Below are 72,089 nucleotides of genomic sequence, written 5' to 3' on the forward strand. Positions count from 1 at the left end.
AATAGTTGTAACAAATGTACCTTATGGGTGTAAGATGTTAACAAGAGGGGAGACTGAGTGAGAGGTATACAGGAATTCTTTGTACTGTCTTTGCAAATTTTCTATAAATCCAAAACTCTTCTAATGTAAAAAAGGTTACTTAAAAACACAATTTTTGACTGTCTTCCTGTGATGAGTTGATGGGATGAGAAATAATCTCAGCACTGACATTTTGTTCTGGGGGTGCTGCCCAGTGCACTGTAGGGTATTGCTCAGTGTCCCTGGGCTCTACTCACCAAATGCAGCATCCATCCCCTCCAATCCCCCATATTTTGACAATCGAATATGCCTCCTGACATTGCCAAATATCCCCTGGAAGGGCAAAACACCCCCTAGTGGAGGATCACTGTCTCGTCTAAGGTACAGAGACCATGTGACCTGCCAAAACATAAACTGATCTGGATTCAAGTCCTGACTCTGGCACTTGCCAGCTGTGTGACCTCAGGCAACTGACTTCACCTCTCTGAGCCTTAGATTTCTCATCTTAAATGAAATTAAAAATAGCCTTGCTTTGTGGGTAGTTGTGAGGATTAAAATACATAAAGACTTGGTACAGTGCCTGCACATAGTAAATTACATTGAAAATGTAAGACATAATTATAATAATCTTTCATTTATTCCTTACTCTGAGAAAGATTAAAAATGTTCTATCAGCAAAGGTGAGGAGCTGTTGAATTTCAGCCTGGCCCTCAAGTATTTGACAGGAAAGCAACTCAGAAAAACCTGCAATACATGTTGAAGATCTGTCACGAATGTCTTCCTCTAGGACCTAAACTGCCTTTGGTTTATTGAATTATGGATCCCAATTTAGACATGTTCTTAATCTTAATCCTTGCCTCTATGGGGGTGAACCCATTGTAAATAGGATCTTTTGAAGATGTTATTTTCAGTTGAGTTGTGAGACTCTGGGATACCTGAGGCCTTGTACAGAGAGAGAAACTGGAAGCCAGAGTGAGAAAAAGTCATGGGGAAGAGCTGAAAGCTGGAAGTCAGCAAAAACCCAGAAGAGAAAGGAGGGTACATCACTATGCAATGGGAAAGCCAAGGAACTCCAAGGATTGCCAGCATTCAGCACCAGAATGCTACTATTCCTGGCAGGAAGAAGGTCTACCAGTCTTCAAAACCTTGAGACAATAAATTCCCATTGTTTAAGCCAATCCATTGTGTGGTATTTGTCATAGCAACCTGGTGAACTAAGACAGTGTATAACCAGCTTATTGAGCAGCTAACCTCAAATGAGATTTGTGTTAATTTGCCAGGACTTTTGTAACAAAGTACCACACAAACTAGTTGACTATAAACAACAGGAGTATATAGTCTAATAGTTCTGGAAGTTAGAAGTACAAAATCAGGGTGTTGGCAGGGCTGTGCTTTGTCTGAAATCCGTAGGTTTCAGGTGGTGGCTTGCTGGCCATCCATGCTTCAATCTCTGCCTCCGTCACAGGGCCTTCTCCTTCTCTGTCACTCTCTTACTGTGTCCAAATTTCCTCTTCTTACAAGAACACCAGTCATATTCGATTAAGTGGATTGGACTGGATAATCCAGTTTAGTCTCATCTTAATGATAACTTCAATGATCCTATCTGCCAAATGTTCACATTCAAAGGACCATGAGTTAGGACGCGAGCTTATCTGTCTGGGGTACACAGTTCATTCCACAACAGGGCTCAATCAGGAATGGGCTTTATTTTTCTCGAATCACTTCCGATATGACTGGTCTGAGACCTGTTCTGGCTTTCTTGTAACTGCTCAGGCAGAAACTAGAGCTTTATGGTGAGTGTCAGTAGTAAGAAGAGTCTTCTTTTGAGATGGTTCCAGAAGATGTGAATCATTCATCTAAGTTACAGCTCAAGCCTGGCCCTTGATTGGGGATCTACAATGGAAAAAGGAATGAAGTCCATACTCTCCTTTTCCTCCCTCCCCACGCTGCTGTTATTCCTCCAGAGTAGCAAAGCGGTAACAAGATCAGAGCAGAGGCCAAAGTCTCTCATCCAGGGTGCTTGGGCATTCCCCTAGCCCTTGTCCTGACAGCACATCCGCAGGGGATGCTATAATTGCCTGATCACCCCAGATGACCCTCTTGGGTTTTGGACATTCAAGACCTTCTGTGTCAGGTTACCACCATGATTTCATTTGGCCCATAGGGACGTATATTGTTCTGGACCAAAGGGGTGAGTACGGCCCTTCTGGCTTCCTTCTCTCATCTTCCTGCCTTTAGAAACTGCTCCCATTAGCCTTCTCCCTGCACAAGTACAAAGGCAAGAGATATAAGCTAGTGCATTCAGATATAATCCACAAACTCCAGAAAACATGTGCCACGTTCTCCCAACAGTGCTCTCAATTTACCCTGCATTAGACTGGGATGGCTCTTTGAATTTCTTCAGCTAAGTAAGCCTCCAGCCAGGGAACCAGTTTCCCTTCATTTAAGTGTGCTCAGACTCCCTGACAGGTCCTTGGAACCTGTAACAATTATCAAAATCTGTCTATCAATTCAACTGCGCAGCTTCTAACAGCAACTGCAAATACTGCAATAACTCCATCAATTCAATTCTGACTCTAACTACCTGGAATTAGGCCAGACCACACAGGTTAAGGGAAATTCCCTATAAGATTGACCTTCAGGCATCAGTTTCAAGTTCCAGGAACCAAGCCACCAACACTCCTGATCAACTGGCTGCAAATTCAGGTGTTCCCACCATCCTCTCAGTTCAATAATTTTTAAAAACACTCACAGAACCTCCTGTAAGGGGGGGCTATACTTACAACTATAATTTTATTATAGTAAAAGGATACAAATAAAATGAAGCCAAAAGAAGAGATTACGGTGAGGTCTGGGAGGATCCCAGCACAAGCTTCTGTGTCCTCTCCACGTGGAATCACAATGCATTACCCTCCCTGCACAACTGCAGCGTATTTTCTCAATCACTGAAGTACATAGTGGCTTTGAGTGTCCCCAGTATGGTTGATGGAAATAATACTCACGTGGTTGAGCTCAATCTGTAGCCCCCACCTCTCCCAGAAATTGGGGAGTTGGAGATGATATAATGTGGCTCAAAACCCCAACCCCCAATCACCTGGTTGGTCTTTCTGGTGAGACCAGCCCCCACCCTAATTCTGCAGGTGTAGCTGGCCCCTCCCTGTCATCTTGTTAGCATATGAACTATCAGATATGGTCTTGGGCCCACCATGAAGAAGAAAAGACAATCACAAGAAATTCCAAAGATTCAGGGTTTATTTCCCCAAGAACTGAGAGCAAAAACCAGCCAAAGTTTTTCATTATTCTGCAGAGCCCATACCTTCACTTGACCTACAAGGGAGAACACTGCTTCTCTCCCTAAGACTCTCTACTACAGATCAACCCTTCCCTGCTCTGAATCCCTTCTTTTCCTTAAAGGAATTCCCATCAAATTTCTAATCTTCTCTTTACATAAGGTGCAGGAATAATAGCACAATCATCTTTTGGTAAGGGAGCTGGAAGGGGGACTGGCGACTTCCTAGCATCCTCTTTAAAATATGGAAATACTTACTGCCTGTTATCCTTAGCTTTAGGCTTTAACTCAAATCCCTGCCAATAGGAAATAGTCCCTTCAACATTCTCATTACTTACATATAGCCATATTATAAATAGTATCGTTTAAATTTGTTGGCAGTCTGAGATGAAAATTCATGGCAAGTAGATGTCATTGCATCTCAACTGGTTAGGCACTGAGCCAGAAAATGAAAAAGGAGCACTGGGCAAACAAGGATGGTAGGAAGAGAACAAAAGGAATAGACAAACATGTCACATGCAAGCATCATGAGGACATTATCAGCACCCCCTGACTCTTCAGGGTCCTGGAGTAGAATAAGGAAATGAAGATCAGTCACTGATGTCACTATGCCCCTCTAAGGGAGCTTGGGCAATGAACAAACTCAGTGTAGCTCTAAAGAAGCCAAACTGAGCCAGGCTCACATCAGAAGGAGGAGAAAAAGAGGAACTCTAATTCCATCATGGCATTTCAAAACTGTCTCCTGATTTAGCCCCCTCCTGCTACTGTGACAACCGAGAGCAATCAGCCTGGCACCAATCTGGAGATATTTGTCTTTGGAGGCCTCCTGTCTTCTCTTTGATAGCTCCTGGTATCATGTGTTGCTCACGTCTACATCTTGGCCTTTGCAGCTTTCTCCAAGTTCAGCATCAAATAATCAGAAAGCAATCAAAATTACATAGATCCTACATATTATATGGAAGAACATTCTAGACTTAAGGAACAGCAGGTTATCCCCACTGCATTATTCAGTAGATAAGGAACTAAAGGCCGTTAGAGGGTTGTCACACTTTCCAGCCAGGAGAAATTGGAAAGAACTATTAAATAGAACATTCTTGATGCCTACAGAGAAGGGAAAGGGGACTACAGACCAGGTCCTGAACTCTCCAATAAAGATAAATTCTGAGGGCGGGCCATGGTGGCTCAGCAGGCAAGAATACTCGCCTGCCATGCCAGAGGACCTGGGTTCGATTCCCGGTGTTTGCCCATGTAAAAAAAAGAAAAAAAAGATCAATTCTGAGATTTCATCAATTATAAGACAAAACAAAAAGATATGGGTAAATAAAGAAATGCCAAATTTTCTTTGTTCAATAATTATGTTTGTATTTATTTACAAAATGCACCAAGGCACAAAGAATTTGGAACAGCAGACTTACAGCTTAAATGACAAAATAACGAGGAAAATGTAACTGAAATTTAAAAAAGAAAAATAGGAACAAGAAATAAGAAAATAAAAATGTCAATATAACAGCTCTGCTTGAACTTCAAATTTAGTTTCATGAAATGTTCTTTCCTATTTGAGACATAAGTCTTTGTTGCCAATACACATGTCAGATTTATTTCACGTGAAACATAAAGATGAAGATTTAATAGTCTTCAATTATGAACATTTATTTCAAGAAAATAATTAACACAAGTACTTAATGAGACAAGTAGCTGATATATGCACTTTCACCTGTCTATATTTAAAATATCAGAGAAGCAATGTACGGTGAGATTACTTTGAAACAGCTTTACAGACAATTGATTAGATCTTTTTTTTTTAAACACCCCTCTTTCCCTTTAAAGATCTGAAAGGCAGAGGATGAAACCAACCTGCATTTTTTTTTCCTACTCACCCAGCATTGATCATGGGTGAATGAATCTCTACAAGGTTGCTTTAAATTGAACAGTGTTTTAAACTAATACTGTATTCTTAAAGGGAGATGAAGTTGCAGTCGAAGGAAAAAATGGAATACTTTATTGATCCCTGAAGAGACATTAACAAAGTCAAAGATGGCATAAGCAGTCCTTTTGGCAGTGGCAAAAGCACAAAGAAAAGCTATTACTAAACATGGCCGTGCCCACCAGGATGCAGTCTCTGTACACATGATCCCATTTTGTTATTCCTAATAGTATTGCTATTCACTGTAAACTGTATTATACATGTTGTAAGACAAGCAATATTGCTTCTTAAAAAAAGAAATACTAAGAACTGTTACATAATTAGCAAAGTCAGGTCACCTCTGGTCAAGTATATCACAATATTACAAATCATGTTATAAGATCCCAGAGTGCTCACATGACCACTGAGCAAGACTCACACTCCTGGAAAAATGCCCCAGAGCTTAAATGCTAGGAGAGTGTGGCTCTATAAATGCACATTGCACCTTGGAATTTCCTAATAATGTGGGATAATGCACACACGCACATGCGCGCACACACACACACACACACACACTACATGCACAACACTTTATTCTCCTCTTGCTATATTGTTTGAAATTTTAAAATGCATGTTTTTTGACTGACATGGATTCCTTCTATGCTACAAACTACTTGCTCTTCCAGCTAAAATTTTTGCAAGAGTTTTTTTGTAGATTAAAGATATGTATTGACAAAACTTTATGTTCCCACATACCATTTGAAATTTTTGGAGGAAGCAGATTCATGTGCATTATCACTGCTCAACTCAGCAATCCTGAGAGCTCTGCTTCTTCCTTAATGGAAGAGGCTGAATTTTTCCTCTCTAGTGAAAAGATATGACTAGATATCATGACTGTTATTTGAGACTTAAACTTAAAAAACAGCTTCATTTATATCTGGTTTATGTCTGGATAGTCCATCTTTTACGCCATCTCAAAGTGTGCAGAAACGTCGTCTTAACGAAAACGTTTCTTCTTTGGTTAGCTTATTTATTTTGTCTCTGGTCTTACAGAGACACTGCATTTCTTATGCCTTTCGGGCTTCTAACCAAGAAAAGCTTTCCTTATGCTGACTGTTACAGAGGTTAGAGGAGATTTTTCAGAAAGGGCCCTAAATCCCTGCTATTCAAAGACCAGCAGCCGGGCATCACCAGTGAGAAAACAGGAGTATTAAGCTCCACCCCAACTCCAGTGAAGCAGAATCAAGATCCCCAAGTGATGCAAATGCAAATTAAAGTTTGAGAAATATTGCCATACAGAGCCTTTACTCTTTCACATTTAGGTATATTCTTCCTGGCTGTTTATTTAGAAAGAGATGTAGCTCAGTTAACACTGGCCCATTTTCCCATAGACATGAAATAAATTAATATGTTTAAATGATTCTTATATATGTGAACTTCTTTGTTGCCTGGAGGCATCCACTTTCAGGGTAGGCGGATTAGGATTGCTACAAAACTTGGTACCATACATCAGCCGGTTTGGGTTCCTCCAGTTTTTACACTAATATCCTCTTTCATTTCCAGGATTCAACCCCTTTCATTTACAGAGTGCTTCATGGTTTCCAAAAAGAGCCTCTACATATGCAAGTTCTCACGTGATCTTCTCCATAGCCCTGGGAGGATTCATGGGTGTGCACTACAGCTGAAGAGCAGAGACCTGCAACACCCTCTTTGCACCCCAACTGGAGCGTTTGCTGTCAACCGCACAAACCAGCTTCCAGATTATTCCGAGAGTCTTCAGCGCCAACTCTACTGCGCGCGGCCTCGCCTGCCCTCACCCCTCTGGCCCGCTGGCCCCCTCGCCGCGGTCAGCGCGCTGGGAGCGAGCCTGGGAGCGCCCGGCGACGTTCGGGATCGGCTCGACTGGGGCCCCAGTGCGCCTCGCGCCGCCGGCTGCCGCCGAACCTCCACCGCTAGGGGGAGAAGCTTGGAAAGACGCTGGAGAGGCGGCCTGGTGCCCGGCGGGCCAACCTGCGCGGCGCACGCCCAGAATCGACACCCGCGATGGTCCGCCGAGGTCCCTCGCGGCGTGGCGTGTGGGTCCGAGGCCCCGGGCCTGGATGCGCGCTCTGGTGGCTGGGTGCGGCCTCCCGCGGGGTGCGCCTCCAAGCTGCCGGCGCCGCGACCGACCAGCGGAGAGCTGGCTGCTCCCCAGAAATAATCAAAACTTTAAACATCCACATCAAAATGGTAAAGTGCTTTCCAATTTCAGGAACATTAGAATGTGAGTTAAAAAAAAAAAAAAAAGAATCGGGGAAATAGGGTAATTAATAAGCCTCCTAGGAGTAGGAAAAAAAAAAAACTTTGAAAAGCCCTTTAGCTGACCCCAAGTCTTCAGGCAGGCCCCCACACTACCACCCAAATCAGGGAAACTTTGGCTAATTTTAAAGATTAGGCTCTTTCCATTTCAATGGCATTTCCTCAGTGGGAGTGAACTATAATTTGCCGCTGGTATAAAAAGAGAAAGAAAAAGTGCATACAATTTGCATACTAAAAATTGGAGTACTAATGAAGACAAATCACTTTCCTCAGTGAAACAGTCTGCTAGTAAGATCCCCCTTCTACTCTGCTTTTAACTTGACTTGGGGGAAAAATAAAATAATGGAAAACAGAGAGGAAAAATAATTCCACTTAGGAGGGACTCTAGCTTTGTGCACTGCAGGCGTGAATTTCAGTAGATACATTTATCTGTTTAAATATATTGTGCGCACACACTAAGTATCTCATGTTTAAATCCAGCTCTTACAGGAATTAAAAATAATATCTGCCCAGTTACAGAAAATGCGTGGGGTAATGGCGAAACTTAGGGTTTGGAGTCAGCTAGATCTAAGTTTGAAATTCAGCTTCATAATTAACCTAGCTGTTCTACTCTTTTTTTCTTTTTTTTTTACATGGGCAAGCACAGGGGATGAACCCGGGTCCTTGGGCATGGCAGGCAAGCATTCTTACCTGCTGAGCCACCGTGGCCAACCCTTAGCTGTTCTACTCTTGATCTTGTTTCCTCACTCATAAAATGGTAGCAAATAATTCCCATATATTATATTCAGGATTAAATGAGATAATGAATGTAAAGCACTTTCCACAGCGAGAGGCTTTCAGTAGATTTTCAGTCTGTCCTATTTTACCCACCTTTTAAAAAAAAGTTTATAATAGAGTTTCAACATAAATGGTCATTTTAAAGTGAATTGCGTTGTTCTTAAGTGAATTGGTTTAGATTGCAGCTTTTGTGGGGAATAAGATTTTGGTTTTGCTTAGCAAACAAATGGTGCCGGCTTCACACTAGGCACCGTATAAGGTGTAAGAATGAATATTGAGCAGATATTGCTCAATTCTAGTTCATGAAGTTTACCATCTAGTGGCAGAGAGAGAAGCAGAGCAAACCCTAACCATACCTGGTGATCCAGGCTGTAATTGAGGCAGATTTCATGGCAAGGGGTGGCTGAGCATGGTGAGTGCTGGCAGGGACAGTCACTGACGGCCTGGGAATGCTGAAGGAGGTTCTCTAGAGATGGAGAGAATAGGGCCTGGAGAGCTGTAGATGAGACAAAGGTGGAGTCTGAAATGAAAGCTTTATACCATATTGTACAAAAGAGAGGGAATCACCACCATCGTGCCTGTTAGCCAAGAGACTCATGGAATAGAGCTTATATTCTAACTATGTAACTATTGGAGAATCCGGAGAATGCCTGGTTACCTTCAAGTTGATTCATCCAGCCTCTCTTCCAAGGTTTCAAATGAACTTCATGCCCTGCTCAGCTTCATTTCTTTCTGTCTCATGATTCCACTCCCTGCAGCCTCTCTGCTTCTTATTAATGGTTCATGGTTCATCTTTGACCCACGGAATCTGATTCCTGAGGCCTCTTCCCAAAACCAGCCTCCCCAGAAAAGCCTTGGAAACTGCCATAGGATAAACTTTGTAAAACAGCTTCTTCCCTCAAGGCTGTCCCGGATGGGTTCCCCTAGACCACAGCGACTTACCTCCTGGGAATTGGTGAAGTTTCTACAGAGCTCCAACAATCACCTAATGCCATGGCAAAGGAGGGTCCAGGATCAAATTCAGAGCACAATATAAAAAGAATGGGGTATTGAAAGGAAAAGGGCCTAGGGTTTGCCTTCACAAAATCACTGTGGAGGACAGGAAACACTAGATTCATGCAGGAGATTGTTCTAGTTTGCTAGCTGCTGGAATGCAATATGCCAGAAATGGAATGGCTATTAAAAACAAGAATTTAATAAGTTGCTAGTTTCCACTTCTAACACCGAGAAAATGTCCAATTAAAACAAGTCTATAGAAATGTCCAATCAAAGGTATCCAGGAAAAGATACCTTGATTCAAGAAGGCCAATGAAATTCAGAGTTTCTCTCTCAAGTGTGAAGGCACATGGAGAACATGGTCAGGGCTTCTCTCTCATCTGGAAGGGCACATGGAGAACACGGCGTCATCTGCTAGCTTTTCTCTCCTGGCTTCCGGTTTCATGGAGCTGCCGGGGAGGCGTTTTCCTTCTTCATCTCCAAATGTCGCTGGCTGGTGGACTCTCTGCTTCATGGTGCTGCAGCATTCTCTGCTCTCTTCGAATCTCCCATTCCCCAAAATGTTTCCTCTTTAATAAGACTCCAGTAAAACAATCAAGGCCCACCCAAATGGGTGGAGGCATGTCATCACCTGATCCAGTTTAACAGCCACTGTCGTTTACATCACATCTCCAGGGAGATGATCTAATTAGTTTCAAATATACAATGCTGAATAGGGATTAGAAGAAATGGCTGCCTTTACAAAATGGGATTAGGATTAAAGCATGGCTTTTTTAGGGTACATACATCATTTCAAACCAGCACAGAGATCATATTATTTTCCTAGAGCTGCCTTAAAGTAACACAGATTGGGTGGCTTCAGTCAACAGAAAGTTATTCTCTGAAAGTTCTGGAGGGTAGAAGTTTGCAGGGTTGGTTCCTTCTGGAAGTTCTGAGGGAGAATCTGTACCCTGCTTCTCTACTGGCTTCAGGTAGATGCGGCAATCTTTGATCATCCTTGGTTTGTAAACGCATCGCTCTAATCACTGCCTCTGTCGTCACATGGTCTTCTCTCCTGTGTGCCTGCCTATAGTCTTCTGATAAGGACACTGAACTAATTAAATCTACAAAGACCTTTTTTCCAAATAAGGCTCACTCTGAGATTCACATGAATTGGGGGAAGGTGGGAGACACTATTCAACCAAGGACAGAGAAGAAGCAAAGCCATCAGCCTTTTTCATGAAAGCAGGGCAGGAGCTCTGAAAGTTATCACACCAAAGGGACTTTAGAAAGAATGCTCAGAACACTTGGGAAGCCCTGACCTCCCTTGGAGCAGCCTTGTTCTTGCTCTGACATTTCTCTGCCTGCTTTCATTTGTCTTTTCAAGCCACGGTTTGGAATTTGGCACAGAGATGTGTGAACTCCTTGGCGTGACACATTTTTTCCACCTGATATTCACCCCTAAGGGAGACTGATTGATGTGAAGATGGTCTGGGCATAACAGGTGACAGCTTGTGACTTGGCTGTCCTTCATTGTCAACAGGGGCCCCAAGTGAGTCCTGAAACATTTCTTTCTTGCCTGCCTTGTGTCTCTGCACCTGTAATTCATGGTGCCTACTCGCTCACCCTCGATTTGTTGGCAGAGGCCAAGGCAGCTGATGGTTTATGTTCACCTCCCCGCAGCTTCACCTCATAGCACTCAGCTCCGAGATGGGGAGGGATGAAGGGAAGACGCAAGCATCTCTATCATTGCTTCCAATGCAAACAGCCAGCAGGTGTTGGATCAGACAGGGCCCTCACTGGGAGACTTCTGTTCCAGAACCATCCCCAAGCTGTTAGCACCTTTGCACCTCATTTGCCAAATGTTTTAAGATCAAATGACTTTGGGATAAACTCTTGCCCAAGGTTAGTCAGTAGCTCCCTAATCAGGGAGCTGATTGTTAGGGAGAGGAGGAGCTCACAGTTCTAAGACCTCCCAGACAAATATTTTGAGACTAATTAAAAATAATTTAATTTAAATACAGGTGGGGCTCCCAGGGCAAATCACATCCCTTCTGACTGCAAAGGATTATAAAAATTGCAGTCAAAACGCCAGATGCTCAGTGGGCAAGCATTTGGCTTCCCCCAGGATTGTGCAGGAAATATAAATTGTTGGCAACATGTGCCAAGGAGCCTCACCCAACTGTTCAAGACAAAGTGATTACAGAGCTCACACTCAGCAACTGATACATTCTCATACATTTATCATGTCAAGTGTGAAAAAGATTAGAAATTTTCTCCTCTTAAAAGTCTAAAAATAATAGCGTGAGAACCTCTTATAAATACATTGACTCCTTTGCTCTTTAGTTCTTAAAAAAAAAAGGAAGTGTTTGTAAAGTGGAGAGCATTTCCCTCTAATCTTTCCATTCTAATTTAAGTATTTTATTCCATGATCTGTATCCTACCAATAGGTGTCAGAAATAGTAAGAGCTAACACTTATGTAGAACTTACAATGTACCAGTTACTGTTTTAAATGCTTTAATAACCTCATTGAATCTCCAAACCTACCTTAAGATAGGCATTATGATTACCACCCGCCTTTGAAAGATGATGACACAAGGCCATGGAGAAATTAAGTGGCTTGCCCAAGATCACACAGCTCAGCCAGTAAGCAGCCAAGCCTGGATTTATACCCAGACATTCTAGCCTTAGCGTTCTTACCCATTATACTGCTATGCCTCACTAAAAATGCCACATGGATGAGAAAGTTGAACTTTTTCAACACGGCTGGACAAATATTTGTGTTTGTTTCACTAATTTGAGAGGTGTTCAGTGATTCTTTCAGAAATGTGCATACCACTATTTTAATGGTTACTGGATTGCTAGGGTTGAAAAGGACTTTTAGTGGTCATCTGATCTTACCCAGTCCTGTTTTTCAATGAGGAAACTGAAATTCAGGGTGATAAAAAGATTTCCTTGAGAATTGGAATGTGGCTCTTACCCTTCCAGCCATCATGCAGAAAGCACCAGGAAGCAGGTGTCAGGTCCCCACTACCATTAATTAACCTTGGGTTAATCCTAAACAGTTCTCTTAGTTCTCAAATGAGAGGCTTAAAATAGATATTTTCTAGGGTTTCTTTAAACTGCACTTTCTATGGTTCTAAACTAAATAACGTGCCGAGGGTCAAAGAATTTATAAGCAAGTTATAAAGGGGGAGAAGAACCACATTTAATTTCCAAATTGGGTGGGAGGGAGCAAGGCTTCATTATCATTTGAGTGGAGACATAATCCTCCATATTTTCTCTGTCACCTCCAGGGACTGGTCTAAATGCAAGAAAAAAGAAAATCGAAACCTTTACCTGAATTTCCTGGGAGTTAAAGCAGGACCCAGAGGGGATGGTCCTTTGCAGAGTGGAGCTTCTTAATGATTTCTGAATTATGCAGAGGGAGGTTTGGGGCCAACTTGGAAATAGATTAGTAAATTGCTGTGCAAAATCAAGTATAGGGGGCTTGAATTTCATTAGGGAAGCTGAGGGCTGAGAGCCTATAAAACTACAGAAGAGAGTTATAGAAAAGAAAGAAGGCAACCAAGAAACATATTGGGGTGACTACAGAATTTTTAATAGCCTGTTGTCTGTTGTTTTTATGACTGTAAAAAATAAATACCCCACCCTGCCCCACAAAAAATAAACTTCAACAAAATAGGTTACACACTGTGCTGGTTTGAAAGGATTTGTGTACCCTAGAAAAGCCATGTTTTAATCTTAACCTAGTGAGAGTAACGGATTCTTCTAATCCCTGTTCAGTACTACAGGCTGGAAACTTGATTAGGTTATCTCCACCGAGATGTGACTCAATGAATTGTGGGTATTAAACTTGTTTAGATGGAGACGTGTCTCCACCCGTTCTACGTGAGTTTTGATTAATTTACTGGAATCCTATAAAGGTGGAGAATGACAGGAGAATGGCATAGCTATGAGAAGCAGAGAGCCCACCAGCCAGCGATCTTTGGAGCTGAAGAAGGAAAATGCCTCCCAGGGAGCTTCATGAAGCAGAAAGCTAAGAGAGAAAGCTAGCAGATACATGCAACCTGTGGAATGACATCAGACTGTGCTTTTTTTTCAAAGCAGTTTTATTGAGATATATTCACATATCATAAAATCCATCCAAAGCATACAATCAATGGCTTTTAGTATAATCACAGAGTTGTTCATTCATCACCGCAATTAATTTTAGAACATTTTCATTAGTCCAAAAAAAAAAAAAACCCAATACCCCTTAGCAGTCATCTCTCAATATCTCTAGCCTTCTTTATCCCAATAAAACCACTAATCTAGTTCTGTTTCTATAGATTTATTTATACTTACATTTTATGTAAATGGAATCATACAATCTGTAGTACTTTGTGCCTGGTTTCTTTCACTTAGCATAATGTGCTTTTTTAATTATTATTTTTAAATAAGAGATGTTGTAGGTTTACAGAAAAATCCTGTAAGAAATATAATGTTTCCAGATACCCTCCATCATTGACACTTTATATTAGTGTGGTACCTCTGTTACCACTGAGGAAAGAGTATTGAAACAATACTATTAATCCATAGTTTACATTAAGGCAGAATTTCTTCTCCAGGAAACCCCAGTTTTTGCTCCTAGGACCTTCAGCTGATTAACAAGGCCCACCCACACTATCAGGGTCATCTCCTTTACTTAAAGTTAACTGATTGTAGATGCTAATCACACCTGCAAAATACCTTCCCAGCAACATCTAGACTAGTTTTTGATCAAACAACTAGGCATCGTAGCTTGGCTAAATTGAGTCTTAAAATTGACCATCACATCTACCTAATTTCACCTACCACTCCAAGCAGAGTGAATTTTAAGTGACAGCTGGTTTACAGTTTAGAGCAGATGCAGAACTGCCCAGTCCAAGACCAGGATAGAGATCAGGGTTTTGCAGCCCAGAGCTGTTGACACTTTAGGCTGGATAATTCCTTGTTGTGCAGGCTGTCCTATGCATTACAGGACCTGTAGCAGTGTTCCCGGTGGGCTCTCCCCACTAGATGCCAGTAGTAAGCCCCAAATTGTCTCTAAATATTGCCAAATACCCCCAAAATCACCCCCCTCCAACTGAGAATCACTGACCTAGAGTGAAAAGACTAGAAACTAAACTCCTAGAAGCTGAAACTCAAAAAAAAAAAAAAAAAAGTTAAAACCAAGCCCTCATTTACCACTCTACGGCATTTTATTCATGTTAATCAAGCTAAAAAATATCTGAAGATAATTTGAGATTTCAAAGCCTTGTCACTAATTGTTTTAATGAGTATTTTAACAAGTACCCTCCAGATTCCCATTGTTTTTTTCAATTTTATTTTTTTAAATACCCATCGTTTCTCCCTCTGAGGACTGTCAGCTTTCTTTTTCAGTTAAAATTTGTTCAGAAGAGTTATTATTTCCTTTCCTTTTGCTTGTCAAAGTTTAATCAGTGTGATTACCAGATTGAAGATGAATCTGGATGTAAAAACTGCTAGTTTCTAAAAACCGGAGATCAATCAGCATAATTGTGCTCACCTGGTAAAGGGTGGAAGAGGCAGTTTCCTTCTTCCAGGAAGCTGTGGCCTTCAAGACAATTTCCCTGCATAAACAAATTAATCTTCCTGTTAGTGAGAAAAGCCTGTTCACTAAGGCCTCACACCTGAATGAACCATAACAGCTAAGTAAAGGGAGTGCTGTACCATTCTGATTGGTGTGAAACAGTAGAGATTATGGGCAGAATATATGGTTAACAGAAGCCAATATATACCTCTGCTCTAAACTACTATAAGCTGCTCTACCCAGGGCACGTGGGCAAAATGATTTCCCTCAGACCAATGTGGCTACAATATCTCCCCAGTGGTACATTGCAATGTATATCCCAACAGAGGCATCATCTTAATCTTCATCTGCATTCCAGTAGGTGTTGAGGATGTATTACCAACAAAGGTGCAGACTCATTTGCAAACAGGATCTTCTAAAATCCTATCTAGATGTGACTAACCTGAATGAGGGTGTACCTCAATCCATATGACTGGAGGCTTTATTAGGAAAAGAAATTCTGACACCGTCGGAGGGAGAAGCCAGAATTCAGCAGAAACCTAATGAGCAGACACAAGGAGAGAGAGCATCCCATGTGAGGAGAGGCCGAAAAGCCAAGGAACCCCAAGGTCTGCAGCAAGCCAGTGCCAGAATGCAAATGACTTTGGGGAGAAAGCATGGTTTTGCCGATGCCTTAATTTTGGACCTCTAGCCTTCCAAACCTTGAGCTAATAAATGCTTGTTGTTCTGTAGCAAACAAGCTCCTAGCAGCAAGCAAGACCCTTGCCCTGTAACAGCTCTTTCACAGCCCTTCCTAGTTCTGCCCACCAGTGAGCAGCCAATCACCTCTCAACTGCAAGCAGCCAATCACCTCCCTCAAGTGTAGCCGTTACCATATTAGGAAGATGCTGGCAACCATTCTGTCTATAAATACTTTGTATCAGCCACTGGTTGGGGCTCAGACTTTCAGAGGCTGCTTAGCTGACCCCTATGGGGGTAGACTAATAAAACCTACTTCCTGACACTTCAAAGCCTCCATCCTGGTAAGTTCTGTTTCTGCATAACGTTCCTGGAGGCTTGCAGCCTCATTCCTAGTTACTCACTCCAGTCCTGTTTTCACAGAACGTTCCTGGAGTCTCTTGCAGAGTCTCATTCCTGGTTTCACACTACAGTTTAAGCCAGTTCACTCTATGGTATTTGTCTTAGCAGCTTGGCGAACTAAGATACCCCACTTAGAGTCAAACAAATGGCATCAACAGAAATTATCTTTAAACAGTGCCATTCCAGCATGTACCCAGAGGACTTACTTGCAAGGTTTGGACAAGATTATTTATGTAGCTAGGCTCAAAACTATTGGCCTTCCAGCTCCAAAAGTGGTTTGCCTTTCCTATCACAAGAACTCATCTTCTGTTATTTTGTGTAGGTTCCAGAAGTCTGTTTGAAATTGATCTAAAAATGTACTTTTCTTTCAACATCATTGACATAGCTGCAGCTAAAGGATGGTGTAATGCTCTCTAATGTCCCATTTGAGTGGTTTTGAGGAAAATTATTTCTGCAAAGTACAGTTTTTTCCAAAGTGGTCCAATTCCCTTTCCTAATTCTTTAAACTCCTGAGTTAAAAGGTTTAACAAATGTATGCCGTACCTTTCGAACAAATTATGTTCCAGAGATTATTTTGTAAATTACGTGTATTGTGAAGCATTTTCCCATAGTAATAATATTGTGAATGAAAGTCAAAATCCTAGGTAAGCCCACTAAAAACTATTTAATGTCACAAAACTACTGCTCTTAAAATCACAGACTGAGCCTGAGGCCCTGGGAAAATGACTCAGAACTTAGAAGAGAAAGTTGGTTTGTTTTTTTAATTTTTAAGTTCTCATTTTAGCATAAGGCAGAAGTGAAGGATTTCGTATTAAGGTAGGGTTGGCAGCATAACAGGATGTGAGACTGGAGCTTTTCCTGCCTCAGTATTGACTTCGGCACCAAACAATACCTAAGTGAGTGCAAGACAGAAAACCCTCCATAGAGTATATTTACACTGGGAATTGAAGAGGACCTATTCCAGGGCTGTTGAATCTCCTCACTCATCTAAGGAATAAAAAAGGTTAAAGAGAGTGTTGATTTGGAAGGTAAGTACCTTTTGTCAGAGTGGTTGCCATACTCTGAGTTGAATTCTTCTCCAGAGGAGAGCATTTTGTGGTGCTACTTTCATAAGTGGCCTGGTGAGAGGGATTCTATGGTACTCTCGGGGTGCTTTGAACTGTATTTTCTATTGTTGAGTGGCTCTCCTTCGAAAAAGCTAAATAAAACTATGAAATCTCCACTTCTGGAGTACAATAGTCTAGCTGATATACCAAACCACATTCCCTCAGGTAAACTATGACTTTTTAAATATAGCTTTTTTTAAATATAGCTTTTCAAAATCATGAGCAATCAAGCAAGGTCACCAGGAGTCAAGGGGTCAAGATCTGGAGAGAGACTAGGGAAGTAGAAACGATACAGAACAGCTCCCGGAGCCACGACAGAGACCAAGAAGACAGCGTACCCCATTCTGGAATGGCTGACTGGCTGGGAGAACCCGCTGCAGTGAGATCGCCGAGGGGCGCGCGCTTCCGCGGGCCGGGGTGGCAGGCGGCCGGAGTCCCTCCCTCCCTCCTTCCCGGCTCAGCTGCGAGAATTGGACAGGCGATCCCCTCAAGTCGCGGCGGCTGGCGCCCCCCCGCCATGCGCGGCCCCCCCCCGGACCAGCTGGGAGAATTGGATCGGAGATCCCCCAAGCCACGGAGACCGGCAACCGGGGTCCCTTCCAAACACGTGGCTTCCCAGTCTGGCTGGGAACGGTGGATAGGCACTCCCCCAAGCTGTGGTGGCCGGCACCTCCCCGTCACGCTTGGCTCCCCGGGCAGGCTGGGAAATTTGGACAGGCACTCCCCCAAGCCGCGGAGGCCAGCGCCCCCCCACCACGCTTGGCGCCCCAGGCCAGCTGGGAAATTTGGACAGGCGCTCCCCCAAGCCACGGAGGCCGGCGAACCTCCCCATGTGCGGATTCCGGGCCCGGCTATGAGATTTGGATTGGCACTCCCCCAAGCTGCTTCGGCTGGTGACCCTCCCCTACAGTGAGAGTTTTCCAAAGTTAAAGGAGCCACAGCATCTTTTAATGGTGGGACCCGCAGACAGACGAGCGCTACGAGTGCCACCTACTGGGCAGGATAAGAAAAACAGACCCCAGAGATTTCACAGAAAAATCTTTCAACCTGCTGGGTCCCACACCCAGGGAAATTTGATTAAATGCCCAGACGCCAGCAGAAGATAACAGATCACGCTCGGAAAATTGAAGATATGCCCCACTCAAAGGAACAAACCAGTAGTTCAAATGAGATACAGGAGCTGAGACAACCAATGCTGAATATACTAACAGAAATGGAAAACCTCTTCAAAAACGAAATCGATAAATTGAGGGAGGGCATGAAGAAGACATGAGCTGAACAAAAAGAAGAAATAGAAAATCTTAAAAAACAAATCACAGAACTTATGGGAGTGAAGGACAAAGAAGAAAAAATGGAAAAAACAATGGATACCTACAATGGTAGATCTAAAGAGACAGAAGCTACAATTAGTGAACTGGAGGATGGAACATCTGAATTCCAAAAAGAAACAGAAACTATAGGGAAAAGAATGGAAAAATTTGAGCAGGGGATCAGGGAACTGAATGACAATATGAAGCGCACAAATATACGTGTTGTGGGTGTCCCAGAAGAAGAGAAAGGAAAAGGAGGAGAAAAACTAATGGAAGAAATTATCATTGAAAATTTCCCAACTCTTAAGAAAGACCTAAAATTACAGATCCAAGAAGTGCAGCACACCCCAAAGAGATTAGACCCAAATAGGCATTCTCCAAGACACTTACTAGTTAGAATGTCAGAGGTCAAAGAGAAAGAGAGGATCTTGAAAGCAGCAAGAGAAAAACAATCCATCACATACAAGGGAAACCCAATAAGACTATGTGTAGATTTCTCAGCAGAAACCATGGAAGCTAGAAGACAGTGGGATGATATATTTAAATTACTAAAAGAGAAAAATTGCCAACCAAGACTTCTTATCCAGTAAAATTGTCCTTCAAAAATGAGGGAGAAATTAAAACATTTTCAGACAAAAAGTCACTGAGAGAATTTGTGACCAAGAGACCAGCTCTGCAAGAAATACTAAAGGGAGCACTAGAGTCAGATACGAAAAGACAGAAGAGAGAGGTATGGAGAAGAATGTAGAAACAAGGAAAATCAGATATGATATATACAATACAAATGGCAAAATGGTAGAGGAAAATATTATCCAAACAGTAATAACACTAAATGTTAATGGACTGAATTCCCCAATCAAAAGACATAGACTGGCAGAATGGATTAAAAAACAGGATCCTTCTATATGCTGTCTACAGGAAACACATCTTAGACCCAAAGATAAGCATAGGTTGAAAGTGAAAGGTTGGGAAAAGATAGTTCATGCAAATAACAACCAGAAAAGAGCAGGAGTAGCTATACTAATATCCAACAAATTAGACTTCAAATGTAAAACAGTTAAAAGAGACAAAGAAGGACACTATCTACTAATAAAAGGAACAATTAAATGAGAAGACATAACAATCATAAATATTTATGCACCGAACCAGAATGCCCCAAAATATGTGAGGAATACACTGCAAACACTGAAAAGGGAAATAGACACATATACCATAATAGTTGGAGACTTCAATTCACCACTCTCATCAATGGACAGAACATCTAGACAGAAGATCAATAAAGAAATAGAGAATTTGAATATTACTGTAAATGAGCTAGACTTAACAGACATTTATAGGACATTACATCCCACAAAAGCAGGATACACCTTTTTCTCAAGTGCTCATGGATCATTCTCAAAGATAGACCATATGCTGGGTCACAAAGCAAGTCTTAACAAATTTAAAAAGATTGAAATCATACACAACACTTTCTCAGATCATAAAGGAATGAAGTTGGAAATCAATAATAGGCGGAGTGCCAAAAAATTCACAAATACGTGGAGGCTCAATAACACACTCTTAAACAACGAGTGGGTCAAGGAAGAAATTGCAAGAGAAATTAGTAAATATCTCGAGGCGAATGAAAATGAAAACACAACATATCAAAACCTGTGGGATGCAGCAAAGGCAGTGCTAAGAGGAAAATTTATTGCCCTAAATGCCTATATCAGAAAAGAAGAAAAGACAAAAATTCAGGAATTAACTGTCCACTTGGAAGAACTGGAGAAAGAACAGCAAACTAACCCCAAAGCAAGCAAAAGGAAAGAAATAACAAAGATTAGAGCAGAAATAAATGAAATTGAAAACATGAAAACAATAGAGAAAATCAATAAGACCAGAAGTTGGTTCTATGAGAAAATCAATAAGATTGATGGGCCCTTAGCAAGATTGACAAAAAGAAGAAGAGAGAGGATGCAAATAAATAAGATCAGAAATGAAAGAGGAGACATAACCACTGACCTCACAGAAATAAAGGAGGTAATAACAGGATACTATGAACAACTTTACGCTAATAAATACAACAATTTAGATGAAATGGATGGGTTCCTGGACAGGCATGAACAACCAACTTTGACTCAAGAAGAAATAGATGACCTCAACAAACCAATCACAAGTAAAGAAATTGAATCAGTCATTCAAAAGCTTCCTAAAAAGAAAAGTCCAGGACCAGACGGCTTCACATGTGAATTCTATCAAACATTCCAGAAAGAATTAGTATCAACTCTCCTCAAACTCTTCAAAAAAATCGAAGTGGAGGGAAACCTACCTAATTCATTCTATGAAGCCAACATCACCCTCATACCAAAACCAGGCAAAGATATTACAAAAAAGTAAAACTACAGACCAATCTCTCTAATGAATATAGATGCAAAAATCCTCAACAAAATTCTAGCAAATTGAATCCAACAACACATTAAAAGAATTACACATCATGACCAAGTAGGATTCATCCCAGGTATGCAAGGATGGTTCAACATAAGAAAATCAATTAATGTAATACACCATATCAACAAATCAAAGCAGAAAAATCACATGATCATCTCAATTGATGCAGAGAAGGCATTTGACAAGATTCAACATCCTTTCCTGTTGAAAACACTTCAAAGGATAGGAATACAAGGGAACTTCCTTAAAATGATAGAGGGAATATATCAAAAACCCACAGCTAATATCATCCTCAATGGGGAAAAATTGAAAACTTTCCCCCTAAGATCAGGAACAAGACAAGGATGTCCATTATCACCACTATTATTCAACATCGTGTTGGAGGTTCTAGCCAGAGCAATTAGACAAGAAAAAGAAATACAAGGCATCAAAATTGGAAAGGAAGAAGTAAAACTATCACTGTTTGCAGATGATATGATACTATACATCAAAAACCCAGAAAAATCCACAACAAAACTACTAGAGCTAATAAATGAATACAGCAAAGTACCAGGTTACAAGATCAACATTCAAAAATCTGTAGCATTTCTATACACTAGCAATGAACAAGCTGAGGGGGAAATCAAGAAACGAATTCCATTTACAATTGCAACTAAAAGAATAAAATACCTAAGAATAAATTTAACTAAAGAGACAAAAAATCTATACAAAAAAACTACAAAAAGACTGTTAAACGAAATCACAGAAGACCTAAATAGATGGAAGGGCATACCGTGTTCATGGATTGGAAGACTAAATATAGTTAAGATGTCAATCCTACCTAAATTGATTTACAGATTCAATGCAATACCAATCAAAATCCCAACAACTTATTTTTCAGAAATAGAAAAACCAATAAGCAAATTTATCTGGAAGGGCAGGGTGCTCCGAAAAAAAACGAAGCTGGAGGTCTCACGCTGCCTGACTTTAAGGCATATTATGAAGCCACAGTGGTCAAAACAGCATGGTATTGGCATAAAGATAGATATATCGACCAATGGAACCGAATAGAGTGCTCAGATATAGACCCTCTCATCTATGGACATTTGATCTTTGATAAGGCAGTCAAGCCAACTCACCTGGGACAGAACAGTCTCTTCAATAAGTGGTGCCTAGAGAACTGGATATTCATATGCAAAAGAATGAAAGAGGACCTGTATCTCACACCCTATACAAAAATTAACTCAAAATGGATCAAAGATCTAAACATTAGGTCTAAGACCATAAAACAGTTAGAGGAAAATGTAGGGAGATATCTTATGAAACTTACAATTGGAGGCGGTTTTATGGACCTTAAACCTAAAGCAAGAGCACTGAAGAAAGAAAGAAATAAATGGGAGCTCCTCAAAATTAAACACTTTTGTGCATCAAAGAACTTCATCAAGAAAGTAGAAAGACAGCCTACACAAAGGGAGATGATATTTGGAAACGACATATCAGATAAAGGTCTAGTATCCAGAATTTATAAAGAGAGTGTTCAACTCAACAACAAAAAGACAACCCAATTACAAAATGGGGAAAAGACTTGAACAGACACCTCTCAGAAGAAGAAATACAAATGGCCAAAAGGCACATGAAGAGATGCTCAATGTCCCTGGCCATTAGAGAAATGCAAATCAAAACCACAATGAGATATCATCTCACACCCACCAGAATGACCATTATCAACAAAACAGAAAATGACAAGTGCTGGAGAGGATGCGGAGAAAGAGGCACACTTATCCACTGTTGGTGGGAATGTCAAATGGTGCAACCACTGTGGAAGGCAGTTTGGCGGTTCCTCAAAAAACTGAATATAGAATTGCCATACGACCCAGCAATACCATTGCTAGGTATCTACTCAAAGGACTTATGGGCAAAGACACAAACGGACATTTGCACACCAATGTTTATAGCAGCATTATTTACAATTGCAAAGAGATGGAAACAGCCAAAATGTCCATCAACAGACGAGTGGCTAAACAAACTGTGGTATATACATACGATGGAATATTATGCAGCTTTAAGACAGAATAAACTTATGAAGCATGTAATAACATGGATGGACCTAGAGAACATTATGCTGAGTGAGTCTAGCCAAAAACTAAAGGACAAATACTGTATGGTCCCACTGATGTGAACCGACATTCTAGAATAAACTTGGAATATGCCATTGGTAACAGAGACCAGCAGGAGTTAGAAACAGGGTAAGATAATGGGTAATTGGAGCTGAAGGGATACAGACTGTGCAACAGGACTAGATAGAAAAACTCAAAAATGGACAACACAATAATACCTAATTGTAATGTAATTATGTTAAAACACTGAATGAAGCTGCATCTGAGCTATAGCTCTTTTTTGTTTGTCTGTTTATTTGTTTGTGTCTTTTGTTTTTTTTTCTTTTTCCTTTTCTTTTTTTTATTATTATTATTTTTATTTTTTTCTCTATATTAACATTCTATATCTTTTTCTGTTGTTTTGCTAGTTCTTTTCCTAAATCGATGCAAATGTACTAAGAAATGATGATCATGCACCTATGTGATGATGTTAAGAATTACTGATTGCATATGTAGAATGGAATGATTTCTAAATGTTGTGTTAATTTCTCTTTTTTTCTTTAATTAATAAAAAAAAAGAAAGAAAAGATCTGGAGAGAAAGAAAATGCACTAAGTTGATTACAACATTCTCTGCCACATTTCTTTTCTGGATGCTTGCCCATTTCTAAGTTGTATGCAATAAGAGACTAAATAGGCAAGTAGAAACAGCAAGCCACGAGGCCAAAAAGCTGATCATGGATTTGTATATCTTAAAGGCAACATTTGGCATTCAAGGCTGAAGGACTCCTGAAGGCCTTGAATTAAGGGTTATAGAAAATAGAACAGCCTTCACAAAAACTGACTGAATCAAGAATATCTGCTTCTCTTGTACCTGCCCTCCAGAAGAAAAATAGATCTTCTCTGGAGAAAGATAACATTGTCCAAAGCTTCTATAATTTTTCATACACTATATCTTAACTTTCAATCAGATAATACCAGACATGCCAAGAAGTAGAACCAACGACTGAAAAGAGAGAGAATTGACAATAGAAACAGATCCAGAGCTGATTAAATTTTTTAAATAAATGTGATTAATATATAGTATATATGGCAAGATGATAATTTCATCAGAGAAATGAAATCTATTTCAAGAAAAAATCAAACGGAAATTCTAGAAATAACAAAGTAGAAAAGCAAAAGCAGAAAAAGATGGAAGAGTTTTATGGAACAAGGTAAAAGGGACTAACACATATGTAATTGGAGTCGCAAAAGAAAAGGGAAGAGAAAATGGGGCAGAAGAAATTTTTTGAAGAGAGAATTTTCTAACACTAATGCAACACATTAAGCCATAGACTCTGTAAGCTCTATAAACCATTTACAAGACAAATACAAAACACACACACAACACACACATATACACATTATGGCAAAAACTGCTAAAAAAAATCAAGGGGAAAAGTTCTTAACATAGAAGTATGGAACATCTAGAACACTCTCATTCTGGTGTTGACTGGTTTCAAGTTGAGATATATATATTGATTCTCTTCTTTCTTAGTCTCCCATCTCTGTATCTAATGAACAGTAAGGTAGTCTGGCAAGGAGAATTTCTTTCTTTAGCAATTCAGTCAAGCTGCTCACTTCATGAATTACAAAGTATATTCGAGTTATTTGCATTAATCTGTGTCGTAGACTGCTAGTTGCCTACTTGACAGCTATTCTCTCTTTTTCCTTATAAATAGAAGTCAGTGAGCCTAACAAACAAACAAAATACCCTACATTTACCAGCATCTCTTCCAAATAGGAATAGCTGTGTGACACAGTTCTAACTAATGATAAATTAGCAGAAGTTCTTGCATGGTACTAGGTAGACTCAGTAGGCACACATCATTTTTGCTCTTTGTGCTTCCCTCTTTCTCTTTTTTCCTTTGTGAAAAGTAGCTATCATGGCTGGAGATGCAGAAGTCACATTGCAATTGCAAATGAGAGAAAATTCAAAGAATTACAGAAATCCTGACATCCTTTAAGTGCTGCATCAGCTATGGATGGCCTGCCCCAAGATTTTCTTGTTATTTAAGAAGATAATAAAATATCTATATTCTAAAGCCACTGCTATTTGGGTTTTTAATATATGCAGCCAAAGCCTGTTAGACCTTCCCTCTCCTTGTGGCTTGAAATAATTATATCAGGAATTCTTGCATTGAGGTTAGCTTGTTGTTACTCTGAGGCTAAGGGAAGCCTCAAAATTCCTGACCTATTATGTTGGAACGCTGAATGAAGCTGCATCTGAGCTATAGTTTTTTTTTTTTATATATATTTGTACTTTTTATTTTTATTTTTGTTTTCTCTCTGTGTTATCATTTTATTTCTTTTTCTGTTGTCCTGCTATTTCTTTCTCTAAATCAATGCATATGTACTGAGAAATGATGACCATACACCTATGTGATGATATTAAGAATTACTGATTGCATATGTAGAATGGAATGATTTCTAAAAAAAAAAAAAAAATCCTGACCTAAAAAGAAACCAGCCTGCATCCTTTTCTCACATGGTCCCCTTTTAACCTAAAGAAGAGACAGTTTAATATAGGATATATGATTATATTTCATTAAGAATGGCTGGGCCATTTCTTAATAAAAATCTAAGTGGGGAAGATATAAGACAGTCTATCTTTTTTGTTTTGTTATGTTTTTGTTTTTGTTTTTGTATGGTGGAGTCACATTTCATTCTTTTTTCCACGTGGGTATCCTGTTACTGCAGTACCATTTGTTGAATTTTTGTTTGGTTGGGCTTTTGTTTGTATGCTTGTTTGTTTGTTTTGGGGGGAAGTGCATGGGCTGGGAATCGAACCCGGGTCTCGCATGGCAATCGAGAATTCTATCACTGAACTACCCTCGCACCTCTGACAGTCCATCTTTTATCTCTGGAATCGACATGACCTCAGAGATCACATGATTTAATCTTCTAAATCAGATTCTGGGCCAAGACCACTCAAAACACAGATGAGAAGTGGGAACCAATCTCCTTTCAACCTTGGATCTGTAGTGAAGAAACAAGTTTGTTTTTTTGCAATCCATCACAGAGCAATACTTCTGCAAAATACAATAAAAATTAATGATTAGGAAAATGAAATGAAGGATAGCATAAAGAATGCTTTTCTCAGTATTTAATTATTAGATTCAACAAGCAGTAACTTTGTCAATTTGCTTTTTAAAAAAATGAAGTTTCCAGTTTTCTCACTATTTCAATACTTACATTGTTACAATCTAAGTTTATTGGCTGGCACTAGCCCACAGACCACACTTTGAGTAGCACAGGTCTAGACCCCAACTCATACAAGTTTCTGGGGTAGTTCTCTACATTATACTTTCGATAGTCTGAAGAGAAAGCCCTCAGGATGCTCTTTTATCTCAGAGAAGATTGAAAAGGGCCTCCCAAAAATGTTTTTTTCACTTGTACATAGGGCTCATTTATCTTGACTATGATTCATCCCAAACAGAAAAGACTTTGACAACCAAGCTTGTACATCTCTCCAACTTGATTCTTTGCCTTCTTCATCTGCTCTGTTTATCTTTAAATATTTCAAAGTACAACCGAACAAAGCAAAAGCTTTTGAACAAAGTTACACAGGATTTCCTCTCCCTGTCTGTTGGGGTTGCTGTCTCTCTCAGTATTTTCACTGTTTACATTTTGCTCAGGTTTCTTTGGGATTTCATTTTGATGTGTGACTTCTGGTGTGTGTTCCCTTAGCTTAGTGACAGGAATGAAGCTAACAGAAGAAAGGATTGTAAATCAAATGGTATTTAAAACACACTTGTGCTAGAATATTTCTATGCTGCAATCTATCTCTATCTCTTGCCAACTGTGTCCTATATTGTGTGAGTTCAGGCATATAAAATATTTTGTCAGGAAGCATATGAATAAGACAGTATTGACTTTGTTTTGGAGTAGAATTTTTTTTCCTCACACTTCTAAGAAATGACTGTTCAGGAAATCTGGCACATATAATCCAATATTTGTGATCAGTTTCCCTTTTGGTGCAAAGTCTGTTTAAGTAAGTCTACTCTTTTGCTGATGCCATATCAGAAAAAACTAATGATTGCCAGACTTCTTAAAACTGTATTTGTAGCAAGCAAGCAAAATGTTTAAAGCCTTGCTTCACACCAGATAGATTAAAAAGCTCTTTAAAGAAAATATAGCCACACAGAAAGTGCTTTCTTAAGTATTTACAAACCTTTCTTAAGATCAATGGGAAACTTTAAGCAAAACTATTCGAATATAAAGACTGAAAAGTATATATTTCAATTGATAAGATAACTGTCATATTTCATCATGCAAACTTTTGGATCTTATTAAAACTGTAGATAAGAAGAAAAGCCCTTACTTGTGGTACCGCCACCCATATATCACTGTTGTGAATGCTCAAATTGAGGGTAACTTCTTGCAGATTTTATTTATGTTTTTACCTTTTCTTTCATGGAAATATTTTGTATTATTAGAATGTGCTTTAAATAGCCTGTCTGTGCCTTTGTTTCTTAATTTTTAAAAAATCAGAGAGTTGTACTAAAAATTTGAAGATCTTTTAATTTCTTTTTTTCTTTTTACTGACATGAATGTTTATCATTTATTCATTGTTAGTCCTGTTTGGAAATTTCACCTTATATCTCTTCAACTAGAATATAAGTTCCCAAGGGCAAAAAATAATAGCATACCTGCTTAAATCTCCTATAGTGGTGCTACTCAATTTTCAAATACAAAAATATTGGAATGGCTTTTTAAATGGATAAGGAGAAGATTATGGAAGAATTGTGAGATTCTTGATAGAGAAGGTTTAGATTGTTTTGAAGAGACTGTTAGTAGAAATATGGAATCTAAAGATACCTCTGATGTGGCTCTAGACAAAAATGATGAATGTATCATTGCAAACTGGAAGAAAGATGACCCTTTTTTAAAGTGGCAGTGAATATGGCAAAATTGAGTATTGGTGTTGGGTGGAAGGTAGAATTTGAAAGCAAGGAGCTGGAATACCTAGATGAGGAAATTTCCAAACTAAATGTGGAAAATGCAGCCTGGCTTCTCCTTGAAGTTTTTAATAAAATTCCAGAGGAATTGTGATAAGCTTAGAACTGAACTCTTTGGTATAAAAAAAAAAAACAGAAAATGATAGGTTGAAAAATTTAGAGCTTTTGGAAAATGAGTCCTCTGAGAATAGTGCACCACCTGAGGATTTAGCCAAACATGGAAACAGCCAGCCATTTCAGTATAAGCCAAGATTGGGAATGAAGTTATCCAGGAAGGATTTGTGGAAAATCCTATTGTCTGACAGTTGTGATCCCTATATGCTGCATGCTAAGCCAACAAGCACTTTGCAAGATCTGTATAAACAGAACCACTGCCAATCTGTACTAAAAGGGATAGAAAAGGGATAGATTGAAGGAAAAAGTATTTCAAAGGCAGAACAATGGAAGCTAAGGTCTGGAGCCAAGGAATCTCTGGCCAGGAGAGTGGACTCACCCATGCACGTAGAAAGGGTGAGTTTGCCCCAGAGGCTGAGGATGGGCCTCCTGCTTCAATCTTCAGGAAGGGTTTTGATTCTTCAGGCCACAGTCAGAGTGGAGCACATTCCTGGGAGAGCCTGGCCACCACCTCACTGCTCTGAAGGGGTTGAGAATGTGTCCAGGAGCTGGCAGAGAGTTTGGGTGCCACCCAGATGCTTGAGGAGGATGGGGCTGAGAACAAGAACAAACAAAAACAAAGTGGCCTCCCAACACTCCCCAATGTTGCAACCCTCACCTCAGTAATCCCTTGGAGAGGGTGGAACTGACCTGATGATAAAATATCATTCTAGAAATTCTATTCTATAAATGACTCTCAGATTTTGAAATCTAGTAGAGTTTTTCCTGAATGTTTGGGGTCTTTGTCCCCAGGTTCTCCTTATGGCAATGGGAACATTTATCCTATGACTGTACTTCCTTTGTATATTTGAAGCAGATAACTTGTTCTGAGGTTCACAGGTTCACAGCCAGAGAATAATTTTGCCTTAGGACAGACCATACTTGTGGCTGATTTTGATGATACTTTGTACTGCTTTTTACTTTGTATTGTATTTGTATTGTTACTGGAATGGTTTAAGGTTTTTATGATACAGTGATGGAATTAATATGTTTTGTATATGGAATATGTCCAAAGGACATGGGTGGAATGTGCTGGCTTGAAACTGTTATGTATCCCAGAAGAGCCATGTTCTTTTAATCCAGTCTTGTGGAGGCAGACCTCCTGTTGGGTGGGAACTTTTGATAAGGCTGTTTCCATGGAGATGTGACCCCACCCATTCAAGGTGGGTCCTCATCTGCTTAATGGAGTCCTTTGTGAAGGAGACATTTTGAAGAAAGCACAGATGCTTGCAGTCAAAAAACACCCTGGGAGATGCTAAGCTAAAAGATGAAACTCAGAGTTTGAAGCTAAGTGAGAACCCACAGATGCCTAGAAAGAGAAACACACTAGAGACATTAAGAGATTAACCTCCAGGACACAGAGTGAAGGCCACTGGAATCAGAAACTGAAAGCAATGAATTGGAAGCAAGGACCAGCAGAAGCCAACCACATGCCTTCCCAGCTGAAAGAGGTGTTTTAGATGCCAGCAGCCTTGCTTCAGGGTGCAGGTACCATTTGTTGATGCCTTACTTTGGACATTTTCATGGCCTTAGAAGTATAAATGTGTAACCTAATAAATCCCCTTTGTAGAAGCCAATCCATTTCTGGTATATTACATTCTGGCAGCTTTAGCAGACTGAAACGGGGCAACATAGAGATAAAGGGATTGAGGTCAGAAACTTGATGATTCATACAATTAAAAGAAAAAAAGAATTAAAAGTCAGCAAATGAGAACAAAGGTACTATCTTGGAGGTAGGTAGAGAACTAGGTAAAAACAGGCCATGGAATTTAAGCTCAGAATAAAAACATTTGGACAAAATGAGAGCATTAATAGAGTCAACTGCTGTAGAAAGATAATGAAAGATGATGTGATGTCAATTTGGCCAAGTGGTTATATACCCAGTAGTCTGATCAGGCAAACAACTGGCCTGACCATTGCTGCAAGGATATTTTGTGGCTGGTCGATAAACCAGACGGCTAGTGTATTAAATCATCAGCTGATTGTATCTATGGCTGATTACATCTGCAATCAACTAAAGTGTGTCTCCCATAACAAGATAATCCAATCAGTTGAAGCCTTTTTAAAGAAGATGAGAGACTCTTCTCTGCTTCTTCAGCCAGTGAGCCTCTCCTGTGGAGTTTGTCCAAACCCTTCATCAGAGCTGCCAGCTTCACAGCCTGCCCTACAGATTTTGGACTCTTCCATTCCCACAGTTGCATGAGCCACCTTTATAAATCTCATATTTACGGATCTGGATCTCTCCTGTTGGTTCTGTTTCTCTACAGAATATTGACTAAGGCAGATGTTACTGAGAAAAACAAAACACTTAGTTGAATTTGAGAATTATGAGATCATTCATAGTGATCTTTAAGCAAATTTTTTAGGATGATCAATCAAAGCAGGAGCTAGATTGAAAGAAGCTGAAAAGAGAGTAAATGGTGAGGAAGTGGAAGCATTGGGTATATACTCCTGTTCCATCTTGAGTATTTATTTTCTGTGATTGAATATCTAGGACATTAGGCCATTAAATGGCAGCCAAAACACATTAAAATTATCTCTCTTAAATATGGGTACTAGACATGTAAGATTTTGTCTGTCCCAGCCCACCCTCAGCCCTTTCTGTAAACTATTTCTACCCCTACCTGAAACTTTGTGGAATTATATGGACTTTTAAACTTAGCCACAATGAAAGCATGAGTAAATCTTTCCCCAATGGTAGGAATTTTAAGGTGAAAAAACTTTGGTACTGTCAGAAGTCATAGTCCTCCTCTGTTGGAATAAGCCAGTCTACAATGGAAAATAATTATAGCAATTTTCAGAGAGAAATGTATCTAAGAAATAGAAAATCCTAGGGTAATGAACCCTTGTTTGAATTACTTGTGAAGCACATTAGAGCCTTTCTGATCATTTGTCTATTCAACCCCACCTTGAGTTCCTGAGTCAACATTTTTCATCTTCTTGATTAATGAACTTTGAGTTAGATACTTGTCCCTTAGGACTTAAAATGACCTAAGACAAAAGGAGTATATATTGTAGCAAGCAAGGTCTTGGAGCATGTTAGCAAATATAAGAACAATGATTGAGGATGCTGGTATGGTATCCTTGGAATGGAAGGTAACAGAACACTTATTCCTCTGAATCTGAAAGGAAAGAAGTGCTTGAAGATACAAATGAGATGGGTATAAATATTATCTATAATTCAAATGTGCAATAAGCATAAATTGTCTTTTTCTGTAACAACCTAATTTCTATTTTAAGTATCCATTCCATGGGTTGGTAGAAATACATTCCCATTTGATTCCCCATCCTTTTCCCAGAATTCTATAGAAGTTATGGACATACTTACAGAGTACTACAATATGGCTGGGAGGAGGTTACATCTGGACTGTGGTCCATGAAGGTTTCTACTAAGGTTTCCTATTGTGCTTATGCTACCTTAAAGTCTGGTGGCTCTCTCTGCTGTTTCCATATCATGCCAGGGACAGGGAACTCTCACTGCTGCCTCTGTGCCATGCCAGGTATATAGTAATCTCTCTATGTGTATGATATAGTAACACTCTCTAGATATATAGTAATATATAGTAATCTGTATAAATAGTAATATATAGTGTATATAGTAATCTTCATGACCCATTTGCTTATGCACCATGATACATTTTCTCTCCGCAGTTCTCCTGGGCAAGCAGAGAGGAATGCTCAAATTCAGCATTCACAAAAAGTCTCTGTTCTCAACACTCCCTCCAGTTTAGCAAAAGGTTGAGGTGGGTGGGATGGAAAGAAGAATCCTTCTTCCGTGTTTCTTCAGAATGCTGTATCTCTTCTCAATTCTCCAGCTTTCCCTAAGAGCTGAGAGTCCTTGAAACCAAAATTAGCAAGACCCATCTTCTCCTATCCTTTCACTGAAACAGTAAACAGACAGTAAATGAACAGCATGTAAAAGGGAGAAAAATTGGCAAAGAAAATTTGGCATAGGTTAATATATCAAAAATATTATCCCAACACACATAGAAGTTTAGAAATTAAATAAGATAAATTGAAATGGATTCACATTAGATTAATTTTAACCTCCTGGCAAAATAAGAGGAGAGAGTTTTCTGGAGCAAGAAGAGAGCTGAGGATGATTAGTCAGAGAATTGTGGAGCAGCAGAAGGGATCTGTGGTAGTTAAATTCAAGTGTCAACTTGGCTAGGCATTGGTATCTAGTTCTATTGCTGTGGATTTGAATCATTAGCTTATGAAACTCATCTACAGTCTCTAAGGGGAGTGCCTACCTCAATTAGTGACGTTTAATTTAATTCATGGGAAGCTTAAAAGAGAGAGTTCAATGCAGCACAGCATACCTCCAGACCTTTGGAGATGCAGAAATGAATCATCCCAGGTAAAGCTGTTGGAGTCCAGAAGCCTGGAGAGAAGGCGAGCATAGATCACCTTGTACCTTCCCATGTAAGAGAGAACCTCAGATGAAAGTTAGCTGCCTTTCCTCTGAAGAACTATATGTTTTTAACCAAATAAATCCCCTTTTATTAAAGACCAATCCATCTCTGGTGTATTGTATTCTGGCAGCTTTGGCAGGCTAGTACAGGATCCCTGGAACCAGATAGCTTGAATCTATCTGCAACTCTTCAGCTCTGTTTATCATATCCTCTATAAATTCTTGGCACCTGGGAATGGATGAGAAAGGGCTCTGTGAGAAGTATCTAGAGATGTATGTGCCAAATGGGAATGATGAAAGGGAAAAAAGGGTGAAGGATGCTAAAGGTGCTGTTGAGGAACCTGTGCAAATTTGATTATGGGATCCAGGTAGGATGGAGGGGCAACAGAGGCAGAATAGGGTAAAGAAGTCAGACAATAGGGAGGAACCATAGAAACAGATGTTCCAACGAGTCTAAAGAGCCAGTTGAAAAAGAGCGAGAGCATGAGTACTATGGAACAAGAAAGAACATCTGGGATTTCAGGTCTGACAAAGCCTAGGAGACGGTAAGGAATATCACTTGAGTGTTCATGTCCTCTGCCCATGCTGAGAGTCAGCTCTGATTTGAAACCTAGGAACATGTCCACCCTAAGCCAATGTTCACCCTAGGACCTGACCTGTATGAGCTTCCATGGTTTCTCTAAAAATCGGTAGTGCCCAGAATTCCTCAAAGTGCCTCATACTGCCCCAAACCTGAATTTACTTAATTCAGGGTTTCTGAAGTGCTATGAGGACCAGAACTAAGAACACTCACAGACTTGCAAAACCAACACAGAGAAGTTAGCAATTCAAACAATTGTGTGGTAAAGAACTCCACACAGTCCAAAAATTATGTTGGTATAGGGTCTGTGATCATTTCCAGGAAGAGGGCATTTGGTGTTGAATCTTCATTTGCAAGCAATTTTTTTCTCTTTTTAAGCAAGGTAAACCTCATCACTAGCTTTTATGTTTTAGGTTTGTCTATTTATCAAGAATAACACCTTCCACTGAGAGACGTTATTCTAGGGATTAAAGTTCATACTTTATCACTAAAGCTTAAGAATTGCAATCATCATTATATTACTATCTCCAATAAAGAACAATATTCTGAATTTCTAGAGAAATTTGTCATTTCCAAGGGTTTCAGTGTCATCGGCTAGCAGATGCATTTGACCTTCCTGTAGAATGAAATGGCAAATTTTCCCTTTCAAATAATAAATGGAAACATATTCTCAACAGAGCTGACATTTGGACACAAGAGTTCTCAGCTTCATGCCTTTTATTTGGGAAACTCGCTTTTTAATCCTGCTCGATAAACTCATAAAGCTCTTTTTCCTTCCTTGTTGATGGTATATTTCCATTCCATCTGCTTGCTGAGATGCTCAAAATACAAACTCAATTATCTTCTTATATTAGCTTCTTGGGAATTGCAGTACTCTTATATAAAGCATGTTACCTTCTATTTTAAAATCTAGGACACGGGGCAGTTACTAACTAGTTATCCACCAACAGTAGAAGGAAATAAACAAAGCTTACTGGTGGGATTTCAGCTAGTCAAGAGGCTCAACAAACAGTACATTTAGGGCCCTTATAGGACTTTGTCCCAGATATGAAGGAAAATAGTTTCATTCCAAGAGAAAACCTGAAATGCCCAAGGGCATAAGGGGAAATTTCCTAAATCTTTCTTCAAAAGAAATAGACCAGAACATGCTGAGACAGCACCATAATAACTTGATTAAAAATTGCAACAGGACTTGGCCAACATCTCAACAGTGAGTTAACAAGATCACCAAATTCCTTAAACCACCTCACTCAAAGCCAAAATTCTGAGACTAGAAATGCCAACTGGAACCTATGTTTTAAAAAGCTACATAAGTTTTAAATCAGAAACTAAAAAAGACTGATTTTTTTTCACGTTTAATTCGGCATATTATTTCCATTTCGGTTTATGCTTCTTTTGAGGTATTTGCTTCTTTTTTCCATTAAGTAATCATGAATCAGATGTGTAAAGTACAGTATATCATTCTTTAAATCTTTTTTCATATCCATTCTCTAACTTGTTCTCAATAGATAGGCAGCTGTAATCCATGTTTCACAGAGGAAACACAAAGAGGTTAACTGATATCTGAGGCAAAGCCACAGCAGAATTCACCACCCTGGGTCAGGTGCAGAGAAAAAAGGCAAATCCTACCCTCTGACTAGGAAGTCACTGTGTCTGTGCATGCTCTCTCCAAGAGTCTGTCGGACTACCTTGAGTCCAAATTCCCTTGGATTTTTGTGTAAAGCCTTGAAAAGTACCCACGGAGAGAGGGGCACTTGTTAAATATGGCACATCTGTTGTCTTGTACTCATTGAGACCTTAGAAATTAAAATAAGCTGGGGCCGGGCAGATGGAAGACAAGGACTAGAGCAGGAGAACCATCTCTTTCTAAGGGAACAGCCTATGCTGGGGGGAAATGAACTGACTTCCTTTGACTCAAGCAAGTGCTCCAGCAACACCTGAACTAACCATCCTGGGTCTTCTCACAGCCTTCACATTTGTAGCCACTGTGATTTCTGAATTGGAAGACTGTCACTTCCACTTGAGTCATTTCTCCAAGCCAGAGAAATTGTCCAGTGATGATGAATGTCTAAAGTCAGGAATCACAATAACCTTCCTCTAAAAACAGCTGCTCTCCCTCATTCCCCATAATAAGGTGGTTCCAAACAGTTCAGGACTCCCTCAGGGAAGGGACTGTTAAAAGGTGGCTCAACTTCCAATACGCCATATTTGCCTTGTAATGGGAGCATAGAGCACCTACCATCATTCTTTAAGGCCTGCACTGGAGATACCTTTGAAACTAGAACAAACCTTTGGGATTTAGTCTGAGATTGTAAGTGGGAGATGGGTGAACAGGGCTGGCCTTTTTTTTTTTTTTCCTACTAGTTGTCTTTTCAAGGCACTTCTATACAAGCTGCAAGAAGGAAGAAAATTTTCCCATATATTTGAAATACATTCTGCTTGTTGTAGACTGGTTTCAAGGTATTATCTTCCTCTTTTTATTTCAAATAGCAGTCTGATGAAAATGGAAAATTATTAGCTATTCTAAGAATCACATAATCATAATTATCAATTTGAATTCCTATTGCGAATACTTGGCAACCACAGTGAAGTGATTTATCATCAAATGCATCTCAGGATTTTAATTGTGTGCACTTGAATGTATTTGCATATTCTCAGCACACTTCATCACTTTCATTCCTGATAAAGCTCTTCAAAAGAAACCATGCTGTCAGTTCAAAAATGTATTGTTCTTGTCTATCTTCAAAAATTATGGGTAATTACTATCATGATCTGAATATGTTTAGGATTAAAGGTAACCTGGATTTTTATCAAATAATGGTGCCACCAGAGCTAAGATTCCAAATGTTATTGACATCCTTTGCTTAATGTTATTGTTATCCCTGTGCTGTGAAACTTTCTAAAAGCCTATCTCCCTCCTGCCACCTTAAGGAATCAAGAAGATAAAATGGTGAAGGCAGATGCTGAGAGGACTCTGCAGTCTGATAAGACATTAACCAACTGAGTCCTTTTTTTCTTTTTTGGCCTCTTCCTTCTCATCCCTTCTACAACTAACTACCTAACCCCAGCATCATGTCACATCCATATTTATCCTCACAGGGTGAAAAATAGACTCAGACAGTCATGGCCAACTTAATGTACTGCATATGGAAAGAAGTAATATTAAACCTTTTAGTGAGATCCAATAAGAGGACAACAAATCCAACCCCACCCCCACCCCACCAAAAAAAATAATAATAATAATTTGCACAAGTCTTGTTTGGTTATTTACATGTTCCCTTAATGTTTTATTTTATTTGTGCACCTAAAATGCATTTATCAGTATAAATTCCTAGACGTGAGAGGTAGTATATTTGGAAGACTTAGGATTATTCATTGAAAATTAACCCTCATCTAACTAAATATATTAACTCAATTTTCCTAGGTACTGACATTAGAAAAAACTGATTTGGTGATGCACTAAGATATTAAATAACATAGTTTCAAACTACTTGATGCAAAAGTTGACAGAAGTACAAAAGTAGGCAATTCTACCATGATAGTGGGATTTTTTAGCACACATTTCCAAATAATACACCAAGCAGAAAATAAATTGGTAAGGGTATAGATTCGAACAATAGACAAAACATTCTCTTATGTGCACATACTGAACACTATAGCCTTGGAATGCACATTGTTTTCAAACATAAGTATGATGTTTATGAGAACCGATATAAGTAAAAATTTCAAAGAATGGGTATCATCTAGGTTATTTCTCAACTACAATGCTGTTTTGCAATTTTTATTTATAATAGCAAAATTATAAGTGAAAAGACCAAATGTTTTGACATATAAAACCACAAATCTAATAATTCATAAGCCAAAGAAGAAATCACAAGGGAAATTATAAAATATTTAGAATTGGAATGATAAAAATAATACATGTCCCATAAAATGCGTGAAATATAGGCAAAGCAGTATTTATAGCGAAATTTCTAGTGTAATGCATTTATAATAGAAAAATAAAAAGGCAGAAAATTTATCTAAGTATCCAAAGACAGTTGAAGGATGAAAAAAATGAAGATAAGAACATTAAAAAAAATAGAAAGCAAACATGCAATAGAAAGGACTGGTAATATATTAACTAGCTTATTAGAAAGAATAATAAAATTGACAAACTCACCAAGAAAAAAAGATAGCCCAAATAATATTGGAATGAAAATAGAGCAAAATTACAAATGTTAGGAATATTGAAAAGATAATAACTTTATGCCAACAACAGTGAAAACATTCTATCAAATATTCTAGGAACAAATAATTCCAACCTAAGGAAGTAAGTTTCTGAGATTAGAAAAAGAAAAACTCCCCCACTCAATTTATATATAAAGCTGATATAATCTTATATCAAAAACTGACAAGGGTATATGAGAATAGAAAAATTAAGGGCCAATCCTACTCTTGAATAATGATATAAAATTACTAAATACTGATATAAAACAGTGATATAAAATTATATATGTCAAATTATTTGGTTCATCCAGGAATGAAAAATAGTGAAATGACAAGCCATTGGAGGGGAAAAAAAGATATTTACAATACATATAACTGACAAAGCTGATGTTCTCATTTTTTAAAGTAAAAAAAAAAACTTCTTTTAACAAGAAAAAAGAAAGACAATTCAATTAAAGGGGAGAGGTGGTAGGGACAACAGCCCTGATCTAGCCTTTACAAAACAGGATATCTCTATGATTAATTAAAGTGAATATATGTGTGAGTGTATGTTTGTGTATTTGTGTATTCCCAGGAATAAAGTTAACGAATATGTACCAAACCTTTATAGACATAAATATTAAATGACTTCAAAGAACTTCTAATTCAATGGACAAATATGCAAGATATCCTGTGTTCATCAATTGGAAGAAGCAATAGCAAAACAAGTCAGTTTTCTGCAAATGATTTATAGATTAAATGCATGGTTCAGTTAAAATTCCAATTGTTCAAGTGCAATTGTTCAATCATAATTATATGTATGTGTGTGTGTGTATGTGTATAAATTGTCAAAATAAAATTACAAAATATATAGGGAAAATATAGGGCCCAAATAATCAAGACTTTCTAAAAGAAGCTTTCATAAAGGTATCTTTATAGATACCAAGAATTCTCATAAAGTTTTTAGAGTTATGACAATATCATATTATCATAGGGAAAGGCAAATAGATCAATGTAAAAAGAGATTAGAAAACTCAAAAAGAGACTAGGAAACTTCATTTATGTCAGAGCTGGCATTCCCTATCATTAGGGAAAAGATAGACTTTTAATGAGTATTGTTGGTACAATTATTAGTGTGAAAAAAAAACCTGCTTCATTAAAATTCAATAAAGACTTAATATGGTAAGTGAAACTATAAAACTTTTAGGCATAACAGAGTAGAACATCTTTGTAACAGTAAAGGTAAGCGGGTGAATGGGTGGTTCAGTGGTAGAATACTCACCTTCCATGCAGGAGACCCAGGTTCAATTCCCAGACCATGCACCCAAAAAACAAAAAAATAATAAAGGTAAGGAAAAATGTCCTAAAGATCCAGAAAGTACAAATCTGAAAGGAAAATATTGATAAACTGGCTAAATTAAAATTAAGAAATTTTGTACATCAGAAGATACCAAAAAAAAAAGGAAAAGAAAAACCAAGCCACAAACTGGTAGTGCATGTTTTACTGACAAAGGAATAGTATCTAGAATATATAAAGAACCTCTATGAATCATTGAGCAATAGAAAAAGATTTTGACAGGTTTTCAGAGAAGAGGAAACTGAAATAACCAAATAAACATAAGCACAATGTTCAACCTTTTTAGTTACCAAGAAAATATAAATTCAAAGCACAATGAGGTACCATATTACAACTACCAAAATAACAAAATTTTAAAAAGCCCTTCAAAATCTAAAGTTAGCAATGCAATGGTGTTATACTTCTGGTTGATTGTAAACTGAGACAAGCTTCTTTGAAAACACGAAGATGTGCATAGTGTCTCACCCAGCAAGTATGCCTCTAGAAGACACGTGCATTGTATAACAATACTTTTTCAGTAGAAACAACTCAAATGTTCAACAATTGTAGAAGAAATAAATAAATTATGTTAATGTCATTCAATGAAATACTGTATATTTGTGAAAATTAATGAATTATAGATTTATTTAAAAATATGAATGACTCTCAGGAACACAATGTTGAACTAAAGAAAAACAATTATAGTGTAGTATACACTATAATTGTACCCCTGTAAAGTTCAAAAATACAAAACATAAAAAAAATGCACATTATCTCGAGATACACCATATGGGAAATCAATAAAAGAGAAAAGAGAGAGAAAATAATGAAGGCTAGCAAAAGAGTCTCCTTTGAGTGGAGAGGGAAAAGATGGGATAGGGACTTCAAAGATAATATTTTGGAGGGAGGTAGTGGTAACTGAGTGGGAGGCTTGGATGTTCCTTGTATTATCAGACATTATATTTTATGAATTATAAGTACTAATGTCTCCTCAATATTTAAATTTTTTAAAGAATGAATTTTAAGAGTGGTCTTTCAAAGCTGGAATCTCATGCAGACTGGAGGTTCCATCTGAGTTATGACAGGTAAACTGAAAGGCTCAGGTGCAAAACTTCAGTCTTGTAGGTAGTAGGACAGCAGATCCAAAATCAGAGGACAAGCTCAGTTGTAAGAAAATGGCCTGGTGATCCCATTACTAGAAAGTGTTTAAAGGAGAGAGATGAATCACCAAGAACCAAGCCAGAACCCAACAGTGTTGGTTAAAGGTGAGACCCAACGATTAAAGGTGAGACATCCAAGATATTTTCCTAGGTTTTCCGCTTTAAGGAAAAGCATTCACCACAGAGCTGGTGTACAGGGTTGTCTATAAGGGAGAAGATTAAGGGAACCAGCTATGAGAATGGGAAGGCTACAAAGACAGGCTGCTATGCAGATCCTTATATCTTCAAGACACGAAAATTTTCTTCTCATTTTTCATGTAGAGACCCTGAAAGAAATTTAAGTGACTTATCTAAGGTAGTTTTATCATCAAATCAGAGCCAGAAACAGAATCCATCAGTCTTAATTCCTTTGTTAACGCCATCACCAGCTCATGCTCCCTCCTTTGAAAATGACTCAGCGACTACACATAGACTCTGGGGGAGCAAGCAATGATTCACAGCCGAGGTGTTTGAAGCAAGGCTTTATTTCCTTATTTTCACAATTGCCATCATTTTAATGCTCTGAAAACAGCAGCTGTGCCAGACAGTAGTCGACAGAAAAAGAAAAGAATTCACGTATAAAGCAGAGGACAAAAATAGTTTATCCAGCATTTATACTGTGGTCCTCAGGGCTCAGGGTCAACGAGTTTGGGTTGAGTTTTCTTCAGTAACCTAAACTTCATTGCTTTATTTTTTTCCGTTTCAAAACAGTTTTCGTGTCTATTCATATAACAGCAGATGTGATGTCGTATCAAATGCCAATTTCTTGGATCACTAATGAAATGGAAACAGCATGGTTTAAACAAATCAAAAGCATCTAACTGAGGTTACTAAAAAACAGTTTTCTGACAAAACCCAAGAAGTTTTGGTAACAAAACATGCCTCACAATGAGAGTAAAAAATAAGGTATAAAATAGTTTCCTATGTAAATGTCACAACTGCATCAAACATTAAATCCAGCTCTAGAGGTAATCTTGAATAAAAGAATATTCCTCTGCTTCCTTAAAGAAAAAAAAATTTTTGAATACCCAAAAACACATTTAAAGAAGCCAGTCCTACCTCTAATTTGCTGTGTGACATTGTGTAAGACTTCTATCCTCTCTTGGCTTCTGTTTCCTCACTGGTAAAATGGGCTTAGAGACACTTGTCATTCCTGCCTCCCCAAAAAGAAACAGGGATGAAAGCACCTTGCTGAGTATAACAAGCCATGCAAAGTATGTACCTGAACTGCGGCAAGAATTTGAGTTCCATGGAAATTGCTCACGATACTGTTAGGAAAACATGGACAAACATTGACTAGAATGTCAATGGAGAATATAAGACAGCAATTTTGCATTTTAATCAACTGATCAAATTACCCAGAGAAGGTGGGTTTATGGGTTTTTTTTTAATCCAAGGGGATGTATTAGTTTTCTATTGCTGCATAACGATCACTCAAACTAGCAGTTTAGAACAACACCCATGTATTATCTCACAATTCTGTAGGTCAGAAGCCCAGTGAGCTTGGCTGTGTCTCTTGCTTAGGATTTCACAAGGCCAAAGTCAAGGTATCAGCCAAGATGGCCCTAAATCTGGAGATTCTAGAGAGGAATCCACTTCCAGGCTCATTCAGGTTGTTGAGACAGAATCCAATTCCTTGTGGCTCTATGTCCAAGGTCTCCCCTCCTTGCTGGCTGTCAGCTAGGAGCTGCTGTCTGTTCCTAGAGAGGCCCATATTCCTTCTCTTGCGGTCCCATCCATCTTCTACACCAGCCACAGAATATTCAGTCCTCCTCAAACTTCACATCTCTGACTTTTTCTTCTGCTACAAGTCAGAGAAATGCTCCCTGCTTTTAAGAACTCATGTGAGTATATCAGGACCACCCAGAAAATCTTAAGGTCACCTGTGCCATATAACAGAACATAATCAAAGGGGATGGCTCAGCATATTCAGATTCCAGGGATTAGGGCAAGGCATTTCTGGGGAGCCAGTGTAGAAATTCTGTCTACCACAGGGGAAGTAGACCATGAAAGTTAACTACGTGGACAGAAATGGACCTTAAGGAAAGGAGACACCTTGAGATATTGTAAACCCTGAAATGTTTTCACCAAAATTGCTGAGACATAAGAGGGCCCCAAGTGAGATGCTGATTGCATAAATAAATTCACAATTATTAGATAAGCTTTAGTTCCTGCCCATAAGTCTCCAAAACCATCTGGCAAGATGTCTGTTGAATTAATCTGACCATTGGATGCTAAATCCCTAAATTCACTTTAAAAACCTAAGATTGAAAGTATAAACATCCCTTTGTAAGATAAAAGAAACTAAATATTTTATAGATTTAATGCCTGTAATATGTATCAAAATAGATGTAAATGGGTTTAAGGATGTAGATATTATTTTAGCCTTGGACTATCAAGAAGACAGTTTATACCATTTTAAAGTGAGGAAATGTGTCAGTTTTTGGTTAGCAAAAAAAAAGTGTGTGAAATGTTTTGTATTGTGGAGAAAATCCTTCTGTACTGGTTTGAAAGTATTATATACCCAAGAAATATCATGTTTTAATCCTGATTCAATCTATGGAAGCAGTCATTTCTTTTCATCCTAATTCAATACAATAGGTTGGAATCTTTTGATTTGATTATCTCCATTGAAATGTGGCACACACAATTGTGGGTATGACCTTTTGATTAGATGGAGATGTGACTCCATCCATTCCAGGTGGGTCTTGATTAATTTACAGGAGTCCCTTAAAAGAGGTAATATTTTGGAGAGAGTTCAGAGCCAACAGAGCCCAGAGCTGACACAGATGCCGAAACTTGAAGAACAGGGACACAGATGTTTGGAGATTCTTAGAGCCCAGCAGACATCGCCATGAGATGTTAAGCAAGTCAGAACCTGGAGAGAGCTAAGGGAAGACAGGAGATGAAAGTCATCCACAGAGAAGCCAAGTGAGGAACCCTCAATAGGAAGAGAGGCTGAAAGCAACAGAGGCCAGGAACAAGCGACCAGCAGATGCTAGCCATATGACTACCCAGCTCACAGAAGTGTTCCTGACACATCGGCCTTCCTTGAATTAAGGTATCTTTCCATGGATGTCTTGGTTTGGACACTTTTATAGACTTAGAACTGTAAGCTTGTAACTTATTAAATTCCCCTTTTTAAAAGGTATTTGAATTCTGGTATATTGTATTCTGGCAGCTTGAAAACTAACACACTTTCTTTCATCTTTCTGTTTCTCCATCATATACACTTGGGCTGAACCCGAAAAATTTTTTAGGAAAGAGAACAAGGGGTCCTTTGCAATATGCCAAGCAATCCAGTTCTGATTAAGAAAAATAACAGTAGTCAATACTCGTCCCCCTTCCTTGATCCGCAATCACATGAGTTAGTGCTCTCCAGTGAAAAAAAAAGGAATAGAGCTAATGTGTCAGTTCCTACACAGAGCAGTTAAGAGCAGGTGTGACTTCTCCATACTCTCTCCTCTGTCTAGTTCAGTGTGACTGGAACAAGGAAAGAGTAGAACTGTAGTATGGAAACATCAGATCTCTGAGCCACTGCAGAAGTAAAGCCTCAAGGAGAGCTGCCTGACCTGAAAAAGACAAGAGTGATAAATAAACATTACTGGATTAAGCCACTGAGATTTGAAGGTCATAGTCTAGCTATCCTGACTAAATCAGAAACACTATTCCAAGTGTGCTGGTTTAAAAGGATGCACAGACCCTAGAAAAGCCATATTTTAATGAAAATCCCATATTGTAATGGCAGAATAATCCCTATTCAATACTGTATGCTTGAATCTGTAATCAGATCATCTCCTTGGAGATGTGATCCAATCAAGAGTAGTTGTTAATATGGATTAGGGGAGGTGTGTCTCTACCCATTTGGATGGGCCTTTATTGGTTTACTGGAATCCTATAAAAGAGGAAATTTTGGAGAAAGCTGGAGATTCTGAGAGAGTGGAAAATAGCATAGCCACAAGAAGCAGAGTCCATCAGGCAGCAACCTTTGGAAATGAAGAAGGAAAATGTCTCTCAGAGAACTTCGTGAAGGGAAGCCAGGAGAGAAAGCTAGCCAATGATGCCATATTTGCCACATGCCTTTCCAGATGAGAGAGAAACCTAGACCCTGTTTGCCACATGCTGTCTCACTTGAGAGAGAGACCCAGAACTTCATCGACCTTCTTGAACCAAGGTATCTTTCCCTGGATGCATTTTGATTAGACATTTCTATAGACTTGTTTTAACTGGGACATTGTCTTGGCCTTAGAACTGTAAACTAGTAATTTATTAAATTCCCCTTCTAAAAAACCATTCTATTCCTGGTATATTGCATTCCAGCAGCTAGCAAACTAGAACATTAAGTCATCAACACAGATATCCTTCATCTGAAGTCAGCTGGGATTCAACCATTTCACCACAAAAAAATTTAGGCACTTACAGGAATTAGCAAAAACTTACTAATTTGTTTAAATATATTTATCACTTATGTTGAAATAATAATAGATTAGAAAATAGCCAATCAATTAAAGACATTTACAAAATGCATAGAGTTTTGTTGTTACATGTAAGCACCTTTCCAGATGGTATCATCCAAATTTTAGTGAAAAAAAAATTAATTTTCAAGTAATGCTGAAAAATTATTCCTAACAAGTAATTTGAACTCTACTACAGCCCAGCTTGTTTCATGGCACAGGATTCATGCCAGTTTGGATCCCAGCACTACAAGATGCTTTTAAAGTCTTTGTCCTAGCAACTTAGATGGTGGCTTAAAGCATCATCTCTTCCTGGAGCCTAGAAGTTGCTCTTGAATATTCCTTTGAATTGTGAAGTAAGGTTGGCGTTCTAGTAAGCTGGTGAGGTGGGAATGGATGTACATTTTTCTCTAAGCCTTGAAAGGATAATCTATCTTATGTAAGACAAATCTCAGCAAACATTCAGGGAAATTTGAATTTAATGAGAGGTTCATGTGTGGTATATTATTTCTGTCAAGTAGAAGATAACCAGTCTGCAGTGGGATCATAAAAGCAGCTGCCTGACCAAGATTTGTGTTTATATCCATATTCATAGCCCTCATAAGTAACTCCTGGTTAACAAGTCATTGTTTTTCCATACACATTTGTCAGACATATTCCACAGTATGAAGAATCCTTGACATCAATGTCAACTTTGTTAAATCCCTAATCGGTTATCCAAAACCCACCAGGAACGCTATTGAAATACTGAAGGCTTTACATGAAAATCATTAGTACCCACTGCTTTAGTAAAATATTTTTTGAAAACACATTAACTTTTTATCTCTACTGTTCCAGACCTTCTCAATAGAGTAGATTAATTCATTCAAAGAATGGCGACGGCCATTTTCTTGAATGTATCTTTCACATCAGCATAATAATTTCTCACATAATATCTCAAAGAATAAGTTAGCTTACTATGTAATTTTCAAAAATCATTTCAGAAAAATTTTTAGGCATTAAAATTTCCACCGAGGTTCTATCTATGTTTTGCTGGAATTTTTTCTCTCCTCCCAACACGCATCTCTCACTCCTATCATCAGTAGAATGGGAGTTTATATAGCAAACATACTCAACACTCACTAAGCAAGATGTACTTATTATACAAGCTAAAGATGGAAACCAATAGGTAAGAAAGATTCCCAAATTAAGCTTTGTCCTTTGATTTTCCTTGGAAATCACTAGTTTAACTTTTTTTTATGCCTTATTCCTTCTGCTATGATTTGTCTTGTGACTAAAGATACTAATAACACAAAGATATCATCATAAAGTTGATACATATGTGCATTAGGGAAAAATTCCCTAATTCTCTCCTCGATTTTGGAGCAGAAATTCACCATCCCCTTCTCATGCCCCCTCCTTCATGTAAAGTCCCATTTACAGACTGCTAGATTTTGAGTTGCTTGGCACCAAAAGCAATACATAATTCATTTGAAACCCCCATTTGCTCTAGCCAGTAAGGAGCCCATAATAAGAATTCAAAAAATGCCTAGCAAACAATCTGAAAGGTTTATTCCTAGCTGACTTGTTTCAAATCACAAAACTGCCACAGGACCATCAAATCCATTCTGCCATATTGAGGGCAGGACAGAATGTCAGTGGGTGGGCAGGACAGAGCTAAGAATTTTTGTTCTAGTTGAGTAGCACCCTATATGTTTGATTTAATATGGTCAATTTAATATGTTCAAGTTTAACTGTTTTAAATTGAAATATAAGAAACATGCAGAAAAATGTACAGCACATAAACAGCTCAATGACATCATAGAGAAAGCTGTAACCACCCTCAGGTCAAGAAAAGGAAAATTGCAAGCACCTCAGTAGCCCTCCTTTGGCCCTCTCTCTAATACTACATTCCCAAAGGTAGCTGCTTTCCTGGTTTAGAGTCCTGTAAGCTAGTTTTCTGTTTAAGAATTAAATAAAAGGACTCATACTGTATTTATTCTATTATGCCAAGGTTCTTTCACCCAACATTATGATTGTGACAATTACCCAGGTTGGTGCATGTAGCTCTAGGTTAGTCATTGTCATGACTATATAGTATATAGTAGTCCATTGCAAGACTATACAGCAGTTTATTTTTCCATCCTATTATTGATAAATATTTGGATAGTTTCTAGTCTTTTCCATTGTAAAATATATTGGTCAGCATTCTCCAGAGAAATAGAATCAACAAGATACGTGGGGGGAGGGGTGTAACTATTAAAAGACTTATTATAGGAATTGGCTCACACAAACATGGGGTTTGCAAGTAAAAATTCCATAAGGCAGGCCAGAAATTGGAAACTTGATGAAAGTCATAGTGAATCCCCCAGGAGAAACCTTAAGTTAGGCACTTTGATGAACATGATGATGAACTCCCTAAAAGAAGCGGGCCCTCTAGACTAGAGATAGAAATTCTTCTTTCTCACTGCAGAAATCATCATTCTCCCTTTAAGGCCTTCAACAGATTAGATGAGGAGACTCTCTTCATTGTTGAGGGCAACCTTCTTTGTTGATTGTAGATACAGTAAGCCACAGATCCAATCAAATGACTAAAGATGCAATCCATCTATGAAACACCCTTATAGTAACAATCAGGCCAGAGCTTGCTTGATCAAACAAAAGAACACTATGATCTAGCCAACTGACATGAAATTAACCATCACACAAAGGATGCTGTTTCTTCTTAACATGTGTCTTTTGGTCTCCATGTGCACACATATGTCAGTTATATGTGGGGCAAATTACTTTTCCTGCCCCATGGCTTGCCTTGACAGTGAACAATTTTCAACTCATATTTTTGACAAATTGCAAAGCACTCTGCTTGACCTTGTTTAAACAGAACAAAGATTTTTAGTCTCTTTTCTGCCCACCCACCAACATTGGTAAAATGGAGGGTAAATTCTCAGATGTGCAGACTTATCTTCAGATGACACAATTTCACCAGAAATGAAGAATGGTGAATAGTATTTTTGATCAGGCAATAAGATGACTTTAATATTCTTGATCCTGCCAAATAGCATTCAAATATGGACTTTCAGGATACCTTGTCAGTTCCCTGGACAAAAGAAATTTACTTTTTGGGGAGAAATGTCCAGCAAATTGTGTGAGTGTGTATGTGTATGTAAGGGGAAAGCAGTAAGAAGAAGGTGGAAAAGGGGTCAGAGAACACCACAATCCCAAAATTAGAATATGGTTTTAGATTATTATTGGGTAGATTAAAAATAATTCTGTTTTAAAAATCCATGAGCAGATTTCTTAATTCATAAAGATTCTTTGATATCCTTGTATGAGCCAGGTATTGTTATGGGCATAGAGCATACAATGATGAAAGAGCAATCATAATTCCTGACCTGGGAAGCTTGGGTCTAGTTCTATGAAATGAATCAATCGAAATGGAAGCAAATTTTCTCTGCCACTGAAATTAGTTCATTGAAATGTGGAAGTTGGTGACATATTGGTAAATGAAAAGGGATAAATTGGATTAACAGATTGAAAGGTGAGATTCCAGGTCATTCTAAGGGAAAGGCTCCCCTTGCTGCTGTGGCTGTATCTGAGGTTTGCTGCCAGAGCTGAGTCTTGATTTTGAAGTACTCACTGGACATCCTTTGTTGGTTTATCTGGCTTATCAAGAAAGCTTCTATGCAATTGACATAGGAGTCAAAGGACCTTAAAGTAGAACTAAATCAGGATGATATAAGGATCCCAACAGTCCAAAGAAGGAGTTTATTCTTCAGTAGAAGCCAGAAAATCCATATCCTACATAGTAAGAAGGGAGGCAGCAGCCATTTCTATAGCCTCCAAAGCTAGAGCTAAATCCATAGCCTCCTTATCCACATCCATAGCCCAGTCTACAGAAGCAGCCACAGACACAGCCGTGGCCCAGGCTCCCAAAGCCTCCACAGCCATAGCCCAGGCCTCCACAGTATTTGCCATAGTAGCTCATGGTGTCAGGAACTGTAGATTTGTTTAGGTATCAGGGGCAAATTTCCAGAAAATGATTGTCACCAGTTTCCCTGGACTTTTATATACCTTCAGTGATGGGTGGGACAATGAACAAGGAGTTGCAAAATTCTCACTGCATGGACTAAATTGCATGAAAAGAAATCTCATCCATTTTATTATGTAAAACTTTAGAACAGTTCTTGATACTCACTAAAGATCCTTTCATTTGATTTCTAATCAGTCTGGATTCTACAGGATGAATATGCTACCCTCAAAGCCTACTTGCTTTGGACCTCATATTTAAAGACATCACAACAACCATCACCTCTAATTTCATGTCCTGGAATTGCTTCACGACGGCCCCTTCCCAGCATCTCTGATTCTTTTCCAAATTTACTCATTTAAAAAATATTTATTTCCTACCTAATATATCCCAGGCATAATATATAATATACTAAGCATAATATATTATGCTTGCAGCTAGAAGTATAATTGTAAATGAGAACTTCTCTTCCCAATCTGAGTTTATTCCCTTTATCTTTCTTATTCAAGGTAAAGGAAGATTTAACACTTACTATATAAAACCATCAAAATGTACTTAACAGCACAAGAGAACCTAATTTATTATTTTTTTAAAGGAGAGAGGTAAAGAAAACCATATGAAAAAAAAAAGTTTCTTTCCTAGCTCTTAATGCAAGATTTTTTTTTTGTATTATTAAATGTTTATATAGGAAAATAGTGAATACCACTGAGGACAATGGTTGTAGAACATTACTTTGCAAAATAACATTATATTCTTCAATATCTTCTTCTTCTTTTCAAGTGACTCTTCCAGAGAGATTAGCTTTCAGTTATTGGATCCACCCAACTCATCACTGCAGTAGAAACAAGTAGCCCTGTCTCTGCTTTACTAAATCCCTAACAAAGTCAGCAAAGAGGGGAAAATAAGTTGTTTTCTGCAAGTCTATAGTTCCATTTTCTTGTTTTCTAATGAAACATGAACTAAACTATATATTAATTATAGAATTGTAGAGTCATACAATAACAAATAATGAAATATGACATTTTCTTTTTGAGTAATGAAGGCAAGTAAAGTGTTCATGATAAAGGGTTGGAAGTACTGTTACGTAGCCATTTATATCAAAACCAATTTCAAAAAATCAAGCAATAGAAATGTTTTATGTCATATTAAAAGGAGCCTCTGATAGAATCATACAGTATTAGAGCAGCTTTAGCACTCTCCTATTGCATATGATGAAACTTGAGATTTAGAGAAGATTGGCCCAGATCACCGTGAGTGGCAAAGTCCTTACTAGAAGACAAGCCTTCCATCTCATGTTTCATCTTCCACCAGGCTCCAGTCCCTCCGTTTCATGTTTACAGATGCACAACAAAGACAAAATCCAGAAATATTTCATTATGACAACAGAAGAATAAAAGCTCTTTTGCCTTCTCTGTTGGTGTACTTCCTCATTTTGACTTTTGATCTATATACTGATAAGCTTGTTCCTCTCCTCTTGTCTGGAACTCAAGTGACTAAAATTAAGGAGTGGAAACTGGAAGTAACATCCACTTATTTTCAGTGAGATTACAATCAAGGTGCTTGTTGTGTTGATTGCTTAAGAGACATAAGACTGAGAGAAAAAAGCAAAAATAAATCCAAAAGTTTTAGTATGGAAAGTTGAAGCCCAACTCTTTCTTATCCATGGAATTAAACACATATTTCACTGAGAGGTAAACATTAAAGCATAGAAGGATGCAAAATGGGACTCTTTCTAAGTTTCAGTTGAAGACCCGAGATCACATATATTCTCACATCCCAAAGGGAAATGCTAGACTGTTTAATCAGGAATAACAAATGAGGTGGTAGAGACCCAGATCTGCAACCCTTAGCTAAGCTCCAATCTTTAGCCGTTAAAGCTTTTGGGGAGATCAAAGCTGGAGTTAGGAAGGAGAAGGATTTCTTTGAATAAAGTTTTTGGACACTTCCATGGAAGGTGGAGTCACAGGTTTCCCTTTACCTGGGGTTAGGATATGGGCTTTAAAATGTGTTGCTTTTTTATAGCACCTGAGTTTCGGCAACACGGTGGACTGGAAAATCACTTGGACCTGGAAAAGGGTCTACAGGTGAGAGACTGGGTTGAATGGCCCACGGCATGGAACAGAGAGCTGAGCTTCAGAGTAACTGTGTATTCATCTATGGCTGCGTACATGGTTATAGGCTACCAGGTAGGAATCTCTCTTAGAAATGTTAGCCTGCATTATTTTAAAAGAGAAACTGGTCAAAACTGCTTCTTCCAGCCGGTAAAGAAACCTCAGCAGAAGGAGTTTGGATGGTATCATGGAATGTAGAATTTAAGGGAGAATAGGAACTGTCCCTCAAAGAGAAATATCCACAACACAAAGAAAACCCCATTGCCAAATTATCAGAGGCCTGTGTCTCTCTCCCCTGCCTTAACTCCAGGGCAGTCAAAGCAACCTGGAGAATGGAGAGGAGACAAAGAAGCCTAAAGAGAAAGTCAGCTCTGCCTCTCTTCCCACTGCTGATTTTCCACCTGAAGCAGCAGACACAGGCTAGGGGAGGATGAAAGTCTTAACTCTGACTGGACTTTGAAGTTGATTATGACACAGAGCCTGACATTTTCCATCTTAAACTCAAACTATTCTTGAGACTCAAATGATCAGAAGACTTTTTGGTTTGATTGTTAGTTTGTCTTATCTGAGATAAAGGAAATAGCATGACACCTGAAATTTGATTCAAGAGACAGAGAAAAATAGTCCTCAGTATAATTTTCAATGGCAACAATGGGGACAAACTATGAGTCAGTCATCTTATAACTGACCCCCCACAGAGTGCTATTTGTTCAATTCTAAATTCTAAAACATATTTAGTAGCACTAGAATATTTCAATAATCTGTGTAAATAATACCTGAGAAGTTATCAATCCAATATTTGTAGCAAAATCATCCCTCCAGTAAGATCTACAGAATTTATATATATATATATATATATATAAGATATCTTAGTTTCCTGGATGCCTTTTCCTTGCAATCAATCCTGAAAAAGGGAGTGGAAGGAAACAAAATTTGGCAGAGGGAGAAGTATATCTGTAATACAAACACAACAATAGCCTAAGCAGACACCACACAGGATTCTCAGTAGTTAGAATGACGCTTCAGCACTGTACTGAGCCAGGTCCAGATGGCCAGGCCATATGATCAGGCATCACATGTCAGAAAGAGTGTGACTTGGGGTGGGGGAGCTCCACAGCTGAGGGAGTCCTTGAAGGGGCTGACTGCTGAAGGTTATGTGCTGGGGTGCAAGTGATCCTTTCTGGAAGGGGATCTGAACAGTGCATCCTGGTGGTGATCTCACATACACTATCCCAAGTTCCTGCTGCAGATGTTGGTTGTCCCCTGACTCTACCATTCAGACCTCCACAGTGCTCTGGGAAACCCTCCTATTTACAGAATTATTGTACCTGAAAGTTTGGGGCTAATCCACTGAAAGCAGCTCTGGTCATTTGAATGATGTACCCCAACAAAGACATATTCTTAATTTGCATTCTTGTGGGCGTGAAGAAACTATTTGAAAATAGGACCTTTTGAAGATGTATTAACATTTAAGTTGTGGGCTTATTTGTGAGTGGGGTCTTCTAAAATCCTATTGAGTTGTGGCCCAACTGAATCAGGTGGGCCTTAATCTCTGTCACTGGAGTCCTTATAAAAAGCCAGATGTCAGAGAGACTACAAAGGAGGAAAACAAGGACCTTGCCACATAAGGGGGTAGGGGTGGGCAGAAATGTAAACCAAGGAACTCCAAGGTTTGTGGCAAGCTAGTACCAGAACATCTAAAGTCTGTTGCCAACATCTTGATTTTGGACTTTCAGCCTCCAAAACTGTGAGGCAATAAAATCCCATTGTTTAAGTCACCTCCTTGTGTTGTATTTATCATAGCAGCCTGATGACATAATTGAGATCCTTTATTAAATTCCAAGGAAGAAATGGACACCTCGGGAAGTCCTCCACCACTGACTTTTATCCCAACATACCCCAGCTTCCATGACTTTGAGATAATTCTAATAGGTGTGTTTGACTCTGTTCCTGGAGTTTCTGTGTGAGATTAATCATTAGTCATCCATTGCAATAACTGTCTTGATAACTGACTTTTACTGGCTCCCTCCCCTCTCTGTCTCACTACCCCATTCCCCAACCAATGTTCTGTGTTCCTCCCAAAACTATTTACATTCAAATTTTTAGATCTGCTTCTTGGAGAACCTAAACTAAGAGAGTTCCGATATCAACAAACATGCCTGGTAGATTCAGATCATAAAGTTTCTTCTATTAAGGCTGATCTTTGGGTATTAGTCACCCCAGGAAGAAGAATATGATATAAGGAAGTCCATTCCAGGAAGGAAAAGAAAATAGAAAAGCTACTCCAATTGATCCAATTGAGTGAAAAAGAAAGAATGAGAGGAAGAAGTTGAGGATACAAGACCTCACCTTTCCCTTCTCAAAGTAGAAATTTGTAGGGTGGAGAACAAAGTAGAAAGACCTAGGCAGGTACAAGGGTACCCCAACACTTGAGGGGCTTTCTTGGCAGGGGATAGGGTCCATGCTTTTCTAGGTGTCTCGCCAGTAAAGAAGGGGTCAGCTGTAGAGGGCAAGGCCAGAAGGGACTAGGGATTAGATCAAGTTGTCTTTTCTCTGTTGGTTTTTACAAGTGAGATGAAGAATCATGAGGGGGGCTTTGATCAGAGTGTGACCTAACCTAACATATTTTGGAGTCACTTATTATATACAACTATCTATAGATCCAGACTGTATTCTCAGGACTGTTCTGCATGCTAAAGGAGATAGACAAGAAGCAATGCTTTTTCTTGAGGCCTGCTTTGCTAACGGGGAGAAAGCGAAGGAAAATAATTCAATGATAAGATCATCTAAGTTATCTGGCCAAATGACTATAATCAATATCCAGAAAACCCTAGAGGATAAGGATGTAGAGAAAAGGGAGGACACTGTTGCCTGGAATAGTCACAAAACACATCAAAGATAAGATGAGGTTGGAGCTGTGCATTGAAAGACAGTAGTAGTTGGATAATAGAGAGGAAAGGGGCATAAATTAAACATCAGGGATAACCCCAAATAGAGCTTATTGGGAGGAGTTTGAGAAAAATTAAAAAGATTGAAGAGGCCTGATGCTACTCTTGCCAATTACTAGTGATAAGTAGAATGAACAGATCTTCACGAAATTAACTAGTAGAAACTGCTTCCATCCTCTGCTCTGATATGTTCTCCCCAGCAAAATAGAAAGGCCATACATTTGCAGGATAGCCTTTTCCTTAATACTTTTTATCAATTAGATGATGTGGTGGTTTGGAGCTCTATATATCCCAGAAAAAAAGAAAACATGTTTTTAAGCTTAATCCATTCCTATGGATATGAACCCATTGTTAGTAGCACCATTTGATGAGTTTATTTCAGTTAAAATGTGGCTCAGCACAACCAGGATCGGTCTTAATCCTATTACTTGAGTCCTTTAGAAGCAAAATAAAACTCAGAGAGAGAAAAAAAAAAAAAACACAGAGGGAGCAGCCAGTAACTGAACATCAATGGTACCCAGAAGAGAAGAGAGAAATGAGGATATGTCATCATGTGCCTTTCCATGTGACAAGTAAGGACCAAGAATCACCAGCAGCCATCCCCTGAATGCCTGTCCTAGAAAGAATAAATTGCCTTGATGGTACTTGATTTGAACTTTTACTCAGCCTCAAAAACAAGCTGATAACTTCTCATTGTTTCAGCCAACACACTGCATGATATTTGCTTGAGCAGCCCAAGAAATAAAACAGATGGTTTAACAAAAAGTAATTATGACAATTACTTTTAATTACTTCCTCTATTCCCTCTTACCCCATCCCTTCCTCACTATCCTTTAGTAACTGCCTTAGTTTGCCATGCTGTTATGACAAATGCCACACAATGGGTTGGATTAAACAACAGGAATTTATTGGCTCATGATTTGAAGCTAAAAAAAAGTCTATGCTTTCTCCCAGGAGTCTGTGATGTCATGGAACTAACTTGCCGCACCCTTAGAATTCCTTGGCCTGCCTCACATTACATTGAGATCTCTTATCTCACATCACATTGTGATCTCTCGGGCCTGTTCTTCCAGTACCCACTGATTTCTGGCTCTTCCCTGTGGCTTTCTCAGATTCTTACTTTCCGGTTTCTTCTCTTTATAAGGTCTCCAGTAATATGAATTAAAACCCACCCTTATTCAAATAACATCTTCAGGGGGTCATATTTACAATGGGTTCACACTCACAGGAATGCTGATTAAAATTAAGAACATGTCTATATTGGATACATAATTCAGTCTATGACAGTCGTAAATCCAGCCCCATTGATGGATAAAATTGAAATAACATAGGATTTTTGAGCAAAATGCCAGTATACTATTGGGAGGAGAGAGGAAGCTTTAAGAGAGACAAGACATGAAATGCATCAGAAACCTTTCCTCCTTCAGCTTGTGTGATGTTGGTTGTCAAGGGGTTGAGGGTTGTGTAAGCAAGAGAAGCCTGGAAAAGATAATTCTAGGACTGAAATATGGGAGGGTTTCCCTCATGCATAAAACTAGGGTATCACCTATTCCTATGGTGTGATGAATGCCAGGGGTCAATAAACTCTCCCTAAACTCTTCTAGGTAATGACCTGTGTTAGAGATTGTATCATGTCCCCCACAAAGACATGTTCAAGTCCTAAGCCCCAGCCCTGGGGATGTAAACCCATTTTTAACAATATCTATGATGTTATTAATTAAGGTGAGGCCAGTCTGAATCAGGGTGGGCCTTCATTTGATATGACTTGAGTTCTTGTAACCAGAGGAAATTTGTACACAGAAGACAAACAAGGAAGGAGATGGCTATGTGACAGAGGTGGAGACTGACTATGGCAAGCCACCACCAGCATGCTACAGGCCTTGGAGAAAGCACGAGCCTGTCAACACCTTGATTTTGCACTTCTATCCTCCAAAGCAACAAATTCCCATTGTCTAAGGCAACTAGTTTGTGGTATTTGTTATAGCAGCCCTGGCAAACTGAGACAGCCTGTGTCACCTGGGGGATTAAGAGACAGAGACTGAAGGAGGGACACATTCAGGTGTCAGTACATCGAGTACAGCTGGGGAAGTCACCTGCTGGGGTAGATTCGTCCAGGAGGAGTGAGAGACAGGAATGAACACAGGGTGAGGCTAGTTATGGAAGCCCTTGAACACTTGCCTAAAGACATTTTCCTGCAATTTTCACAAAAATAAATTCAACCTTTATTGAACATTTCTCTGTATCAGGTACCATTTTAAGGACTTTTTATCTATTGTCTCATATAATCTTCATGACAAATATAAAACAAATTTCTCATTTTTCAGGTGAGACAACAGAGGTCTAATGAGATTAAGGGGGAAGTTACAGGTGAAGAGATGGAAGGTTGTAGACACTAAGATTGTAAGGATTAATAAACCGCTGTGTATGAAATGCATATAGTCCTATGTCTGACGTGTAGAAAGAGCTCAATAAAAAAAAATTGCTATTTTCACTATTGTCATCTTCAGCATCACCATTATTACTATATTATTCATTCGTTACACAGACTTCACCAAACAAATTTCTCTGGCTCTAATAAGGCTGAAATGCTTAAAGGGTCACTTTCTATATGTCTTAATTACACTTGAAAATGTCTTCCAAAAGATGTTTTCTGTTACAGGGATAAGAGGGATTTGATAGTCCTCTTAGCTAGAAAAAGAATCATAGATCACTCTGTAGTCTGAGAACTGCTTCAAAACCTCTCCCACATTTTCCCTGTCCTCTGTGGCTCTTTTCTGTTTCCAAGTATCTCCAGACTAGAGCACCTGAGTTTAATGGCATTTATTTGCTGTCTTGATAGAGCCTTTGACTTTTTTATGTTCTGCAAACTAGAGGATATTCAAGGCATACAGTAGGTACTAAACAGCTACATGGTTAGCGGAAAGTCATTACCAGGCTTTCTCTTCAGCCTTTCCCCTTTAGCATATTAAAGAGATAGTTGATCATGTAGCTTTTGTACAGTACTGCCTACATCATTTTCAGTTTATTTTATCTTTGACGCTTACCCAGAAGAAATGGAAAAATATATTTTAAATTAATTTTTCTGTCCTGTGTATTTTAGGCGACCTGATTACATTGAATCATTTTTTGAGTCATGGCCATTAATTATTTTTTTTCTTTTGTGATAACTGTCATGGACCTATTGCTACTTTTCCCTTCCAGGCAATAAAATTTTTCTGAAATATATATAACCCAAACATACATCTTGAGGGTTGCTTAGTCCTGTTGCTACTCTAATCTTGATTAAATTCAACATGAACTTTGACCTTGGACAAAGAAAGAGGCAAATTTAGCTGCATTATTTGAATTTATAAGGGGGCAATATGATTTGTTGAGATTAGAGATAGGCTCCACCCAGAAGAGCTCAGCTGCCACCTCAAAGGAAGCAGTCCATGTGATCATTTCCTCTGACACTGGTAATTGCAAAGGATTCATGACCAGGGCTTGACCTGGCTTCCTCTAAAAAGGCTGTGATACTATTACTTTGGACCCAGAGTTTTACTAATGTGGTATCTGTGCTTTGAATATTAGGGAGGGAAGAGGGAATGAATCTTCAATGTTTGCTCATCTATCATTTACAAGACTAAACACTGCATAATTTATCTCACTCAAACTTATTAACCACACAGTGAACAGGTTTCATTAGACCCATTTTGAACACATGGAAACTAAAGCTCAGGGAAGTTAAATAACTTAGCCAAGATTGCACAGCTTTAAGAAGCTGGCATTGTGAAATCAAGACTGCAATTCCAGAGCTCAAGTTATTTCTCTATATGTCTAGCCAAGAAGCCAAGAGAGGAGAAAAGTATTAGCAAACAATGAACTTGAGTTTGGAAAAAGGACAACATTACATCTGTTGAAGGATGCATCACATCAGTAATGAGGTCATCTCATAACCGATCAGTAAGGTTATGTTATTTTCTTTAGTAAATCTCAGTAACCAAATAGAACAGAGAAAACAGATGACCTGATTACCCAGGATTCGGAGTTTATGTAATGGGTATGGCCAATTTCCAGAGGTGAGGAAACCTGGAGCACAAATGACAGCATGATAGAGTCCTTCTGTGTAAAGAGGTAGAGTAGAAGGGAGCGTAGAAGACGGGGACAATGGGGCAGGGTCTGAAATCTAAGAAAAGGTGTCTGAGTGAAGATGAAATGACAGAGAAAAGAACATCAGAAGAACTGAAAGTATAGAGGCAAATCTCAGAGTTGGAAATAGTGCAGACAGAGCCCAGAGGTATTCATTCTTTAACAAGCTGCTCCCTGAGCTGTCAAGGTAGAAATGATCTGATAAACTAATTCATGCTATGAGGTTAACTGTTGATAGGCTTAATGGGGTATACTGCCAGGGTTATATGCACTTAGCAGGAACCTCTTTCCAGAGAAAGCAAAAGCACTTGAAAAATAAAGGCTTCTTTAGTGATAGAATGGCAGTTGCTCTTAAGAGACAACTAAAGGTTGTGAAAGATAGATTTTCTGGGTGGTGAAGTCCCTCAAAACTTCCTTCATCTGTATATTACTATACAGATACCCATTTACTCTGCCTTAGAAAATATCAGCTTTACCTTAAACTCTTCTCCTGCACGGGTTCCTTAAAGGGCCCATCATAGTGGTCCCCAATTTTTGGTCCTTCTCTCATGGCCAAAAGTTTCCGGACACCCTCCCCTGCTTTCCTCTCCAACCTCATTTTGTACTGCCATTGCCTCTTTCTTACTCCTCTCACTCATGCTTCTCTGGCCACCAGGTTCTTGTCATCACCCCAAGAATCACTATCCAACTGTCCAACTTCAAATGTCTCCTATGCCCAATCCATTCTCAGTGCTTATCTTAGTTTGTGTGATTGCATTCATTTCCACCTGTCTCCCACACAGAAAGGAAGGCTCTTTCCCCTCAGCATAGAGTAGGGGGCTCAATAAACGATGTTTGAATCAATGAGTGATTGAGTGATAGAAGAGTAAACATCTCAGAGCAGCAGATAGAGGGGTGGGGAAAGGAAAGAAGTGGCTCCATCAGCTGCCGCTTACCTCTCTCACAATGTGCCTTTCGAGGCATCTCAGTTTCTCAATTTTAATCAAATTTCTAGTGTGAAAAATCTTGTTTGGGAGGGGACAAAAGGAAATTTGTGGTTCTCTCTGGGCCCAACCATACTACCAGTGGCCTTGGGTCCTGTGCAGCACAATTCCGGCAGTAAAAGCATAATACAATGGTCTTATTACATCATAGATAACTGTAATACACTATAGTAATCAGACACAGCTGGTCCCAGAGTCCAGGAAGCACTGTGGTTGGTGGAAAGCACATGGACTTTGGAACCAGGCTCCACCACTTATGATCCTGGGCAAGTAACCTGAACTCTCCGTGAATCCATTGCCTGTTCTACAAAATGGTGCTAATGGAAGGATTACATGAGAATGTGTTTAAAAAGGAACTTTCCATAGTGCTGGAAGCTGTCCATGTTCGATAAATGTTAAGTACCTCCCCTGTCTCCCTATCCAACTCAGTTTCACTGGAGTAAAAATCCTTGGTTTCTAGACTATTGTAAAACACAAAACAGACCAGTAAAAATTAAATGTAAGTCTGAATGCGTGCACAAACACATGAATGAAAATTCCTAAAGAAGCTCATAGGCAGAACAGTTCTTCAGGCAGCCTGAGCAGCTTCGTGTTACCAGGTAGTTTGACAGTGTAACACAGTGGCCATAGGTACCAATGGTGATGGGGGCAGGAACATTTAACCCAGAAAAAGGCAGAATCTGATGGGGTATTTCCCAAATGCCATATAAGACTAAAATCAAGATTATTGGCTAGGTGAAGTGTCCCCAGGAATTATTGAGTGCAAGGATCATTTGGGGTCTCCCTGAAATTAACTGGGTCAACATGAGACCTCTGTCTAAAGATTTATAGGTATCTATAAAGATATCTCCTGAATTATTCTAGATAAGCATGAACTTCCTCAAGAGAAGAGACCTCTCAGGGCTCCTTGTTGTTTGTAATTTCTCCTGCCAACCCATGGGGAACCATGGGTCTTAACCTTCTTAGGCTCTGTGACTGCTTGAGAATCTGCCAAAAGCTATGAACCCAATCCTCTGAAAAATGCACATAAACATATTTAACATAAAACTTTATGGTATTCATGAAATCCTGAAGTCCACCCATGAACCATGGGTTGTTAAAAACCCATTGTCTAAAAGGAAATAGGTTGTTTCATTGGCACTTGTAATAGATACAGAGCTGTGTGACCCCACTGTGAGATTCACCAGAGGATGACATAGGTAAGGTGTCAGTGATTGCAGAACCACACTGAAGGCTCCCCAGAACTTCCCTTTGGTTTGGCCAATTACTTCTGAAGGTTAATATTGATGGTGTGTGTGTGTGTGTGTGAGAGAGAGAGAGAGAGAGAAAGAGAGAGAGAGAGAGAGAGAGAGAGAGAGAGAGAGAGAGAGAGAGAGAGAGAGAGAGAGAGAGAGAGAGATTGCAAAAGATATGAGTAAAAACATTTCAACAACTGATCTTGGCATGCAATAATATTTCTACCAGCTCTTCTTTCTCAATCTCAGAATGATCCTTCATATTTAACTCTAGTGCTACTCTCTTTCACAGATATCCCCACCTCCCTGGATTATGCTGAACCTTTAGCCCCTTACCTTAGATCCTACCTATTCCAAAAAACAAAATCCTTGCTTCTTCAAAGGAAGAATAAAATCTTTCCAGAGTCCTTACCAGTGGGCTATACAGATTGGTGAGAAATGACCACAAACCCCGATGCCACTGTGAGATTAGGTTGGGTTCCCACTCTACTTCACCAAAGGCTGCAAACCAAAATGGCCACACAGGTACAGATGCCACATATTTCAACAAGTCTTCCCTGCACACATAAAGTACCAAATGGAGGGCTTTAAGTCACCATTTACACTATTTGCTCAAGGTAAGTTCTTGGTGAATGGCTGAGGCACTGCCCTATTATCCACAGGGTTTACACCACCAACTCGGAAGCATTTACCTTTAAATATCTGTGTCCTTAGAAACAGTAGGCCCTGTGGTTGCTGAACCAAACTCAATGCCAGCAAGACTTAATCCTCCCCTCCAGGAGTGAGGGCAGAGGCAGTGTCTAAGTGTCCCTTGACAATATAGCTTGTAAATCCATGTCCCTGCAGTACTTTTACAATGTCATGATTCACTGCATTTCACCTGAAAGATGATTCAAACTTTCATAAGAAATTGTCAGAAGAAAGAAAAACAGTTCAATTTTGAAAAATAATAACAGATTCAGTAAGAGAAATTCAGACTCAGAGGAATTAATGAATTGGGCTGAAAAAACACAATAAAAATAGAAGGGCCTCCTCCAGCTCAGTAAGGGAGGCTTTTCCATTTCATGTCATTAACTAATATGCTATGAATAATTTTAATTGTTGAATATATATCACTTATTTGGGACTTTAACACACCACACGTGAAGAGGTTGCTTTTCCATACATAAGTATGTATTCCATACATACATTGGTGCTGAAAATTCATTAAAAAGTATTCAATGAATTGCCCATTGATGCATATGACTGTGAAATTATCAAAGCATCACTTAAAGTATGTTCACATCCATTTTTTTTAATTAGAAAATGTTGCTAAGAAATTTCTACTTTTACTTTTAAAACTGTACTTGTTTCCCCAGATGCCATTCATCCTTGAAAACAAAATCATCTTTCGTTCCACAATTACAGGAATTATTTCCCATGGCTAATTTTATATTTCTAAATGTCATGTATTTTAATTTTTGTCATCTTATTGATGTGATGTCTGGAATTCTTCTGTGCTACCTCAATTATGCATGTATTATCAATGGTAGACACTGCAGGATTTACTTCCACTTAAGTTATTAAAGTTGAGGGAAAGAGAGAAGAGGACACTTTTAAACGACTCTGAGCAGCTAATATGGACCAGGTGGGAGCAGTCTTTACCTGAGTATAGCAAGGAAAACACTTAGGTGGGTAGAAACATTCCTATTCTCTTCAACTGAAATCAACTTAATTTTGAAGAACCCATTTCTCTTTGGTAGATGGAACACCTAATTTTGCCCTTCAACATAAAATTGACCACTGTAATTTCCAAATGTGGGAATTCAAGATTCAAACACTGTCAGTTCAAGGCTCTGTTCCCCAGACCCTTTCTCCTTGGAAATAGTTCGTGTTGGTGGATGGGGTTCAGCAATGAACTGGCATTTGGTGTAATGGGCCACTGAGGTGGGCTTCCATGGCTGACTTCCTTCATACCCAACTCCAGGTCTCTTTTCTTCCATTGGCCTATCTCAGAATATTTCATCCCACCTTGGATAGGGGGAGGGGCCAGCAAATGGAGAGAGTAGACAACTCTCAAGCTTTTCCCTGCCCCATGCTGAGCACAGGGAAGCTCTATTCTCCATGAGACTTTCTCCCCTCATCCATCTGGACACCTTAGCAGTCTAGGGCCCTCAAACAACATGGGTAAAATTTTCTTTCCTCTTCTGTATTAAGATATCATTTTTGTATAGTATAATGTATAGAGTATACATTTCCTGTACAATTCAATTACTTTTAACAAACATATACCTGTGCAAACTATGGCCTTTTCAAGATATGGAATATTTTCATCAAACCAGAAATTTTCCTTATGCCCTTTCCCAGTTAATTCCCATCCCTAGGCAGAAACTTCACATTTCTATCATCATAGGTAAGGTTTATTCTAGAATTTCATATAAATGGAATCATGCAGTAAGTAATCTTTGGGGTCAGACTTCATTCACTCAGCAACATTTTTTTTTTGAGATTCATCCATATAGTTCTGTGTTTGAGTAATTAGTCCCATGTTATGGCATTGTATGACTATGCCACGGTTCATTTAGCCACCCAACTGCTGATGCACATTCGGATTATTTCCGGTTCTTGTTTTGTTTTTGTGGCTATTATGACTAAAGCTGTTATTAACGTTTGTGTACAAATAACTGTGGGACTCATTTTCATTTCTCTTGGTTAAACACATGGTATGGAATTGCTGGGTTGTAGGATGGAGATATGTTTCACTTTATCAGAAACTGCCAAAGAGTTTTCCAAAGTTGCACTTTGGAGGAACTATTACTCTTGGTCATCTCATGTCTTGCTCTACTCTATTTTTTAATGACATAAACTCCCTGTTCTACATCCTCTAGGCCATGGTTCCTTTAAAGGACATGTACTTCTCTCTCCTGAAAAATCCTTACAAATCTGAAATGCTGCAGCTTTCAGTCTGTGGACTCTGAATTTCAAAGCCCAATTTTAGAACTCAAAGTCAAGAATGTGACTCTGTTTTTACTGTGGTTTTAGTCCTTCCTTCATGGACAGCCTGTTTTGTGGCTTAGTTTAAATGGTAAAAGGGCTGCAGTATCAAAAGGAGAGAAGAGAAGGAAAAACATGAAATAATATTTTAAAATATTATCTTCCTTTACAAGTTTATTCCAAAGATTTGATGACAGCCAATGGCCAGCACAGGAAAAGTAATTTGACTATGCTTGGTACACTTCATTTACCACTCTTGATACACCAAAAGAGAAACAAGAAAATGAATTCATCTTTTACACCATAGCTACCACTCTCCATGTATTTCTACAGCCCTATGTTAGAAGAAGCCCTAAATTTTCTCTACATGTTATGCCTCTGTCTGTAAATTGAATATTTCATGTTATAAAACCGTTACCTACAAAGTTTTATATGAGCAACAAAATTTTCTTAAATACACATGTATAAATATATATTACTCTGCTACAAATGTTCCCAAAAACCTATGCTTCCTAGTTAGTGATGTGACAGCAATGTTCTTAAGTGCCAGAAGCTAACCAAAACAAAGCAATGGAAACAACATCTTTCACTTTTCAAAGGCTTTTGCAAGTGGATTCTGCATTGGCTGGTGCACTCCTTCAGAGTTTAACAGTCCCAACAGAAAGATCAACATGAGTGGGAAGTGAAGTGCAGGGTCCTCTCCATCTTTTCTGAGCCTACATCTTGGCCTGGCTCTTGGCCTTAGTAATTCCATCATTTATAGAAATCTGAATGTTCCCTCTCTTCCCTGTGAAATAGATTCCCAACCCTGTCCCAGATACTCTATTGTGTCTTAATGTTGGTAATATTTTGTCCTAGGTTGCTTGGACCTAATTGCTTTTTACATTGTTTTAGCTGTCTGCAAGTGCTTTAGCCTGCAGGCAGGTTCTGGGACGGTGAGCTAGAGACAAATCCTGGTCAGACTTTCAGGCTGTCACCCAATAGACAGGCACTCATATACAGCACCCTTTTATGCGTGTAGGGCTTTCTGTAGGGCTTTCTCTACGCCTTCTGGAATAGGATGGTTGCACAATGGGAGTGCAGACCAGCTCCACACTGCACCAGGGAAGAGATAAGAAAGGACCCAGCAAGAGCTCCATGAGTTTCTAGGACTGCTTTTAAAGCTGTGTTTTGTTGATTCAGCACTTGTCCAGTTGCTGTAACCCTTTAGCTATATTCTGGAGTTTTGAGATAGATGGCTCTACAGTTTTTGCTAGCTGTTCAAAGATTCCATGGAGAAACAGCACCATATATCTAATGCCTCCATCTTAATCACTGGAAGTCTCACTATATTACATTTTAACACTAAAGAAAATGTGCTAACACTGCCAACATGGAGAGTAAATCATTAAAATTGTGAGGAAACTTAAAATACAATTGTAAGAAAATTTAACTCTCAACAGCAACCACGGGAAAGCTGGAGTGACTCTGTTAATGTCAGCCAAAATAGATTTGAAAACAGAAAACATTTTTGGAGATAAAGAGTGACATTTTATAATGATAAAAACCCCAAATCATCCAAAAGATACAATAATTTTAAACATATATTCACATGATAACGGAGCACCAAAATACATGAAGCAAAAACTGACATAAATGGAGTATTAAATAATTCAACAATAATCGTGGACTTTGATATTCAACTTTCATAATAGATAGAACAATTAGAAAGTATATCAACAAAGAAACAGAAGACTTTAATAACACTATAAACCTACAAGACCTAACAAACATCTATAGACCATTCAACTCAACATCAGAAAATACATTCTTCTCAAAAACCTGTGGGACATTTCCCAGGATAGACCATATGCTAAACCATAAAGTAACCTAAATAATGTTTAAAAGATAAAGTATGGTCTCCAAACTAACAGAATGAAATTAGCAGGAAAAAAATGGAAAACTCAAAAATATGGGGAAATTACAAATATCCTCCTAAATAACCAATGGGACAAAGAAGAAATCAAAAGTGAACTCAGACACTATTCTGAGATGAATGAAAATGAGGACATGACATAACAAAACTAATGGGATGCAACTGAATCAGTGCTTAGATTCCATTTTTATATTCAAATTTTATAGCTGTAAAATGCCTATACTATGAAAGAAAAAAGATCTCAGATCAATAACCTAATCTTCCACCCTAAGACACTGGATAAAGAAGAACAAACTAAACCTAAAGTAAAAGAAGGAAAAGATAATAAAGATTAGATTAGGAATTAATTGAAATGAAAAATTCTAGAGAAAAATAAATGAAATCAAAAGTTGATTTTTGAAAAGATGAACAAAATTGACAAACCTTTAGCTAGAGTGTTCAAGAAACGGAGAAGACATGCAAACTACTAGAATCAGAATTGGGAGGAAGACATTATTACCAACCTTACAGAAACCAAAATAATTTAAAGGGATATGATGAACAATTGCATGTCAATAAAACAAATAACAGGTGAAATGGACAGATTTCTAAAAAGAAACATGGTTCTCATTTCTTGTCTTGTTTGCTCATTTACACGTTCAGTTAGGAAATTGATCGATGCCTACCATGTGCAGGTGTTGTTCCAAGAAAACAACCTTGAAATATCAAAAAAAAAAAAAGTCTGTGGTATGAAGATCATCAGGATCTAGAACTATGACCAATGAGTAGAAATTGCAGGAGGAGGTTTCAGCTTTAGGACATATGTATATGTCATAGACCATAGACATGGTCTATGTATATGTCATAAAAAGTCTTATGACAAGCAGAGCTTTCTATAAGTAGAATATTGTATCTCTCCTAAAGTAGTGAGGGTCTAGTTACTACAAAAATCAACTGGCCTAGTCTCTGATTGTTGGATTATCTAAAAGAAAAAAAAGGCTATTTTTGAATATTGACCCCATATGGTTTTCCAGGGTGGGAGACAAAAAAAAAAAAAATCAGCTGGTAACTTGCCTACCTCACATGATACCTACTGGTTTATCAGTTAACAGTATTTAAATCACATGTTCTCCAGGGTCACTATAAATTTTACATTCTATGATTTCATTATTCCATATTATTATATAAAATGTATCAGGTTCTGAGATTTAATATTCTGTCCACATTCGAAGATGACTCCTAAGTATGGTAGAATTAGGATAATCTCAGAATAATACCAAAGAGAAAGATAACTAGCATTTATTTCTTACTATGTGCCAGACAGTTTTCATTGGTCATCTCAAATTCCTCTTACAACACTAGAAGGTAAGTTTATTATCTACACTGTATGGATAAAGACACTGAGATTCGGCAAGTAGTAGTGATTTGTCCAAATCTCTCAGCTACAATCAGAAGAGACTGAAATTCATCTGAACCAAAAGCCCATGTCTTTTTCTTCTGTGCTACATCACGTCAAGTTTCAGCATTATTATGTGAGAATTAATATATATTCCCAGGAAGAGAAAGTATCATTTTATATGTTTCAGGTACAGTCTAATGAATGCACATTTTAATATATATCCTAGAATATATAATTTATAAAATATATTAAGATAGTAACATGAAATTATTTATTGATTGTTTCCTATGTTCCAATAACTGCAAAGTGCTTTACAAACATTCTCATTTAATGCTCACAATAAGCCACAAAGACATATATTATATAGCCTCATTTTACAGATGAGAACGAGGAAAATCAGAGAGGCTAAGAAATGTTTCCAAAAGCAATCAGCTACTGGTAAGTAGCAAGGCTGGGATTCAAATTCCATTCTGGTTTGCTTGGAAGCCCATTCTCCATGTTCTGAAACCCTAGGTTACTGTGTCCCCTGGATTAAAGAGAGGGTGTTTTTTATTTGTCATATTTTCCAAGATTACTTGTTCCTTCTCTGAAGAATCTGTTCCAACATTATTCATTTCTTCTCCTTACAGGTATCTCCCTAAAACAGATTATTTCTCTGCCAGTTCACCCCCATTTAAAAGTTAGGAAGACTCACCACATCAAGACATTTCGACATGAAGAATTGGTTTTAACCAACACAAAGAAATATTTCGGAATACTTAAATTTTAATGAATGACATACTCCTACCATCCATTACAATTTAAGTGTTCTTAGACATTTCTTTTCCTTTGCTCAATCAAGCACTCAGAGATAGATGCCTTTGTTTCAAGCTGTGATTCATACACATAGAGGATTTGATTTTGCCCTTAGACTATAATTGATTGTTACTGTATATGATGTTTAAGACGAGGTATATAAATCACCTCATCTACAATCAAGAGAAAGATAATTGCATCTTAGTAATATGCACCTTAGAATAGAGATTGATCTGTCTGCTCTTTGCTCCAGTTACCAATATCAGCTCCAAAGCAGACAAATAAAACCAAAGGGGGCGGGCCGCGGTGGCTCAGCGGACAAGAGTGCTTGCCTGCCGTGCCGGAGGACCCCGGTTCGATTCCCGGCCCCAGCCCATGTAAAGAACAAGCAAACAAACAAAATATAATAAAACAAGAAAATGTTTAAAAATGTTTCCCGTTCTTCCTCCCTTCCTTCCTTCCTTCTCTGTCTTTCCTTCCTTTCCTCCCTCTAAAAAAAAAAAAAAAAAAAAAAAAAAAACCAAAGGGAAGATAATTGATTTTCATATCATTACAGAGAAAGGAAAAATACATCAGTACCTTGTGACTCACATATAAAGAGAAACATATATATAAACACACAGTGAGCAAGAAGTAAGGTAACATTTACTAATGGCTTAATAAATACCCAGAGCTTTACATACCTTATAACTTCTATATTATTAAAAAAGCAGCTGCAAAAACAGAAACAAAGAGAAAAACACTCCAAATTAACAAAGTTGTCTAGCTCCAAGTTTAGGGGTTTTTTTCCATATCATGTTGATTCTGAGTTAAATAGTATATAAATCTCTCTAATACACAGTTATATGAGAAATCATTTGACTTTTTATGTTGCAGGATGGAAATTAAGTCATGGATTTCAAAAAAGAGACTTCAGAATCATCAGCAATATGAACGCATTGCCTTCTTCTCTAGTGTTGGCTATCCAGTTCACAAACACCCCTAGGTTTAAGCTTCAACAAAATTTGTTTAGAAGCCCTGAAGTTTATAATGAAAGTGAATAGCGAAAAAGTTAATTGAAAACATTGGAAAAGTTAAATCTGCCTGGATATAACAACTATTTGACTGGCAACCTCAAACCCCTTTCCCTTTATTTCAAGAGCAGCTCCTTGCCTTTCCAATGGAGAACCACTCTATCCCTTGCTGTTGGTTTTAGGGAGCTGCCATCTGATAGGCACTCCCCTCAAGTGGAGGTAACTCAAAATTCTCCCCACCAATTTGTAGGATTCAAATTTTGTGAGGAGATTCAAAGAGAGAAAACTATTGGATCAGATTCATCTCAAAAGCAATGCCCCAGGACAATGCCCACTATTTTTCCAGCTCTGCCTGGATGCATGTTCTGCTTATGGCTTATCTATCCATCTTTTCTCTCAGTTCTGTGAGCTATCCTCTATCCTCCCAATATATATTTCTTTTTTCCCTTTATTAGCTAGCATTAGCATCTTTTTGGCCAGCAACCAAATTATCTGATCAGATAGACCACCCAAGCCTGGATAGAATATGTGGGGCCCCAGTCTCAGATTCTTATATCAAAGACCTTGGCCAAATTGTGATGCGAGGCTCCCGGGTCCTGCTGTCCCAGCTACCTGTGTTTGCAGGATAAGCATTTCCGTCATCAATTTCCGATTACCAGCTCATACCATTTGAGATGGTGTTTTAATTGCCTAAGTTACTCCAACCAAACACCATGAAGTGGTTTGGCTTAAACAATGGGAATTTATTAACTTATGGTTAGAGTCCAGAAAAATGTCCAAATCAAGGCATCATCAAGGTGAGCCTTTCTTCCTAAAGACTGGCTGCTGACAATCCTTGGCTCCTCCGGCACATGGCAAGACACTCAGCAGCCTCTGCTGGTCCTCTTTTCTTTTCCAGGTTTCATTGATTTCAACTTCTTGCTTCTATAGCTTTTTTCTCTCTCTTTTTGTGTTCATTCCGCTTATAAAGGACTTCAGTAATAGGAGTAAACCCTATCCAGAAAGAGGTGGGTCACATCTTAACTGAAATAACCTCATCAGAAGAACCTACTTTCAATGGGTTCACACACACAGGAATGGAAGGGATTTAAAATCGTATTTTTCTGAGGTATGTACAGCTTCAAACCACTACAGATGGTAATGACTGATAATAGCTTAAATAGCTCAAATTGTATTATCTACTGAGATCTTAATTCAGTAGGAAACCCAAGAAAATGAGAAAATGTTACAGACACAAAAGGGCAAGGCTGACAGTAGGATTTCCCCCATGTGCTAAGTATCTACAGAAAACTGTTTTATGTAATTTGAACAGATGTGCTAAGTATCTATAGAAAACTGTTTTATGTAATTTGAACAATGTCATACATCTTCTCTGGAATATCTCCTTCACAATTTAGGGAATCTCACACTTGGGGAATCTCAGTGCATGGATTCTTAATTAACCTATAATTGAATACTGTACCTAAGGCAATGAAAACTTAAGCTCTGTTCCCCCAGGCACTTCCACATTATGTACAGGCAAAATTATTAGGGACCAATTCAAAATTTTTTTAAAAAATCTACTTTAAAAAAAAATAGTATGTGCTCTCACTTGGAACAGATTTTCCTGCAGATTGCTCCGATAGTAAATTCCTGGGTTTGGAGAACGACTGCATTATCTCTTGCAGCTCATTTTTGTCTTTGCACTCTAATGCTGCAATCGTGGTAAACTACTGCAAACCTCCCCATCTCACAGATGTTTCATTTTTTTCCTTTATGAAGCAACCTTTTTTATCAGGACAACAGCAATTCTCAATTAATATCTGTCTCATTTAATCTGCAGGTGAATAAAGGGCTGGAGACAACTGTGTTCCCTCAGGGAATTCCAATTAAAAAGGATTAAGACCATAACCCTGTCTTAAGCTTCCAAGTTTTCTCAGCATAATCATTTGTGCTGCATCTAAGAACCATCTAAGCTCTATCTAAGCACTCTTCTATAAATACCAGCCATACTTTGAAAAAGACTGAAATCAGAAGATGGAATTGCATTTGCAATGTCAGTTCAAAAGACTTTAGGATCTGGATCCCAAATACTACAGCTTCCCACTTCCTGGCCTTGTTCACCTCAGGCACCAACCTAAAAAACACTCCCTTCTTCATTAAATTCTCCCTGTGCTTTGAGGAATGATTCATTTCCTTTCTCCTCGAGAGATGCACTAACCTTCATCATAACCCTCTCCTAGAATTTCCAAGTCCCTAGAGACACTTAGCATGCACTTAACATATTCCACCCCCAAGGCGAGCCCAAGGCTCCTCTCCTCCCCTTTAGACCACTTTTTTTTTTTTTAATGCTATCCTGGTAGGTCCAAGGATATAATAAAGAATTAAAGAACAATTGAGCCACAGAGATCACCGGGTCCACGTGGGAGATGTTAAGCTGAAGAAATAAAAATGAGGCAAATGATCTGCTTCTAAATGGATGTTAAAGGAGTCCCTCCTCTTGCATGTGCAGAGGTGAGGTTATTAGTAAAATATACCAAGTCAAGACGGGGTGGGGGGTGGAGTTGCAACATTGATGGATCTGCCTCTAGCCTAAGTCTAAAGTTCATGGGGCTCAGTGATTGCTTGAAGCTGGGCATAGCTCAGTAGGAAGCAGGGTAAGAGTCTCCAGAGAAAGAAGTGCAAAGCCGCAGCTAATGATGAGTTCCTCTCCTACAGAATCCTATGCTTGGTATCTCTCTAGTGTAGGTTGGTGACTGAGGGGGGAGGTGGTAGGGAGCCTTGACTTCTGGATCCATGCTAAATCTCCTTCTACTAAAGGTGATATACCTACCAGCTTCGATAGTCCGTCACATATTTTGGATCCTTTCCAATGTCATATTGAAAGCCTCTTGAGAAGAATCTTTATTTTTAAACATGCACTTCCCATCACCATGTCTTTTATATGGTAAATATGAAATATTTGATGGTTTAAATGAGAAGTGACTTCTTAATGGACAAAAATCACATGGAGAAAGAGAAACATCAAAAGATCCAAACTGTAAAAAAATAAATAAATAATTAATTAATTAATTAAAAAGATCCAAATTGGGTGGGCCACGGTGGTTCAGCAGGCAGTTCTTGCTTACCATGCCAGAGACCTGTGTTTGATTCCCAGTGCCTACCCATGCAAAAAGAGGTTCAAACTTACCCATTAAACAGGCTTCAATTTAATACAACTGTGAACACAGTAGACCTGCTAGCATTGTTGCTTAACTAGGCCTTTAGCTGCAAGAGGAAAGCTCCCAAGATGCCTGGGGAAGATGGTGAGAATAAGGCGCTCCAGGACTCAACCCTTCCACCAAAACAACTATTAAGCAGGCAAGAACTGTCTGAAGTAACTATACAGCATCCAGGTAAGAGCAGGAGGAAGAGGCTGATGAATTACAGTAAGGAAATAAATTGCTTTCTGTGCAGCAGCTGCAGGTGTCCACCTCCCAAATTTAGCAGGCTGCTGTGGGGTCCAGTCCCAGGCTAGCTCACTGGTGGCAGAAAGGGACATAAAATTCCTCTTCCTCAAGAACAGAGGTGGGAATGGAAGATCACTGATCACAGCCTTTGATTAGCAAATTAGGATCTCTGGGGGCGTGGGTCTGGGAATAGTTGTTGTTTAAACTCACTCTGACTAAGGCCCCAGCAGTCACATTTCAACATTCCGCAGACAGGGGTGGAGGTGGTGGAGATTTAGACATAGTACTTTCTTGGGACTGTGGGGGATAGTGAGCTGAAGGGCTACATTTGCTGGGCACACCAGAAAAGCTCAGCTTTGGGAAGCCCTTGGAGTAGCTCCTGGCATACTTCCTGATCCCCTCCTCAGGGGACTTTGGAGGTAGTCTGCACCCCTTTTGTGTCCCCCTGGCCCTGTTTTGGCTGGGAAGATGTTTCTTTGCTCTTTCCAGCTCCTGGAGGCTATCTGCACTCCTTCCCTAATAGCCTCTTCCTCCATCTTCAAATCCAGCAGGGTACCATCTTCAAATTTTTTCTCTGACTTTGACACTCCTTCTTTCCTCTATTAAAGATCTTGTGATTAATGAGTAAAAAATATGGATAAAAAATAAACAAATAATAGGGGGAACAAAGGTTAAAATAAATTAGGTAGATGGAAATACTATTGGTCAATGAGGGGGTGGGGTAAGGGGTATGGCATGTATGAGTTTTTTTTTTTTCTTTTTTATTTCTTTTACTGGAGAGATGCAAATGTTCAAAAAAAATGATTATGGTGATGAATACACACAACTATGTGATGATATTGTGATCCATTGATTGTACATCATGTACAGAATGTTTGTATGTCAAGAGTGTTTGTATGTTTGTTTGTTTACAATAAAAAGATGTAAAAAAAAAAAAAAAAAAAGATCTTGTGATCTTTTAGGCCCACTCAGATATTCTAGGCCAATGTCCCCACGTCAAGAGCCTTAACTTAATCACTTCAA

The 72,089-nt window shown here is 38.7% G+C and overlaps 1 long non-coding RNA gene and 1 pseudogene across 1 annotated transcript; both read right to left on the reverse strand.

Annotated features, from left to right (window-relative positions):
* Positions 1-25,748: 25,748 nt before the first annotated feature.
* LOC143648587 (uncharacterized) lies at positions 25,749-32,365 on the reverse strand. The gene is made up of 3 exons (XR_013158642.1): positions 32,305-32,365; positions 28,323-28,537; positions 25,749-25,900 (listed from the first exon to the last, which is right to left on the reverse strand). It is a non-coding gene; the product is annotated as an uncharacterized LOC143648587 (long non-coding RNA).
* Positions 32,366-47,904: 15,539 nt separating this feature from the next.
* On the reverse strand, positions 47,905-48,117 carry LOC143648867 (keratin-associated protein 19-6-like; annotated as a pseudogene).
* Positions 48,118-72,089: the final 23,972 nt, after the last annotated feature.

The sequence above is a fragment of the Tamandua tetradactyla genome, chromosome 10 (assembly GCF_023851605.1).
Source record: "Tamandua tetradactyla isolate mTamTet1 chromosome 10, mTamTet1.pri, whole genome shotgun sequence".
Taxonomy (NCBI): Eukaryota; Metazoa; Chordata; class Mammalia; order Pilosa; family Myrmecophagidae; genus Tamandua; species Tamandua tetradactyla.